The sequence below is a fragment of the Xenopus tropicalis genome, chromosome 5 (assembly GCF_000004195.4).
Source record: "Xenopus tropicalis strain Nigerian chromosome 5, UCB_Xtro_10.0, whole genome shotgun sequence".
NCBI lineage: Eukaryota > Metazoa > Chordata > Amphibia > Anura > Pipidae > Xenopus > Xenopus tropicalis.
Window position 1 is genome coordinate 158,175,707 of NC_030681.2, and position 72,089 is coordinate 158,247,795.

A 72,089-nucleotide genomic window follows, 5' to 3' on the forward strand; every position below is an offset into this window, starting at 1 on the left:
CTGTCTCAGGGGCCCCTGCACCCCCTGGTGGATCCTGCCATGGCCTTCACACCCCCCGTAGGGGCCACCACCACACATCCGCCCCCCTCCCCCGAGCATGTTCAGATCCAATATTATTTATCTTCGGCCTGCATTAAATTTAAGAAAAACCACTATCAGAAAATATTAAACTAGACACCTTATCAATCTGCCGATATAAAGTTCTACAGTTCTCACCAAATGGTAATGTCATTGAGATTTTGTTCAAAACTATTCACAAAAAAAAAATTTAAGGCTAATAGTTGAATAGATTTTTACATGAGTGAAGCGCTGAAATAAACCGCTGTTCCGCCTGTAAAACACTTTTGAATTTATATAAATTCACAAAACCATAAAACATCTCCTCAACCTAATTGTGTTTAATAAATGGCATGGGAATTGTATATTCTGTCTCTGTGGGGCTTATTTACCAACATAGCTATGAAATTGTAATAGGCTTCATACCCATAGCTAGTGATGTGCACTTTTTTTTTTACCATGGATTTGCGGCAAAATTCTGCATTTATTTTTAGCTATTTCAAAAAATTTTTGCCGAAGTAAAATAGGACAGATTTGTTCCTCACTACCCATAGCATTTACAAACACAAGGGCAGTCTTTTTAGTGCAATTTTGGACATGTTTTTACCCAGAATGCAGCATGGTTTTTTTTTACATTATCCCAATGTAACTGTGGTTGTTGGGGTGAGTACTGCCTGATCTGTAAGATGCTACTGGCATATATTGTATTTGTTGTTACTCCCAAGTGGCTGTGTAAATAATCAGTTCATGTTCAATGTTAAGAACCACTGACGCCCATTTATTGAGAGTTATAGTAACACAACTACCTGGCCTCCAACTCAAGTGAGGGCTTACACCTGATGGAATAAGTCTCATTCCGGGTGATAAAGGGTGTGCTTTATGGTAACCATCAGGAGCTAATTACGATAAGCTTACACAGGCCATCCTTCTTATAACAGAGATTAACTTCTTGATAAATGAGTGTTGCAGTGTGCAAACAAAAATGTCCATGTTTTTATCCAGAATGCAAAGTTTTTCCCATAATTCCTTGCCAGGTGGTGGCAATGTCAGGGTCCCCTATCTTCAATGCTTCATTAGAAGCAGCTGTGCATTGTTTATCAAAAAAGTCAGAACGGACACATTCGAGGGTATTGTAGCCATAAGGCAAATCAAGAAACTTGCCTCAGGCAGCAGCGGCTGGCTGGGTATCAGGGTGTGCAAAAATACACTTCTGGTAACTTTTTAGGTTCACAAGGGGCTGAAACACACTTGGACACAATGACAACCATATGGAAATGCAGAGACATGTTGGGATGCAAGTACCTTAATGATCTGCATCAATATGTGATCTCCTTATGTTTATTGTGGAGCAACCACACTTGCAGATGACTCTAATTTAGCACTATAAACGTAAATGCCTCCCGAAAACATCTGAGAACCAAATACAAGGATACACCCTGAATACTCAGGAACCTAGAACCATGTAAAAGTGCAATCCAATGTTTGAATGCGAATACCTTAATGAACTGCATCAATATGTGATCTCCTTATGTTTATTGTGGAGCAACCACACTTGCAGATGACTCTACTGTAGCTCTAAAAACGTAAATGACAATCTAACACCTCCCAAAAACATTTGAGAACCAAATACAAGGAGACACCCTGAATACTCTAGAACCATGTAAAAGTGCAATCCAATGTTTGTATGTGAGTACCTTAATGAATTGCATCAATATGTGATCTCCTTTTATTGTGGAGCAACCGCACTTGCGGATGTGCTTGTAAATGGCCCTGTTGTAGCTCTAAGACTTCAATAACAATCCAAAACCTGTCTAAACAGGTTTTGAGATGCCATTTGTGAAGTAGATGTTTCTAAATTTATTTATTACAATTTTTTAAATAACCCAACTCCCAACATGTACAGGGCCCACAGTATGGTGAACCTTCTACTTTGGTGCTGTGAATATTGCTGCATTTTATGGGAAAAGCTTTAGCCCAAATTTTATCTGTAATGCTTCGATTGGGTGTGCGACCCCCAAAAATATCAAAAAATATTAAAAGTTTTTAATCATATTTTTCTAACATTTTATTAAACTGCAAATTCTATTAGTAGATACCAGTGGCGCCATATTATAGGGCTGTGAATAGGCTCATGGAAAAAGTTCATCAACAAACTTTGAAACCTCAATGGAGCACGTTTTGTATCCAGAAAAGAAAAGTAGTAATTATCATGATTGGCTGGATTTAAAAATACAGTTCAGGTTGCTAAAAAACAATCAGAGCAGGAAGGATAAATATCACTGATGTTTCCTGTTTGTGATTCATTTCCACCGTGCGCGCCCACGAGACGTATCATGTTCCTTATGGTTATTCTCCTGCATATACTGCCGGTGGTGTCCGAAACTGAACCCCTTCCTGGAGCCGGATGTGCCCTACAGGCTCACAGCTACTCAACAAACTTCAAAGCTGGAGACTTGATTATCGGTGCCTTTATCCAGTTACATAAAGCTTATTTGAGGCCTCTACAGTCAGATACTTACCAACCAGAAAGAGTTTCATGTGCAGCGTAAGTACATTTTCTCCTTAATATAAGTACAGTAATATCCCTGTTATATAAAGTCACGTACAAGATGCAACTGTTATATATTAGTTATGTTTCTATTTACCAATACAGTTTGTGTTCTTCAGGATTCTGTATCTCAATTTGGCCAATAAAAGGAAATGAAGGCAGTTTGTAATAAACAGCATCACTGGCAAAAATAAAAAAATCTGTAGTAAAATATTGTGTGTGTTTTGGAAAGGGGAGAAGGTAACATTGAGCTGATAGGACTGTGCCAGTCACATTGCCTTGGTAGAAATGTAAGTAGCTTGGTTTCTTAATGTCCCAAAAATATGTCAGATTTAATATTCTTTTGGTCCTGAAAATTGTCCTGCTACTGGAAAGATTGAATTTGATGAGAAAAGGTGAATTGTTCAATTGTATAAAAGCACAATGGAGAGGGGAAGCCCTGCTGCCTTTGTTAGCCACTGATACATCTGCTGAAAGGATATTATAAACAATAACACTTGTAAGCGGTTGGCCTAAACCTGATTTGATTCATAAAAATAATCTGCCTTATTGTAAATCACATTTAAACTCACTGGGGGTCATTTATAAAGTTTGCACAGTGCAAAATTGTTCACACAGGCAACATATTTGCCCTGTCCATGTTTATATTAACAAAGCTGGACAAGACTGGTGCATTTAACCCTTTCCCTGCCAACCACATAGGTAATATGTTGTTTTTAAAAAAGTTATCTGCCAATCACGTAGTACCTATGCTCTTGGCAGATGTCAAACCCCTCTGAGCCATTCCTGATGCAGAGACTCTGCGATCCAGGGACCCTCTGTGCAACCAAGGACCGTCCTGCTCACAAAAAATGTAAGTGGCTTTTTTTTTACCTGTATACACACATTTACACACACACAACCCACCTTTTAATAAATGTAGTTTTTGTTTCACACACTTTTTAGAGGTGTACACACAAGTATACACAAATAGACACACACATATTTATTTTTTTATTAGTTTCTTATTTTATCATTTTGTCTTTTTTTTTCCCCTAAAAATGTTTTATTTTACAATGTGACCATTGGATCAGGTATTCTGGCCACTAACCACGCTGTAAAATAATTACTTTTGTTATTTCATTGAATGACTAACTGTTTTTAATTTTTTTGATGTTACTGTATTGCAGTTTTTTACTGCAGTTAGGTGTATAAAGATGTCCTTGTTCGATTTGTCAGAATATGTACTTTTCTGGGGGTCTCTGTACAGTTAGGGGGTCTTACGTCACATAATACATGGTCATTTGGCTTTTTTTTGCAGAAATAGAGTTGGCAGCTGAGAAAATTCCTATGCACTATTTTCATTTGGGTGCCTCTGTACACCACATACTTTGGTAAATCTTTGCATATTGGGCATCAAACTGTTCAGTAGACCCCTGGCATTCATATTTAGGGTGATGCTTAATTATATGTAAGAAATGTTGTAAGATAAATGTGGCAAATTGCAACCATTTTGGGCCTTTTTCAGAAAAGTCATAAAAACCATTAACTTTAGGAAAGCTTTCCAGATTGGTACTTTGGTGTAGAAAGTCTTCTTTACCCATGTTGGATTTGTCAGAATGTGTACTTTCCAAAAATATATGGTTTTTAGGGGTCACCCTACATTTTTGCAGCTTCTACCCCTCATAAAACTGCCATGTGTTTATGAATTAGGTAAAGGTAAGCCATGAAATTAGTGTGCACAAGGTATATTTTGGGGTCTCTAAGTGCCATGTGCTTTGATAAACCTATGTACAGTGGGCATCAAACTATTCAGTAGACCTCTGGGGTTCATATTTAAGGTTTTTTATCTTGGTACCAAATGACCTGTAGAAAAGAAGATGCTGCATATTGGAAGTTTTGAGGTGATTTTTGGAAATGTCCTAAAAATCGTCAAACTTAGGAAAGCTTTGCAGCATGGTACTTTGGAATAAAAAGACATGGGTACCCATTTTAGATTCGGGGGAATGTGTACTTTGCAAAAATATATGGCTTCCTGTGGTGAGCTTACTATTTTGTAGCATTATCCCACATAAAGCATGTAAATGTGTCGGGGCTCTGTTTGCTGAACCTGAGTTGGCAGGTAAAAAAATTAATATGCACCACTTTTATTTGGGGTCTGTACATAACCACAGACTTTGGTATATCTATGCATATTGGGCATCAAACTGTTCAGTATATCTCTGGCGTTCATAATTGGGATGACTTGCCTTTGTATGTAAAAAAATTGTGTGAGATAAATATGGCAAATTGCAACGTTTCTATGTGATTTTCAGAAATGACATAAAAAACACTAAGGGGCTGATTTACTAACCCACGAATCCGACCCGAATTGGAAAAGTTCCGACTTGAAAACGAATATTTTGCGACTTTTTCGTATGTTTTGCGATTTTTTCGGATTCTGTACGAATTTTTCGGATCCAATACGATTTTTGCGTAAAAACGCGAGTTTTTCGTATCCATTACGAAAGTTGCGTAAAAAGTTGCGCATTTTGCGTAGCGTTAAAACTTACGCGAAAAATGCGCAACTTTTCGCGTAAGTTTTAACGCTACGCAAAATGCGCAACTTTTTACGCAACTTTCGTAATGGATAGGAAAACTCGCGTTTTTACGCAAAAATCGTATTGGATCCGAAAAATTCGTAAAGAATCCGAAAAAATCGCAAAACATACGAAAAAATCGCAAAGTACCGATCATTACGAAAAAAACGCAATCGGACTCCATTCGACCCGTTCGTGGGTAAGTAAATCAGCCCCTAAGTTTAGGAAAGCTTTGCAGATTGGTACTTTGAGTGTAGAAAGGCATATTCCCATGTTGGATTTGTCAGAATGTATACTTTCCCTGGCCACTCCATGTCAACACTTACCGGGATAGCCCCTCCCCTCTGCTCCCATCAGAAGGACCCTCCCCAAAGCTTTAAAAGACCAACCCTACCTCCACTCCGGTGTCTTTTTTGTCCTTCTGCCTCACTTTTTGTTTTGCTCCCATTGGAAGCAAATTTTTCTTTTTAGCCTTGGGGAAGCATTAGGGCTGCCTGAAAGCGTCCTAGGGACTGGGGGTTTTTGGTCATGGAGATCTTTTATCCCCCCCAAGCACATTACCTCATTTTTTTTTTGGAGTCCTTTATGTCTGGGCTCTGAGATCAGGAGGGCATGGTGGTGCTATGGCAGGTATCACTTGTTTGTCCTTGATCCATGTGCCCTCCCAGCTGCGGGTAGCAGGTCTGGTGGCAGGTGCTTATCCCCCCATCTGTGTGCCCTACTGGGCCTGCTTGTGAAGCGTCCAGCGGCAGTGGAGTGTGTGGCCCCTACACTCCTCCTCATTTTTACAGATGGGAGAGGGAGGTGGCAGTTAGCTAAGCATCAGGAAACATGGACTTAGTTAGCGGCCGGAGCCTTATGGCCTCCTTTCCTTATTTCCCCTATACTGGGGCATTATTTTTTTTCTTTAAATGGAGGATTCCAGGTTTCAGAGCCAGCTGCCTTCCTCACAAGTCTTTTCCAAGGTTGAGGTAATTTAAAAAAAAAAAAAAAAAGGGTGCCATTCAAGCCAGCACACGGAGGTAATGCTCAAGATGCAAGCTTGATTTCCAAAATCTCAACACTTGGAGCAAATTGGTAAGTCTGCAATTTTGTCTATTCTGGGAGCTGTGCAAATGCAATGCCTGTTGGAGCAGACACCAGTTGCAGGTAATTGGGTAATTACTTGGCAGGGCAGTATTCAGCTGTAGGTAATGGGGTAGATAGGTCCCCTCCCCCTTTCCTTCCTTCCCTTTCTCCTTCCTGGCTGTGAGGCTGAAGCCCCAGGAGTATGAGGTAAGGTCTCTGTGTTACACTTATGTTTTGGTGCCGTAAGTTGCTGTTACTTCCCTTCATACTGCTTCTCATAAAGAGTTGGGCTAGTCTTTTTAAGCTAGGGAACTGGTGTCTGCAATATTTATATGTAACCTGGCTCAGCCAGTGTGTACATGGGAATATGTGCTAGCCTGGAATGGGCAGCATGGCTCTGTAGCAGAATCTTTATGGGCCAGATTATTGGAACAGCCTACTGAACGTATATGTTAAATCACTTCAGTGGTTCCCTATGCATAATATACCATCCATGCTGAATGTATATGTTAAATCACTTCAGTGGTTCCCTATGCATAATATACCATCCATGCTGAATGTATATGTTAAATCATTTCAGTGGTTCCCTATGCATAATATACCATCCATGCTGAATGTATATGTTAAATCACTTCAGTGGTTCCCTATGCATAATATACCATCCATGCTGAATGTATATGTTAAATCATTTCAGTGGTTCCCCATGCATAATATACCATCCATGCTGAATGTATATGTTAAATCATTTCAGTGGTTCCCCATGCATAATATAACATCCATGCTGAATGTATATGTTAAATCACTTCAGTGGTTCCTAGGTGTAATATACCATCCATGCTGAATGTATATGTTAAATCACTTCAGTGGTTCCTAGGTGTAATATACCATCCATGCTGAATGTATATGTTAAATCACTTCAGTGGTTCCTAGGTGTAATATACCATCCATGCTGAATGTATATGTTAAATCACTTCAGTGGTTCCTAGGTGTAATATACCATCCATGCTGAATGTATATGTTAAAACATTTCAGTGGTTCCCCATGCATAATATACCATCCATGCTGAATGTATATGTTAAATAATTTCAGTGGTTCCCATGCATAAGATACCACCTAGGCTGAATGGATATGTTAAATCATTTCTGTGGTTGCTATGGGCAATATACCATTTATGCTTAATGTATATGTTAAATCATTTTAGTGGTTGCTATGGGCAATTTACCATTTATACTGGATGTATAGATTAAGTCATTCCAGTAAAATACCATCGATGCTGAATGTATAGGGTAAACATATTAGTGGGTAATATTCCATGTAATACTGAATGTATAGGTTCAAACACTTGAGCGGTCCTCATGCAGGGTAATATGCCATTTAAACTGATATGTATGTTAAAACACAACATGTAGTTGCCTGACAGGCTTAGATAACTAACAATTTGAATGTATATGTTGCAGCATTTTATCGGTTCTGTGGGTTAAGGCAATGTCCATACTGTATTGATTCAGTTTTGGGTCATATTGGCTTATGCAGCTTCCAGGTAAGTAGGGGTAACATTATCACTGATAGTGACCCGGTATCATGCTTGTTTAAACAACATTTATTTTGGTTTACAGCATAGTTTCTATTGAAACGGGCTGTTTGGGTATTGCTCACCCATTGACTATGGCTTATGTAGAAGCAACAGCCAAGCAGGATAATGTAGTTTGCATGTTAATGCAGTCCCTACGCTGTATTTGTTTTTAAGGTAGTGGTCAACTGACTTAAGGGTACAACCAAGCAGAATTGTGGTTGTATATGTATTATATCTAACAGAGGTGTTGCATGCAGGTATTATACTGTATATTTGTAAAAAGCTAAATTCTGAGGGGGCAACAACACAGTGTATATGTATTTTTCTCTTCTTTCAATACAGGACCAGTACAAACAGCCAAGACTGTGTTTAGGTAGGATACACTGGTCTGAAACCAGCAGCCATCTTGGCTTCATATGCACTGTTATATTGTGTAGATGCTAAGGGCCACACTCTGAGTGCAGACAGGTATTACACACTGCGTATGCACTGGCATGCTACAGGTGTTCAAATTATGTGTATGGGTTTAATGTGACTTAACTCGGAGTTTTAGCCTTACTGTAGACACAGTAGTCATGTTATTTTCAAATTACGTTATGGTTTCAGATCTGTTAGGTGCTGGTTTTTCTCAAGACTAGTGGTTGGAGGATTCCCACTACGGCTGTGCTGCTGGGGTAAGTGTTATAAATGTTTATCACTTTTTTTTTAAATTGCCAGGGCTTCTGATCTGGCAGATACTTCTAGGAACAAGGGACGGCTCAGAGGAACGTGGCTCACAATGCCTTGTAGGTTTCCATGGTTATCCATATAACAGGGCATTATGCTAGAAGCCTGATCAATAGGGCTCTGTATGGTCAATAAACATTCCTGGCTCTGGACACTATGATTGGTTCACCATTTAAGTCCAGTATTCAGTGGGTGCATCGGTTTAAAGAACTTCTTGTATATGGGACTACAGAGATAGTAATCTGTATAGGCAACTATGGCCATGACTAGTGCATCATTTTCAGGCCTTGCTGTTGGGGTAGATAGTAAGATAGGCCTGTCCAGTATCCTTGGTCAGGTACATAGAGGGGCCAGTTAGCGGACTAAGTTTAGGCTCAGAGGCCACATATTACAACTGTCACATTTAGAATCTTAGAAGGGTGCTTGAACCATCAGCAGGCTAAGGCTATGGGACAGACCCATGAGCTAAGTGGTCTATGGGTTTGAGCATTGTCATACTGTTGGTATGGGTCGGTTTCCTTTTATATCTATAGGGGGATAACTGTCCCCTTACCTAGATTTAATCCTTTCTTTACCTGGGTCTTCATTTCCTGTTGGTGCCCTTATTTTAGAGCATGCAAATGAGTCATAGGTTCTAGATCCAATCTACATGATGAAATCTATTATCCTTGTTAAGGTATATATCCTCATAGTAGGAGGGGAAGAAGAAAAAAAAAAAAAAAAAAAAAAAAGCATTTCTGCAAATGCCAGTCTTGTGGGCATGTATTACAGCTGGACCCCCATTCTATTTTGCACAGATCCTGTAGTGCCATCCAAATTATGCTTGGGCAGGGTACCAGGAGTGTAGGGTTAGGATCAGCCTTGTCTGAAGCTTTCCCTATGCGGTTTCCTCACAGAGACGGGCACTGTTCACTTCCAGTGGTGGCATGTAGTCTCTGGGGGTTAGTATTGGCAAACCATTTATTAATATGTTTGGTAGGTATCAAACTGGCTACTTGGTAGGCTTTTGTGAAGGGTACCATTTTAGAGCCTGTGGGACTTACAAGGCTCTTGACCGGTTGGATTTGCTGGGTTAGTTTCAGGGGTCTCATGCTTAGCTAGATTTTTCCCAACTGGACTCCTGGAAGGATTCATGGGTTTTGGGGGCTAGGACATGGGCAGGCCCTTATGCACTCTGTAGACATCAGGAGTGACATATCTACAAGATGCGTATGTTTTGCAGGGGTAAACAAAAAGGCTATTAGTATTAGCTTGTCCTGGTCTGATACAGGTAGAATGTCATTGACTGGTTTGTTTTTTTTTGTTTCCCCTGCTAAGTCTTTTCCTCAGGTGTTTACTACTTTAGCGGTTTCCAGCAGTGATCGCTGAGAGGGCACGTTGTTTCAGGCGTGCTGGTAAGTAGTGGAAGTAAGAAGACCTTCGGGTCTAACTATCCTCCTCCCTTATCGGTAAGTGTTTGGTCCTCTTTCCCCAGATGTGGGTTACACATTTGGTATAATTATTTTGGTGTGGGCTTTACCTTTTTATACGTAAAGTCGTTACCGTGGCGATTCACACAGCTCAATCATCTTTGATTTCAGCCCCGATTCCTGGGCAGATATAGGGTTCACAGGTTTTTACCAGATATTGGTTTCTACACCCCACAGTGGGGTTTTCACTTGGTTTGGGATGTTTCTGGAATAGATTTATACTCTGGGATCCAGACTTCCTTCCTTTGTGGAACTTTTACCCTCCCGATTAGGGATATTAGCTTGCTATGTCCCAGTAAGTGTTGACATGGAGTGGCCAGGGAATGAGGAAAATTGTATCATACTTACCGTGATTTTCCTTTCCTGGCCACTCCATGTCAAGATTCCCACCCTTTTTCGGTAAGTTTCTAGAAGCTCATTACTAGACACCGGAGTGGAGGTAGGGTTGGTCTTTTAAAGCTTTGGGGAGGGTCCTTCTGATGGGAGCAGAGGGGAGGGGCTATCCCGGTAAGTGTTGACATGGAGTGGCCAGGAAAGGAAAATCACGGTAAGTATGATACAATTTTCCTCATTCCAAAAATATATGGTTTTCAATGGTCACCCTAAATTGTTGCCTCTTTTACCACACACAAAACTGCCTGTGTGTTTTTCAATTAGGTAAATGTAAGCCATGAAAATAGTGTGCACACAGTATATTATGGGCATCAAAACTGTCCAGTGGACCTCTGGGGTTCATATTTAGGGTGTTTTATATGGTTACCTAATGACCTGTCAGAGAAAAGATGGGGCAAAGTGAAAGTTTTGAGGTGATTTTCAGAAGTTTAGTCAAAATCGCCAATTGTAGAAAAGCTTTACAGCTTCATACTTTGGAGTAGAAAGACATGGTTACCCATTTTGTATTGTAGAGAAAGCTCAGGTTGTGTCGAAAAAACAATATATTTTTTTCCCAGGTAAACTATAAGTCCCGTCTAGGAAAGGCCCCTAAAGTGCAAACATAATTGCAAAAATGTTATTTGTAGTACGAATGTCTTTTTTAAATATGGCATTTTTGCAAATTGTGAATATTTATGCGCACACTCTGTGTTCGAGTTACGCCACAACTTCAGTGGCGGAAAAAAAAAATATTTACTAAACTGATTTTGCAAATGTACATATAAAAACTTTATAAATGACCCCCACTGAGTTTAATTTTCCCACTGAATTTGACACAATAATGTATTGGCTATAATTTTATGATATTTCTTCCTTCTGGCAATTTTTTTAAAATCCCATTTTCATGATATCACACAGGCCATTTTTCCGATATTACCGCCATTACTTGGCCTTCATGTTTGCGATTGATGAGATAAATAAGAACCCACAGATTTTACCGAATATTTCACTGGGTTACCAAATATATGACTCCTGCGGAGCAGAGGTTCGGGCTGGTTCCGGCACCCTGGGCATCTTGTCTGGAACCCAACGTACAGTTCCTAATTATAACTGTTGGAACAATGGAAAGCTGCTGGGCTTTTTGGGAGACTTTTCCACCAGTACAACGTATGTCATTGCCCAGATTGTAAGACTTTTTAAATACCCCCAGGTATTATTATTATTTCATGTATAACATACAGCTAATGTTAATGCTAACAGTGATATTCTCTTCTCTCTACTTACCGCTCCAGCTCTCAAGACAATGATACAACGGTAATTGCCATTATCTGAATTTATTTATTCACCATTTATTCATTATTCAGTCATTATTAAATAATTCAAAAAGGAAATACACCGTTTGTATCAGATATTTGTGCCAGTATGGTGAGCCATAGCAATACAAATACCTTGTGTCATTGTCCTTCAGCTGAAAAATGTTTGCATCCATCTCTAGTCATTAAAATATGGGTGGAGAATTAAAGGAAAACTACACCCCCAGAATGAACCAACAGATAGTTTATATTATGTTAAGTGGCCTATTAAAGAATCTCCCCAAACTGGAATATATATATCAGTAAATATTGCCCTTTTACATCCTTTCCCTTGAGCCGCCATTTAGTGATGGGCTGTGTGCTCCCTCAGAGATCAGCTGACAGGAAGTGATGCAGGAATCTTTTCTGTAATTTGATTTTTTTTTTTTAAAGATCAGTTACAGTTCTACAGATCCCATTTTCAATGACAGAACCCAGTTCCCATCATTCTACAGAACTATCCCCAATGAGGAGGCAGAAATGGATGGGATTGTGCAGATACTGAAGCACTTTGGCTGGAAATGGGTCGGACTCATTATATCAGATGATGACACTGGGTACAGAGCCCGGGAAAGGATAAGTAAAGGGCTTTCTGATATTGGGGGCTGTGTAGCTTTTCATATTTTAATTAACGACACATTTTGTTTGGATGACTTTTATGAAAGTACAGTTGTTGAAACAATTGAAAGAACCAGCGCTAACGTGATAGTTTTGTTTATTAGCACTAAATACACTTTCGCCTTTGCTAATCTATTCTCACTCAATCAAATGCCAAGGAAAGTCTGGATCACATCATCCTTTTTCCCAAATACATTTTATTTTAGAAAAAAGAAGATTGAAACCACATTTAATGGCTCTCTGTCGGTGCTGATCCAGGAAGGAGAGATCCCCGGCTTTGAAGAATTTTTTTCTACATTTTCTCCTAACAAGAATCCCAAAAATGAATTAACACAAACTACATGGGAGGGATTGTTTCATTGTTATTTCCTGGATACCCCCAGCTTGATAAGGACTGTCCCAGGGGCAAAAGTTATAGACTGCACCGGGAATGAGACTATGAGTGCGGCAGATGTATCAGTGTACGGGAATCACAATTACAGAGTGACTTATAGAGTTTACACTGCAGTCTATGCACTGGCGCACGCCCTGCACAATCTCTACTCTGCTCAGCCACCGGCCAATCACTGGGACAAACTACAAAGTCTCAAAAATAAAGTAAAACCCTGGCAGGTAGGTTTGTAGTACTGTTTTGTTTTTTTAAAAATTAGCGATGATCGATTTTTTTTGGCAGGTATGGATTCTCAGTGATATTCCACATTTAGCCATCGGCAAATTCTTTCATGAAACTGCAGAAATTTTGCAGAGACAAAAATGTTGCAGCAAAAAAAATGACATGGCCGCTAATTGTTCTGATTGTTATTGTTTTACCAACCACTGGAGCCCAAGCTATTGCATGATCTATGTGTCAGATGTCAGAGAGGAATCCCTTCCTCCAACCGTTCATGCTCTACTGGGACTTGTAGGGAGTTGCAACTCAATAGGCTTGTGATAAGTAAGATTTTAACAGCACTTTATTGAGAAGTAGCAAATGTCCCAAGCAGTTGAAGTAGCCCAACAGTTTACAGTATCCCCATCATTTACAGTAATTTTATCCCTGTTACTGCCAGCAAACATAGAATCAACAGTGCTAGATGATGAGGACCATAGAGCTGATGCCATTGATTTGCCACACTGAATGTTTACTGGCAACACACATTGCAGTAGGAACGTACCCAACATGTATTAAACTGGGTGGGTGGGTTTTAGTGAACATGACCAGGTCATTGGTTCTCCTTCCACAGCCTGATAAAGCCACCACCTCTTTCCTGTAAAACGTGGGCCATTCAACTAGCTGCCATCCATGTAACCACCCAGTAGCTGAGACTCACCCTAAATCCCAGTGGTTCAGTGGCTGGCACTTCTGCCTGGCACTTTGTCTTCAGTTTAACTCTGGCCTGGACAATATATGGAAGTATTATGTATATTCTCTTTAGTGTGGGTTTCTACCATTTACTCTGTTTTCTTTCCACAGTCCTAAACTATACAATTAGGTTCACTGGTGGTTCACTGTCTACTGATAAAACTGACCCTTGTGTGAGAAGTGTTATAGGGACCCTAAATTGTAAGCTCCACTGGTGCAAAGACTGAAGTAAATGATGAACAACTTCTTCATCAGTACTATGTAACTAAATCTTCGCTTTGAAGATTGGCTTCTTTTTATATAAGCCAGGAGGCATTTCGACCAGGGATGTAGCGAACATTGCCAAAAATGTTCGCGAACCCGTTCGCGGACTTTCGCCAAAACTCGCGAATATTCGCGAACTTTGCGAACTCCATAGACTTCAATGGGAAGGCGAACTTTAAAACCTAGAAAAGCCATTTCTGGCCAGAAAACTGATTTTAAAGTTGTTTAAAGGGTGCCACGACCTGGACAGGGGCATGCAGGAGGGGGATCAAGGGCAAAAATGTCTCTGAAAAATACTTTGTAAAAAAAACGCCAAAAAAAACCCGCAAAAAAACCCGAAAGCTATTCCTATGTATACGCAAAGGCGAAAAACCGAAGCGAAAAAACGCGGCGGAAAAAAAAACCGTGGCGAACCCAAAATGGCGAACATCGCCAAAAGTTCGCGAATTTGCGGACTTGCGAACACCCGATGTTCGCGCGAATTAGTTCGCCGGCGAACAGTTCGCTACATCTCTAATTTCGACCCCAAAAACTACCTTCCTTTAAATAAGGTATCATTTAAATTAAAAAAAGACACAAAACAGACACATTATACAAAAATACCAGTGAAATAAGTCAGTGCAGGTAAAAATCCAGTGGAAAAGTGTGTGTATGTGTGCATTTATATTTAATCGTATTTATCTTATTATTCTAATTGTTCTTTATTAGTGATGATCGAATCTGTCCTGTTTCACTTCACTGGAAACTTTGTGAAACTATGGAAAAAATCACAAAACAGTAAAAATATTCAAGAAACGCAGCTATCACACACTTTTTTGGCACCCACGACTTTTATTATGCATCCACATTTTTTTTTTACAAAACACAACTTATTTGGCATTACCAGTGGTGAAATGTGGAATTTCGTAGCAAAACCACGCCTGTCGAAAAATTCTACTCATTCATATTCTTTATTTACTGATAATGAATTATATAGAAATAAGGGGGAGTATAAAGCATAGTAGCAAATTCATATTCGTGTATTGCATAAAATCTGACCTTACTCCTGTGGATTTGTTTTTCAGAAACATCCAATCAATAAAAGAATGTTCTTGGATACATATGTCTGTGTGTATCCATTACCAAACAAGCTGATTTCCAACTAAAGGCAGATAATATCTGTACAAAATGATCATAAAGTAGTCTTTCTTATTAGCTTCATTTTAGTTCTTTCTTTTCAGCTGAATGCCTCGGTTCGGAATGTAAGTTTTATAACCAATGGTGACACCCACTCGCTCAGTCAATATGGAGACCCACCAGTCAGTTTTGACATTATAAAGTGGATTTTCTTACCAAACAAGTATATGTTAAAAACTAAAATTGGAAATTTCAATGCATCAAACGGGACACATTCTTACATCAACAGCAGCGACGATTTGTTTGGTCCACACTTTAGAATGGTAAGAGACTTTAAACATTGAACATTCAATATTTCCATTGAGTTTTAAACCAGTAGACCATCTAGCTTAGCAGCAGGAGGAAGGAAACGTTCAGTTATAGTGATGAGCAAATCTGTCCCATCTCGCTTTGCCGAAAAATTCATGAAACTGGAAAAAATTTTGTTTGGTCGATCTTTGGGATACTGAAATTTCATGACTATTGCAAATGATCGTTTCAATGCAAAAATTTTGGATCGTAAGTATGCAATTTTCATATTCAAACGGAAAGAATTGGCCCTTACTGTAGATATTAGTATCACAATAGCCTTGGGTATTCTGCTTGCTCAAGAACTCATCCAAACTTCTCTTGTGCCAATGCCCTTTTTTATGCAAGACAGCACTTTAATTCTAGGCAATGTCATTCAGTGGTTAATAAAGCAAATAGACAACTTGTTATCTACAAAAATCCCCCCTTTTCAATTACTATTTCATGCAAAACTCACATTTATATTATTTCTACCAAAGGGCATAACTTTTTTGCACTTTTCAACATGGAACCTCATTTTCCATTTTGCTGCCCAAAGTCAAGTCGCTCTGCAAGATGGCAGCATCCTGCATGGAACTTATAATTTTGCACAATTCAGCATCGTCAGCAAAGATAGAAACAGTACTGTCTATGCCCACCTCCAGATCATTAATAAACAAGTTAAAAAGCAAAGGACCAAGGCCTGACCCCTGCGGTACTTCCCTAACACTACTGGTCCAATTAGAAAATGTTCCTATATATATATATATATATCACATTTTGACAAGGACCCACAATTTATTGTGGAAACTTGATTTGGTTTTCAGTGTTCCTTATAGTCTGAGATTTATTATTTTTTATCTTACAAATGCAGATCCCACAGTCTCTGTGCAATGAACCCTGTGCCCCAGGATACAGGAAGTCTAAAATAGAAGGGAAGCCATCTTGTTGCTATGACTGTGCCAAGTGTGCCGAAGGGGAAATGTCCAACTCAACAGGTAAGCAAAATAAAAGTTGAACAAGTCATAAACAGTTAAAATAAATGGGGAGTTATAATAGGGAGAAGAAAGAGCAGAAAACAAAACAAAAGAAATATTTAAAAGTGGAGGGGAATAAATAAAGCAGAGAGCTTCATATGAAGGAGAATTAAAGTCAGGGTCAGAGTAAAACATTAAAAGACCGCATGAGAGAGAATATTGTGTCCAGATACAATGGTTCAAGAGCAATGAGGAGAAAAAAGAAGAAAGATGAAAGTTAAAGAAAAGGTAGATATTGAATAGTTGGGATAGAATAGAAACAACATCTAGTGATGTAGCGAACCCGTTCGCGGACTTTCGCCAAAACTCGCGAATATTCGCGAACTTTGCGAACCCCATAGACTTCAATAGGAAGGCGAACTTTAAAACCTAGAAAAGCCATTTCTGCCCAGAAAAATGATTTTAAAGTTGTTTAAAGGGTGCCACGACCTGGACAGTGACATGCAGGAGGGGGATCAAGGGCAAAAACTTCTCTGAAAAATACTTGTAAAAAAAACGCCAAAAAAAAATGCCAAAAAAAACGCCAAAAAATAACGCCAAAAAAAACCCGCAAGCTATTCCTATGTATAGGCGATAAAACGAAGCGAAAAAACGCGGCGGAAAAACCAAGGCGAAAAAAACGCGGCGGAAAAACCAAGGCGAAAAAACGCGGCGCCAAAAAAAAACGCGGCGAACCCAAAGTGGCGAACATCAGCAAAAGTCTGCGAATTTGCGCGAACATCGGGTGTTCGCCGGCGAACAGTTCGCTACATCTCTAACAACATCTAGAGAAACAGGCAGGGTACTAGTCCTACATATAAATTAGAGTTCCCAGTTGTGCCAACATAAATGTGTAGTTGAGAAATGCTGATATTTATGTTGGGTTAGGAGAACCTCCAGGGGAAACTATTCCAGTTCTAAAGATTCATCTGTTCTTTGCTTGATGAAGTCTTTTGTATTCCCAGTGGGCCTCCCGTCAGATCCCTTCCCTTATTCTGGAACCCATATTCCTATACTATTATCAGTGCTGCCAAGCAGGCAAAAGTCCAAGGTCTTTATCTCCCCTTTTAGCTGAAAATTCAGATTTATTTTATTACTGATAAAATGTGAAAGCAAATAAAGAAATGTTTTTCTGACCTCTGCTAAACCTGTTCCAAATAAAAGATGAGCGAGAAAGTTTTAGCGTCTAAACCTCAATATGAAGGCCAGCTATAGTAATGAACGAATCTCCATCAAATCTCCGAACCGCCGACAAATTTGCAAAACTCATGAAAACTCATGAAAATTCACAAAATAGAGATAAATTCACGTAATGCGGTTATGTGACTTTTTTCATATTCAGTGAAATTTTTGTAGCAGCTAATTTTTTCAGCAGTTTCGTGAAAAATTTTGAGTCCCTCACCATCAACCCATATCTTTACCTTCACTTCACTTTCCTATAAAATAATGAACTAGCTTTGTGTCTATTCAGTTTGCCTACTTTTCCCTCACAATATTTTGTAAAGCCACTTTTTACTGCAATGACAGCTTTGTTTGGTGGTAAGTATGGACCATCTTTACACACTGTTTGGCCCATTCCCTCGGGTAGATTCCCTCCATGATATTCAGATTACTGTGCTTCAATTACAGCTATACATTCTCAAAAAGAAACATCACATAGAATATAAATATCTGTCTGAAAATATTTAAATCTTCTTAATATACACTGTCCATACACACATGTTCTATCTATCTTCCTTAGACCCCAAGCAATTCTATATATTACTGGCATAATCATTATTGCAATTGAGATCATCTTGTAATCTCCTTAACACTAGGGGGCACATTCATCAAAGTACGATTGAGTCCGAATACTGTATATCAGTTACATGAATATTTTATTTTTTAGATGCTTTTTCCTGCTCGAAATGCCCTGCGTATCAGATGCCGGATACAAAAAGAATTGTCTGCATCCCAAAAGCTACAAACTATCTTTCCTTTATAGATACCCTGGGGGCCAGCTTAACTGCCATTGCCTTCATCCTCTTCATCACAGCTTCTGTAGTTTTGGGAATCTTTGTGAAATATTGGGACACTCCTATTGTGAGAGCCAATAACCGATATCTCAGCTGTCTCCTCCTCATCTCTCTCATGTTGTGTTTCCTCTGCACTTTATTATTCATTGGGCGCCCAACTCAGATATGTTGTCTCCTCCGACAAGTAACATTTGGGATTGTATTTACTATTTCTGTTTCTTCTGTGTTGGCTAAAACTCTCACAGTTATTATTGCCTTCAATGCCACAAAGCCTGGGAGCAAGCTGAAGAAGTATGTAGGAACCCAACTGGCCATTGTATTAGTCATTGTATGTTGTTTGGGTGAAATTATAATCTCTACTGTGTGGATGGTCTCCAATCCTCCATTAGTTGAGGCTGATATCGTTTCTAAAATGGACACAATTGTTTTGCTTTGTAATGAGGGATCAGTCGCTTTCTTCTTCTGTATAATTGGATATATAGGAACGTTGGCCCTACTGAGTTTCATTGCTGCATTTCTAGCCAAGGATTTCCCTGACCGATTTAATGAGGCTAAAAACATCACTTTCAGTATGTTGGGGTTCTGTAGCGTGTGGGGGGCATTTGTCCCTGCATACCTGAGCAGTAAGGGCAGTAGAATGGTGGCTGCTGAAATATTTGCCATCTTATCCTCCAGTGCTGGATTATTGGGCTGTATATTTGGTCCTAAGTGTTACATTATTTATCTTAGACCAGAATTAAATTCAAGAAAAACCACTATCAGAAAATATTAAACCTTATTAACACCTTATCAATCTGCTGATTAAAGTTCTACAGTTCCTACCAAATAATGTTCATTTCATTGAGAGTTTGTTTAAAACTATTTGCAAATTAAAAAAAAATAAGGCTAAATAGTCTAATAGATTTTTGGAGTTGTACCCGAAATGGCAACATTTTGGCCAAATGCCATTCTTTCCAGTTGGGCCACAATAGAATAGATCCAAAGTGATCTGCGCTTCGGACTCTGACATTGAAAGCATCACATTACTGAAAAGAAACCGTCGCTCTGTCTGTGACACTTTTGAATTTATTTCAATTCTCAAAACCATGAAACATCTCCTAAACTTAATTGTGTTTAATAAATGGCAGCAAATGGTATATTCTGTCTCTGTGGGGCTTATTTACCAACATAGCTATGAAATTACTAGATACCCAAAGCTAGCGATGATCGATGGATTCACGGCAAAATTCTGCATTTTGCCATCAGCAAATTTCTTCTGTTACAAAAAATTGGCCAAGAAAAAAGACAACCATTGACTTCAATGTATTTGGAGAAAGAAAAAAAGTTGCACGGATTAAAAAAAGAAGCTGTGCGGGCAGTATTTTAAGTGCAATTTTGGACATGTTTCTACCCAGAATGCAGCATTTATTCTAATGTATCTGTGGCCCTGAGGGGGAGTACATCTGATGCAACTACTTTGACGAGAATTGATTACAATTACAGTGAAAAATGTTTGTGAGATTTTACCTTGAAGATTATAGCACAAGCGGCAGATTTGAAAGTTGAGGGCCCCATGGCTACTAACATCCCCGTCGCCCCTCCCCCTGCACTCACACCCCTAGCCCCGCCCTGTCGTGCTCACTTCTCTACACTTGCGCCCCCTCCCTGATAAGCTGCACTGGGGAATGAGTGAGCAGGAGATTCAAACAGCTGTCAAAATCCCCCATCCAGTTCCCAAAGCAGATGCAGCCTCCAGATCTTTGCCACCCTAGGTCTGGGCCTTTATGGCCTGCCCACAAATCCAGGCCTGAATAGCAGCTGGAAAATCTTAACCCCCTGCATGCACAGAAGCCTTTAGGAAATGCAGGAAACTTTCCGTTCATTCACATGGACATTTGTACGTAACGTGATTTGGTTTCTTCTACTCTCTAGCTCCTCTCTGTAGAGTAGTTGTGCGGTAGCCACATTTCGCAAATTGTTTGGTGTTTTGTGATTTTTTTAGCAGTTTAGTGAAGCAAAATGGGACAGATTCACTCATCATTAATTATCTGATCATGTGATCTGCCATCACAACACCCCCGGGCAGGGCATTCCCCAACCTCACTGCCCTCACTGTGAGGAACCCCCTACCCAACATCCCCCGGCAGGGCATTCCACAACCCCCTCACTGCCCTCACCGTGAGGAACCCCCTACCCAACATCCCCCGGCAGGGCATTCCCCAACCCCCTCACTGCCCTCACCGTGAGGAACCCCCTACCCAACATCGCCCGGCAGGGCATTCCCCAACCCCCTCACTGCCCTCACCGTGAGGAACCCCCTACCCAACATCCCCTGGCAGGGCATTCCCCAACCTCACTGCCCTTACCGTGAGGAACCCCCTACCCAACATCCCCCGGCAGGGCATTCCCCAACCCCCTCACTGCCCTCACCATGAGGAACCCCCTACCCAACATCCCCCGGCAGGGCATTCCCCAACCCCCTCACTGCCCTCACCGTGAGGAACCTCCTACCCAACATCCCCCGGCAGGGCATTCCCCAACCCCCTCACTGCCCTCACCGTGAGGAACCTCCTACCCAACATCCCCCGGCAGGGCATTCCCCAACCCCCTCACTGCCCTTACCGTGAGGAACCCCCTACCCAACATCCCCCGGCAGGGCATTCCCCAACCCCCTCACTGCCCTCACTGTGAGGAACCCCCTACCCAACATCCCCTGGCAGGGCATTCCCCAACCCCCTCACTGCCCTCACCATGAGGAATCCCCTACCCAACATCCCCTGGCAGGGCATTCCCCAACCTCACTGCCCTCACCGTGAGGAACCCCCTACCCAACATCCCCCGGCAGGGCATTCCCCAACCCCCTCACTGCCCTCACCGTGAGGAACCCCCTACCCAACATCCCCCAGCAGGGCATTCCCCAACCCCCTCACTGCCCTCACCGTGAGGAACCCCCTACCCAACATCCCCCAGCAGGGCATTCCCCAACCCCCTCACTGCCCTCACCGTGAGGAACCCCCTACCCAACATCCCCCGGCAGGGCATTCCCCAACCCCCTCACTGCCTTCACCGTGAGGAACCCCCAACCTAACATCCCCCGGCAGGGCATTCCCCAACCTCACTGCCCTCACCATGAGGAACCCTCTACCCAACATCCCCCGGCTGGGTATTCCCCAACCCCCTCACTGCCCTCACCATAAAAATTAAATTTTGGTAAAAATACACAGAGGATCATATTACAGTAGTTTACATTTTTGAGATTGAATACATTCGACCAGAATGATGGTACAAGGGTTACAAACACACAAACCAGCCAGTAGCCACACAGTGAGATTTGTCCCACTGGCAATCAAGTGAATCCCTGGTTGGAAATCACACATGGCACTTCATTTTCCTGCATAGGAAACTTTGGCCGATTTCAGAAAATGAAGAGCCGCAAATGCTTCCCCAACACGGATTTGCTTTATTGCCAATGGGAAAGCATTCAGAAGAGATTTGTCAAATATAGGCTACCACAGGTGACAAATTACCTTGTGTGCCATCACCCTAACAGGATTCAGGGTACAATAAAATTAGAACCTGCCCCATAGGTGCTACCTACACGGGGTCCCCTGTAACAAAACACATATGTAAAATACTTCACACCCTCCTGGCTTTCCTCTAAATTCCTCAGACACTGAGGGGACTCTTTATTATGCTGTAAAATGAAATTCGCCAAAAAAACTGTGTAAAATTTGCTGTCCCACCACCAGATTTTATGCCATTATTTTATGTAAGTAGCGGCAGAAGAAAAAAGTTGCACTAGACACTGTAATATAGTGTCAGGCAGGGATTGGGCCTTCCTCTTTGGCCTTCCTCTTACCAGCAGAAGGATGTGCCAGGAAGCCTGGACCAACTAGGCCCAGAAATATCAAGCCCTAGAAGAAGCCATCCTTCTAGAGGTCTAAGTCGGGGAGCAGGGACCCCATGAATGTCAGTGTGCAGGTTAGACTCCTGTAAAAGCAGCTCTAGGGGTGAGTTGGCTCAGGATTATTTAGTAAGAGCAGTTGTGGCTCCAACAAAAGTGAAATTAGTGGGTTTAGTACCCCCAAGGCTCTGCTGCCTTATTGTAGGGACTGCGGGTGTCAGATTAGTTCCTATCCCTGAACCACCATCGGCTGTAGGGATCTGGGCCATTTATGGTGAAAACCCTTGGGACTTCAGTCTACTTTTCCACATCAGTCACATCATCAGAGTATTCACCCTGCACAGGCTTTGGATTGCACCAATAAACCAACTTCTAGTTAATGATCAAAGAACCTTCGGTGTTTTAATTTCATTATTTCTACCTTTGGCAGGGAAGAGTTGCAGTATCCCAACCTCTCATAAGGGCATTTCTTCCCATTTGTGAAGGCCCATCCTGTGTGTTAGAGTCACATGTGCCTGTGCTCATACCCTCTAGTTGGGCATTGGCAAAATACTAGCCAAGATGGGGTTACAGAAACTTATTTGTTATTCCATCCAGAGATCAAAAGAGCAAAAACGTTTGTCATATATTCCAGCAATGATCTTCTTCTCATTCCGTCTTGATCCTCAACATCACACACGTCAGTGATACTTTCCCTGGTACAGGTAACTTGGGGTTCAGAAATCACCAGTCTTTCTAAAACTTATAGTACCACATATTTAGCTGAGGTTGCTACAGTGTCTCTGTTTTTGATATCACTCCTTACTGGGAACCTACCACACAGACTTTGCCTCTCTGTACTGAACCCTCTCTCAGATACCTTTTCCTACATTTGACCGACTTTTAGTTGGGCCTGAAGCTGCTCCATAGCTTTGGCCCTTACCTGCATTCATTGTTCCTGATCCATGTTCTGGGCTTTGCTATCACACTGCTGTTTCCCAACATTCCTTGTGACTATGGAAGGTTACCCAACTGATCCTCCATGTTGCTCTTTCTGCAGTCTCTTCTCAACTGTTCCTACAGACTCTACTTTGTCAGCCTTTCATTCAATGTGTTGTTGTATTTCAATGTGTACCTGTTCAGGCTGATTAGGACTTTCAGTCTCCTTTACCACAGCTTTAGTGGGCACTTGCACGCCAGCTGCCAATTTTCAATTCTCATTCTTGGAGCACTCACATAGCACCTACACTGGGAACTGGCACTTATATTGCACCTACTGTAACCGGCAGCACTTAATATCCTGCCATTTAGATTGTAAGCTCTACAGGACAGGGACCTCCATCCTCTTGTCTGACACTTAGCACTGTGGAATCTTTAATGCAACTGTCCTTTGTATTTACAGTATTGGTATTGATTATTATATTTTGCATTTATTTATTATTGTAATGACCCCCTTTGTAGCATTCATGTGCAGCGCTGTGTAAATAAAAATATACCTACATACACATTTTGGATCAAGTACCCCTTTAATACAGACAATTTACACACGAGAGTCCTGTTGAAAGGGTTACAAAATAATTGTCACTCTTATATAAGGTTAAATTCGTTTTATTTCATTAGATCCATCAGGCTTTCTTCATCTGGAAATAAAAAAAAATTACAGGTTCTGCCAAAATAAATTTCTACCTGAAGGATAAATAGAAGCGGCTCTGTGCCGATGACATTATGGGAGAATGTTCTACCAGATGCTCCGTCCCTGCTGCTCTGTATTTGCCTAAAGGAAACATGTTACTGCTGGCTGTATTTCTGTATATCTCCTCAATGGCTTCTGATGCTCATCTCCCCCCCGGCTCTGCTTGTGCCCTCAGGACTCACACATACACATCCGACATGAAACCGGGGGACTTGGTTATTGCCGCTTTCCTGCAGTTGAATGATTTCTACATGAGGGAGAGATTTAATTTTACATCGGAACCATGGAAAGTGTTTTGTGCTCTGTAAGTTTGTGGCTTTATTAAAGTGTTATAAGAATTTAATCTGCAGTAACATCACTCTAAACCAGGGGTCCCCACCCTTTCTTACTTACTGAGCTGCAGTCAAATGTAAAAAGACTTGGGGAGCAACACAAGCACCATAAAAGTTCATGGAGGAGCCAAATAAGGGCTGTGATTGGCTATTAGGGGCCTCTATGCACCCTATCAGCTTACAGGGGCTTTATTTGGTAGGAAATCTTGTTTTTATTCAACCAAAACTTGCCCCCAAGTCAGGAATTCAAAATTAACTCCCTGGTTTGGGGGCACTGAGAGCAACACCCAAGGGGTTGGGGAGAAACATGTTCCCCCCGAGCCACTCATTGGGGATCACTGCTCTAACCCAATCGGTAAATAATCTAGCTAAAGTTCTGCCTGGAGCAAGGTACTAACAAGGACTAAGGGCAAAACCCAAACGCCAGAAGCACCCATGGCTGGTTTTAGGGCAGGCAAAAAGGGCATCTGAGAGTTCTGAGCACAAAGATTTAGGAAGGGAGATATTTAAATGTTGTGTAGCAACTGATTTTCACAATTAAGCTGTAAGAGCTGTTAAAGAGGTGGTTCAACATAAGGTTAACTTTTATGGGGTCATTTTGTAAGCCACAACTTTTGGGGTCAGGCTTTTTGACACCAAAGACCCAAAAAAGTCATGGAAAAGAAAGTTGCAACTTTTCCAATTCTGAATCCAAATATACAGCATCTGAAACCTGTCGAGATCATGTAGAAGTCAATGGCAGGTTTCCCTTTGACAACTGGAAGATGGAAGTCACGGTTATTATGCGACAAGTTGAAAAAGTCATAGTTTTCATGACTTTTCCACAACTTTTTTTCATTCGTGCTTTTTCAGTTCAGATCCTTTGATAAATGACTACCTCTGTGTATATATGCACCAATGAGAGGCAGAGAAATAAGAACATCCAAATGCTCCTCTGAAATCTGAATAACATTAAAAAAAAATGGAAAAATATATTTCCTACAAAATAAGTGTAAAAGTTAGTTAGAACAAATATTTTACTGATATAAGATTTCAAATATGTTATTTTCTATAGATTTTTTTTTCTTATTGCACCCTACAGGACAACATTTCGATATTACCGCCATTACTTGGCCTTCATATTTGCAGTTGAGGAGATAAACAGGAGTTCCTGGATCCTGCCCAATATAACTCTGGGCTACCAGATATTTGATTCTTGCGGTGCTACAACAAAGTCTCTCTCTGGCGCACTGGGTGCAATTTCTGGAAAAGAACAAAATTTTCCCAATTTCAGCTGCTGGGGGAAGAGTAAGATGGTGGGATTTGTGGGAGACTTGTCTACCGGTACATCATACACCATTGCCCAACTTGTAGGAGTCCTTAGTTACCCACAGGTACGTGTTCTTTATTGTTATACAATACCTCATTCAGTTACCCATCCGCTGTAAATGTATGAGGCTGATTTCTTTATTTTCCTCCATTTCTAGGATTTAGCTCATTGACCCTCATGTGTGGGCCAGAAGCTGCACTTTAAATTACCATCACTTAATATGGGACCTAATCAAACATTTTCAAAAAAAAATTTTTTTTCCTTTGATTTTGAATGTTTATAAAGCACTTTTTTTTTTTAATTTCAGAATGAAATCAGTTTTGAAATATAGGTATGGGATCCCTTATCCGTAAATCCGGTATACAGAAAGCTCTGAATTATGGAAATTCTGTCTCTCATAGACTCCATTTTAATCATATAATTCAGAATTGTAAAACTGATTTCCTTTTTCTCTGTAATAATAAAACAGTACCTGTACTTGATCCCAACTAAGATATAATTACCCCTTATTGGGGCAGAACAGCCCTATTGGGTTTATTTAATGGTTAAGTGATTCCCTTTTCTCTGTAATAATAAAACAGTACCTGTACTTGATCCCAACTAAGATATAATTACCCCTTATTGGGGGCAGAACAGCCCTATTGGGTTTATTTCATGGTTAAATGATTCCCTTTTCTCTGTAATAATAAAACAGTACCTGTACTTGATCCCAACTAAGATATAATTACCCCTTATTGGGGCAGAACAGTCCTATTGGGTTAATTCAATGTTTATATGATTATTAGCAGACAAGTTATGGAAATCCAAATTACAGAAAGATCCTTTATCTGGAAAACACGAGGTCCTGAGCATTCTGGATAACAGCTCCCATACCTGTAATGAAAACATATGTATCAATAGTACAACAGGCGCAACATGTAGAGATGTAGAGAGAGTGTAAGCTACAGGACACCTTTTGCACAGTTCCAGCTGGTGTTTGTACTTTTCTGTTGAGCTATGAGCTTTCTCCTTTCTTTTGTTTTACTCCAAGATCAGTTACGGCGCCAAGGATCCAGCACTCAGTGACAGAACCCAGTTCCCATCATTCTACAGAACTATCCCCAATGAGGAGGCAGAAATGGATGGGATTGTGCAGATACTGAAGCACTTTGGCTGGAAATGGGTCGGACTCATTATATCAGATGATGCCATTGGTTACAGAGCCCGGGAAAGGATAAGTAAGGAACTTGCCAGTAGAGGGGGCTGTTTGGCCTTCACTGCTTTAATAAAGTTTTATTTTAAACTTCTTAAGGCGATTGAGAAGACCACTGCTAATGTGATTGTCCTGTTTATTAGCCCAGAAACCAGCCTCACAAACTTATTTTCTCTTTACAAACTCCCCCCAAAGTTATGGATCACCTCGTCCTTTATATACAATGTTATAATGCTACATGAACAGAAGATGGAAACCACATTAAATGGCTCTTTGTCCCTAATGATCCAGGAAGGAGAGATTCCCGGCTTTAAGAAGTTCTTTTATACATTTTCTCCCAACAACTACCCCAACAATGCGCTAATTGCATCCACGTGGCAATCGTTATTTGTATGCGCTTTCATAGACATTTCCAGGTCTACAACAAACATACCGGGAGAATTAGTTAAACCCTGCACAGGGAATAAGACTATGAGTGAGGCAGATGTATCAGTGTATGGGAATCACAATTACAGAGTCACTTATAGAGTTTACACTGCAGTCTATGCCCTGGCGCGCGCCCTGCACAATGTCTACTCGGCTCAGCCACCGGCCAATCACTGGGACCGACTGAGAACTATGAAAAGGAAAGTAAAGCCCTGGCAGGTAGAGTGAAGTTTTACTTTAGGCAGCTGTCTTTGCACTAATAACAGATTTAATAAATCACAGTTAACTTATTGGGCAAATGACTGGACCAACCAGTAGAAATGAATATTCCATATACTTTATTAATAGTTGTCTATGAAGATTCTCCTTCATCCAGGTCATGATATACAGTATCTAGTAGAATTAAGTAAAAAACAACTGGACTTTTCTGAGTTTTTCTTGATAACGTTTCACCCCTCATCCAAGTGGCTTCTTCAGTTCAAATGACTGGTAAGGAATTCCCTGGTCAAGAGTTTGAATACCGGGGAATTCCCTACCAGTCATTTGAACTGAAGAAGCCACTCGGATGAGTGGTGAAACGTTATCAAGAAAAACTCAGAAAAGTCCAGTTGTTTTAGACTTAATTCTTCTAGATACTTTATTAATAGTTATTTAACGGGAAAGTCCATGTTAAATTTACATTTTAATGTATTTCATTGAGAGAATTTGGAATTGGTCTCTAGTCATGTGTGAAATAATTCGGCTGGCATGGACTTACCAACGTGTACCTGTATGGCCATTTACAAAGCAATACTTCTTTCTTTCTAGATAAACCAATTTGTACGCAATGTGACCTTTACCACGTTTCCCAATGACACCCACTCCTTCAACAAATACGGGGACCCCCCAGCACGCTATGACATTATAAAGTGGCTTTTCCTACCGGGACATAGTATTGTTTCAAGAAAAGTTGGAAGTTTTAATGCATCAGACCACGAGACACAATTTTATATTAATAGCAGCACTGACTTGTGGGGCCCGCACTTCAACATGGTAAGTGTAAACATAACTACATAGCAGTGTTAGGCACCCCCAGTACTAAAATCACTCACTTTTATCCAAGGCAAACTCTTACTGAAAAAGTAATCCAACCCTGAGAATATTCTATGTACTTATTCCTTGAAATATGGACTGGCTCAGTGCTGCCATGTTTTTGTTTCTCCAAGGTTTCTCTTGCCCTGGCAGATGAACAGTACAGGTCGTACTTTCGAGCTTATTATACTATACATGCATATAGTACAAGTATTAGAGCAACTGATTCCTAGGATGTGGGAAAAATGGCACAGCACACCCTTGGGCAGTGGTTCTCAACCTTCCTAATGCCATTACCCTTTAATACAGTTCCTCATGTTGTGGTGACCCCCTACCATAAAATTATTCCTAAGACCATCGGAAATATGTGTTTTCCAATGGTCTTTGGCGACCCCTGTGAAAGGGTAATTTGACCCCCAAATGGGTCTCGACCCACAGGTTGAGAACCGCTGCTCTATGGGAAAGTTCTTCTTAGGTCAGGGATAGTGATGAGCAAATCTGTCCCATTTAGCTTCACCAAAAAATCCAGGAACTTCTAAAATATTTGAGAAAGGCAAAAAAATTGTGAAACGCATTGAAGCCAATAGGCAACAGATTTTTCAAGCGGCAAATTTTACACAGGCGACAATTTGTACATGCAACTTTTTTTTTTAATCCAAATGCATTAAAGTCAATGAGCATTTTTTGTATCAGCATCATTTTTGTGTTGGTGACATTTTTGCTTTGGTGACTTTTGAGGCTTTATCCTAAAATTTCAGGCTGAATGTGAGTTTTAGATTTTAAACTGATACGATATTCAAACGTTCATTAGGAAGAAGACTCAAACCTGAGTGTGTATAGCCACCTTTCTTCTCAGTAGAGTCCAATCCTGTTCCTCTTTGGCTATTCTCCCAGGAAGCTAGAGGATTTGGGGTGAGGACTGATTGCCTGGCACAGCGGGAGACCTCTTCACTCCAGTTGTTATAGGAAAGATTACAGGGGTGTTAATTGATTTTAAAGTGTTTGCTAATTGTTAATCTTCTCTAACCAGTGTGAAAATGGAGATGTGACCTCTAACGTTCATCTTGGACTCATGCTGTAATTGCCTATGCTATGGGCCTGGGGGCTGAGGTTGTTGGCATATAAGGTTAGGAATAAGTGTAGCCTTGACCTGGTTGTGGTTAAATGATCCCTTTTAGATTATAAAACAGATCTAAAACCGACCTAAACACTCTACAACTGGATCCAGAAGAAACTACATTCCGTGTAGGCCAACTGCATATAGGTGAATAACCCTTCTGAACCGCTTTGTAAACCATACCAGGATATTAAAAGGACTATCCTGAAGGTTAACTACCCCTTCTATATACATCTTATTCTTTTTCACTATGTTGAATTTTGAAGTGGAAACCCTGGATTTAATCAGAGGATCTTTCCCATCAACATGTTTCTGTTATCTTTTATTTATTGTCTACACAAAGCCACACACAATCTGTTGTATCTAATAAAGCCTTACACATCATAAATGCATAAACTCCCCAAATCCACATCCTTTGATTTACTGTTCTAAAAACAAAAATGACATGTATGTTTATAATGATGTTGTATATGGAAGTGAACTATATAAAGCAAGCTCTAATTTCCTGAAAAATAAGATAGATGTGTTTTCTCAACATGCTGCAGATGTTCTGATCCATGACGACTTAATATGTCTTTGTATGTTACAATACAGACCCCTCAGTCTCTCTGCAATGAACCTTGTGCCCCGGGATATAGAAAGTCTAAAAGAGACGGGGAGCCATCTTGTTGTTATGACTGTGTCCCGTGTGTAGATGGGGAAGTGTCCAACACATCAGGTAAGAGACAAAGTTGGTTGCAGAAAACCAGTAGAAGGAATCCTTCTCACCTCTATTAATCTCCTATGAGGTGCTTTATTTCCCTCGATGCCATCACCAGAACTCACTATGCATCAGGATTTACAGGAAGAATAGGAATTGCACTTTCTTGGAACTGTTAGGAAATTTACCAATTTATTACACCAAAGAGTGACCAGCTTAGCAGATGTAACATTTTGGGCAGACAAATTATCACTTTGTCAGGAATGATGTCTTTTCCCCTAAAATGTTGAATCTTCTGCACAGGTCACTCTGGCAAAATAAGAGAAAGTTGTGCTTCCTACCTGTCCTGGACATTCAATGACCCCCTTAGGACTAAAGTTTGCTGGGGCAAACAATGCTGTCTGCAGCTATGAATCAAAAAAAGCAACCAAAAATCTATGGGGGCCATTTAGTAACCATCAGATTTTTTTTCCTCAATTCAGATTTTGAGCGCTAAGGGGCACATTTACTAATCAATTTTGAGAAAATCAATTTTTCTTTTACTTTTAGATTTACGAATGGGATTTTTGCCAGTACTCGATTTTTCTGACAATTAGAATCTTTCAGAAACATTCCTTGAAAAATTAAAGTTTTTGAAAATTACTCTCATAATTCGAGATTTATTAATGTTCAGTTAACTTTTTCGTCAAAAGAAGAAGAGAAGTTAATCTCCTAATTGTTTTCTGTTTCTCCCAGTTTTAAGGAGACGTTAATCGCCTTGTTGTTTTCTTTTTCCCCCAGTTTAAAGTAGAAGTTAAACCCCTTGCCGGTTTTCTATTTCACCCAGTTTAAAGTGAAAGTTAAACACATTATTGTTTTCCAAGAATGAGTGCCACTGCTCCTAAAATGGCTGCTGGAGCACTTCCTGTTTGGGAAAAATAAAGAGGATTCATGGAAGCGAACATCCGTTTATACTCCAAATTTTTGAGTTTTAACAATACTTTCGCTTAAAAAATCCGGGATTTTCAAATGTAAACTCAAAACGATTTAAGCATTATCGTGACATTTTATAAATACAGCAATGATCGAGATTAATTTGAATTCATGCCGTGTTGTCCTTCCTTGTCCTGAAAAATCTTGCTTTTCCCTCAAATCTTTCAGAGTTTTGATGCTGTTTATTCGTGTGACAGTTTGGAAAAGTAGAGGTTTTGGGGTGACAATTAGAAAAGTTTCTGCAACTTTTTCCCCTCATTGACTTTTTCATAGCTGATTTTTTAGTAAATGTCAGACATAGTTACATAGTTACATAGGGTTGAAAAAAGACCAGTGTCCATCAAGTTCAACCCATCCAAGTAACCCCAGCACACACCCCCTATACTGACCTGATCTATACACTCACATACATAAACTATATATACAACCATTCGAGGAAATTAAAAAAAAAATGAGAAATATTAGAGTTTGCCCCTATGTGTCACTTAATGGTCATTAGGAATATTCCCTTGCTCAAAATATTTATTTTTTAATCCTTGAAATGCCACTTCTTTTTATTCGTTGTGGCACAGTAATCATAGAAACCACAGAGGAAGGGAATCTCCCTCTGTCAGAATGAGAGGTGGAGAATAACAAAGGTTTCCCACTTTTTTGGTTCCGGCTGAACCCCCAAACCCATCCTGATGGATTTTACTGAATATCGAACTAAATCTGAATACTAATTAGCGCATTGCAACATTCCCCCCCCCCTGACCATTTAACCCTTTCTGAGTGCTAATTAGCATATGCTAATTTATGCTAATTTAGCCGAAACTGAATCCTTAAAAAAAAAGTCTGGATTCGGCCCAGTGCATCCCTAGTTTTCAGATTGCATGTGGAACAGCCTGTTTTGGTATCAGAAAAATAAACAAATTTGTTTCTTTATGGTGTGTGAAACTGCTATTGCCCTGCTGCAAATAAAACTAAGGGCAATATCTGCTTGAAGTTACACCAGTTTTCACTGAATCCTCCGTTGAAAAATGTACGGCCACTTCAGTTTAATACGGAGACAGTTTGGATGAAAGGTGCAAATAATGCTTGAAATAAAAAGGTTGAGATGCTACATTTAGTTCAACTCCAATGCCTTTAAGCAAAGTCAGTGTAAGCTGATTGCAAGTCTTGTCTTTCTCATGGTGGTTTATATCTATGGGGTTTGGCCCAGCCTTTGTCTGCAACATTAATCACCACTTAATCCAGCAAACGTTTGAAAAGAAAGAAAAACTTCTAGGTAAATATTATTTATTGTTTTGAGGTTTTCACTTAAACTTATAATGTACGTCTATAACTATATGTTCTACATTTCAGATGCTCCAAGTTGCTTCAGATGCCCTGGGTATGAAATGTCCAATAAACAGAGAACTGCTTGTGTTCCCAGAATGAAAAATTACCTTTCCTATGAGGAGACTCTGGGGGCCAGTTTGGCTTCCATTGCCTTGGTGCTCTTCCTCACAACTTCTATAGTTTTGGGAATCTTTGTAAAATATTGGGAGACTCCTATAGTGAGAGCCAATAACCAACATCTCAGCTGTCTCCTCCTCATCTCTCTCATGTTGTGTTTCCTCTGCACTTTATTATTCATTGGACGCCCAACTCAGATATGTTGTCTCCTCCGACAAGTAACATTTGGGATTGTATTTACTATTTCTGTTTCTTCTGTGTTGGCTAAAACTCTCACAGTTATTATTGCCTTCAATGCCACAAAGCCTGGGAGCAAGCTGAAGAAGTATGTAGGAACCCAACTGGCCATTGTATTAGTTATAATATGCTCTATGGGTTCCACTGTAATCTCCGCTGTGTGGATGGCTTCCCACCCACCCTTTTTGGAGGCTGATACAGTTTCAGAAATGGACACAATTATTTTAAAGTGCAATGAGGGATCAGTGACTTTCTTCTTCTGTATAATTGGATATATAGGAACCTTGGCCCTACTGAGTTTCATTGCTGCATTTCTAGCCAAGGATTTCCCTGACCGATTTAATGAGGCTAAAATCATCACTTTCAGTATGTTGGGGTTCTGTAGCGTGTGGGGGGCATTTGTCCCTGCATACCTGAGCAGTAAGGGCAGTAGAATGGTGGCAGTTGAGATATTTGCCATCTTATCCTCCAGTGCTGGGTTATTGGGCTGTATATTTGCCCCTAAATGTTACATTATATTTCACAGGCCTGAACTGAACAGAAGAGTAGCTATTTCCTGTAGTAATTAATTTTGTCAATTTTAAGTATATATATTTTACAGTTAAAGCGGATATTCTATGCATATTTAGTGGTTACTTTACCAGACTACTGGTCATGGCAGTATAGTGTTTAGCGCAGATCCAACTTTTTCAAATATTTAAGTACTGTAGGAAGCGCACATTTCAAACAAGTGAGAAGGGGTAACATGTCTGCATCTGGTCTCATTCTATTTTAATTATTAACCCAAAATACATTGTTTTACAAATATCTTGCGAGTTCTTAAGATAAATATATATTATATTATATGAAATGTGAAAAATATCTGGAGTGGAAAGAATCCCTGTTACAGCAATAAGTAAACAACAATTGTAAATTGCTAGAAGATTCCTAAAATACTAACAACTAATTTTTTGTCTCTGCTTAATATTTAATTGTTAAATAAATTCTTCTTTCACCTTCTTGTCTATGAGGCTCATTTAGGAACCATCGATTTTTTTTTTATTTTAAACTTTTTCCGAAAAAGTTGCAGTGGAAAAAAATGCTGCAAATTTTCAGTGATTTACTATGCGTCTAAATGGCTAAAAATCTAAATTTGACAATTCTCCAGATTCAACTTGCCGAGTTCATGTAGAAGCCAATGGCAGAGGTCCCTTTCCTTGAAGTTCTTTCTTTTGTCTCGAAACTTTCGAGATTTTGCTGGGTCTTTGTATGAAAATTTGACTTTTCTGAATTAAATTCAATTTAATAAAGTCGGGATTTTGGCAGCGACAATAGGAAAAATTCAAGTTTTTTACGACCTTTCTCACAGTGACTTTTGCTGGCAGTAAATATTAGACATTCAGGAAATTGAATTTAGTTGAATTTGAAAATTTTTAAAAAAAAATGAGAAATGATGGAGTTTTACTAAATCTGCCCTGATGAGTTTAAGGTGGAGGGACCATTTCAACATCCTTATTTAAATATAAAAAATAAAAAAAATCTATTATTCTCTGATGAGAGCGGGATTGATCAATGCACATTCCCCGGTCCCCTGTTTCATAAGTAAAATGTCTATGCTAGTGCATGTATATACAAAAAACAGGGGTTTTTAGTTACAAAATTGTGATCATAAGATTGGTAAGCAGCTTAGGTGCTTTTGGCGATTGTGGAGTATGTGCATCCCGTATCAAAAGGGTATAATGGCAATTAAATACCATCAAAATAAAAGGAAATAATAATGAGCTAGGGTTAAATATCTCTTTAGATTTTTAGAGCTCAAAGATTAGGGAGCACATTTATCAAAGTACGATTGAGTCCGAATACATAAAAAATTGTATTTTTTCTAAACAACTTTTGCGTGTTTTCTGCAACTTTTTCATACATTTGTGCAACTTTTTCGTACTTTGCGACAAAAAGCCTGACTATTTGTGCGACAAAATCGTATTTGTAGAGACAAGTATGAAAGTTTTGGATTCATTCAAGCTTCCGTAATTTGGATCTCCATACCTTAAGTCTACTAAAAAATCAACAAAACATTAATTATACCCAACAGGATTGTTTTGCATCCAATAAGGATTATTTATATCTAAGTTGGGATCAAGTACAGGTACTGTTTTATTATTACAGAGAAAAGGGAATCATTTAACCATTAAATAAACCCAATAGGGCTGTTCTGCCCCCAATAAGGGGTAATTATATCTTAGTTGGGATCAAGTACAGGTACTGTTTTATTATTACAGAGAAAAGGGAATCATTTAACCATGAAATAAACCCAATAGGGCTGTTCTGCCCCCAATAAGGGGTAATTATATCTTAGTTGGGATCAAGTACAGGTACTGTTTTATTATTACAGAGAAAAGGGAATCATTTAACCATGAAATAAACCCAATAGGGCTGTTCTGCCCCAATAAGGGGTAATTATATCTTAGTTGGGATCAAGTACAGGTACTGTTTTATTATTACAGAGAAAAGGGAATCATTTAACCATGAAATAAACCCAATAGGGCTGTTCTGCCCCAATAAGGGGTAATTATATCTTAGTTGGGATCAAGTACAGGTACTGTTTTATTATTACAGAGAAAAGGGAATCATTTAACCATTAAATAAACCCAACAGGACTGTTCTGCCCCCAATAAGGGGTAATTATATCTTAGTTGGGATCAAGTACAGGTACTGTTTTATTATTACAGAGAAAAGGGAATCATTTAACCATGAAATAAACCCAATAGGGCTGTTCTGCCCCCAATAAGGGGTAATTATATCTTAGTTGGGATCAAGTACAGGTACTGTTTTATTATTACAGAGAAAAGGGAATCATTTAACCATTAAATAAACCCAATAGGGCTGTTCTGCCCCAATAAGGGGTAATTATATCTTAGTTGGGATCAAGTACAGGTACTGTTTTATTATTACAGAGAAAAGGGAATCATTTAACCATTAAATAAACCCAATAGGGCTGTTCTGCCCCAATAAGGGGTAATTATATCTTAGTTGGGATCAAGTACAGGTACTGTTTTATTATTACAGAGAAAAGGGAATCATTTAACCATGAAATAAACCCAATAGGGCTGTTCTGTCCCAATAAGGGGTAATTATATCTTAGTTGGGATCAACTATTAATATCTCCTTCATCTGCCTTTACCATCACCTAACTGCACCAATCATACACCCCTAACCCAGGCTTTTCTTCTTTGTCTCACTAGGTATGTCTCCTGCCACATTTGCTGATTTTTTGCATTTTCTATATCTGCTTTTCCTGCTTGGCTTTGATCAGTGACATTCATTATCATACCCCCAGTGTAATCACATTTCCTGGCTCTGTGTAGGGTAAATCATTATTTGATAACAGGCAATAGGTGTGAATCTGGGTGTGTTAGCTGTCTAGCCAATTGGGCCCTCCTCTCAGAACCATGTGACTCTTTTGGTCTATTTCCTTGAGATCAGTCTGGGAGCAGCTTGGCTGGGGGTTGCAGCTCGGCAGTATAGCAACTTAAAGTATAGTAAATTTAAGTATACTTTAATGAGTTAGACAGAGTATAGTAAATTTAAGTATACTTTAATGAGTTAGACAGAGTATAGTAAATTTAAGTATACTTTAATGAGTTAGACAGAGTATAGTAAATTTAAGTATACTTTAATGAGTTAGACAGAGTTAGACAGCAGTTGGAACAGAAGTGAACAAACTCCATCTGGGACTCCGCCTGAAAATGACAAAACTCACTTCATTCCTGTTGATCATATGCATTGTGCTCCCTAAGGCAGTCTCTTCCTTTAACCCCCCTGTTGCCTGTCCATACTCCATACACATATCCTCCTCCCTGCTCCCATCTACATACTCCGGCTCCTTCACCCTTTATAATTACTTACACCTCTGTCCCCCGGTTACTGTCCGTACGCGGAGGCGCAATCATTTCAAATCCTCTGCTCACGTCTTCTCACTCTTTTTCCTACTATTGCTGGCTGCAGGGGATGTCTCTCCTACTATTGCTGGCTGCAGGGGATGTCTCTCCTACTGTTGCTGGCTGCAGGGGATGTCTCTCCTACTATTGCTGGCTGCAGGGGATGTCTCTCCTACTGTTGCTGGCTGCAGGGGATGTCGCTCCTACTGTTGCTGGCTGCAGGGGATGTCTCGCCTACTATTGCTGGCTGCAGGGGATGTCTCTCCTACTATTGCTGGCTGCAGGGGATGTCTCGCCTACTGTTGCTGGCTGCAAGGGATGTCTCGCCTACTGTTGCTGGCTGCAGGGGATGTCTCGCCTACTGTTGCTGGCTGCAAGGGATGTCTCGCCTACTGTTGCTGGCTGCAGGGGATGTCTCTCCTACTGTTGCTGGCTGCAGGGGATCTCTCTCCTACTGTTACTGGCTGCAGGGGATGTCTCTCCTACTGTTGCTGGCTGCAGGGGATGTCTCTCCTACTATTGCTGGCTGGAGGGGATGTCTCGCCTACTGTTGCTGGCTGCAGGGGATGTCTCTCCTACTGTTGCTGGCTGCAGGGGATGTCTCGCCTACTGTTGCTGGCTGCAGGGGATGTCTCTCCTACTGTTGCTGGCTGCAGGGGATGTCTCTCCTACTATTGCTGGCTGCAGGGGATGTCTCGCCTACTGTTGCTGGCTGCAGGGGATGTCTCTCCTACTGTTGCTGGCTGCAGGGGATGTCTCGCCTACTGTTGCTGGCTGCAGGGGATGTCTCTCCCACTATTGCTGGCTGCAGGGGATGTCTCGCCTACTGTTGCTGGCTGCAGGGGATGTCTCGCCTACTGTTGCTGGCTGCAGGGGATGTCTCTCCTACTGTTGCTGGCTGCAGGGGATGTCTCTCCTACTGTTGCTGGCTGCAGGGGATGTCTCTCCTACTATTGCTGGCTGCAGGGGATGTCTCTCCTACTGTTGCTGGCTGCAGGGGGTGTCTCTCCTACTGTTGCTGGCTGCAGGGGATGTCTCTCCTACTATTGCTGGCTGCAGGGGATGTCTCTCCTACTGTTGCTGGCTGCAGGGGATGTCTCTCCTACTGTTGCTGGCTGCAGGGGGTGTCTCTCCTACTGTTGCTGGCTGCAGGGGATGTCTCTCCTACTATTGCTGGCTGCAGGGGATGTCTCTCCTACTATTGCTGGCTGCAGGGGATGTCTCTCCAAACCCCGGCCCTGTTCCATACCTACTTATATTCGTCCTCGGCCATATGCCCCACTGCCTATAACCTGTCGCTCTGCTGCTTCTAACCTTAAGGTTCCCACTCTTCCCCCCTCCTGCCTCCCATTTTCCTGTGCCCCCCTTAATATCCGTTCCGTGACTAACAAAGCTACACTAATCCATGATCTGTTCTGCTCTAAATCATTCCATCTCCTCGCACTAACAGAAACCTGGCTCTTACAGGATGACACCCCCACTGAAGCAGCGCTCTCTCATGGGGGTCTGTCTTTCTCCCACACCCCCGGACCACTGGACGCGGTGGGGGAGTTGGAATTCTCTCCTCCCGTTGTCGGTTTGCACCTATTCCTATTCCTCCAGCTGTTTCTTTTAACTCATTTGAGGTGCATGCACTTTAAATCTTCCATCCTCTCTCTGTACGGGTGGCTGTCATTTACAGGCCCCCGTCAGCCTCCTCCCCTGCTCCCTTCCTCTCTGATTTTGAAACCTGGCTCCCCTTTTTCCTCTCTACTGACGGCCCTGCAATCATCCTTGGGGATTTCAACTCCCACATTGATGATCCCTCGCAACCCTGGCCATCACGTTTTCTCCGCCTAACCTCCTCCTTTGAGCTCCAGCAGTGGGACAAATGCTCCGACTCATAAGGAGGCCACTTTCTGGATTTAGTCTTTACTAAAAATCTGTCCCTGTCTGATTTTAACAGTGTCCCCTTTCCCTTCTCTGACCATCACCTGGTTACATTTTCTGTCTCTCCCTCCCAACCTGCTCCTTCCCCCACTGTATTAATTAGAAATACACGTGACGTAGATCTCCCGGCCTTAGCTCGCTCTTTCAGGTCCAGTCTCTCCTCTTTTGATGAGATGTCTGACCCTGATACCCTGGTTAGCGAGTACAACAGTATACTTGCCTCCACCATTGACCTATTTGCACCCCATCAGGCTAAGCGCACTCGGGTTCAAAACCCACGCCCGTGGCTGAATGCGCACACCAAATTCTTACGCTCCTGTACGAGGTCTGCGGAACGTATGTGGAGGAAATCCTGTACGCAAGCAGACTTTATCCACTATAAATTCCTATTGGCCTGCCTCAATTCTGCCCTGTTGAAGGCTAAACAGGAATACTATAACACCCTCATAAACCACAATAAATCCAACCCGTGGCGCCTGTTTTCTATTTTCAATACCCTTCTGCGTCCCTCGCAGACCCCATTACTTCACCCTATGCACTCTCCCCAGGACTTTGCTGAGTTCTTCATGAACAAAGTGGAGTCCATCCGCAATCAGATTCCCCGCTCTACTAATACAAACCAGCTCCTCCTTCCTCAGCCCCCCTCTGCATGTCTTAACTCCTTCTTTTGTCTGTTCCCCTCACCACTTGCTCTCTAGACCCCATGCCTTCCTCTCTGCTCAAACACTGCATTCCTGAACTTACTCCGGCTCTTACTCACATCTTTAACTCTTCTCTGACCTCTGGAAGTTTCCCCTCTTCCTTCAAACAGGCCTGTGTCAAGCCCATCCTAAAAAAGGCCACGCTGGACCAGTCCTGCCTCTCTAACTACCGCCCTGTCTTACTTCTACCGCTTGCCTCCAAAATCTTAGAGCGTATTGTCTTCTCCCGTATCACTAACTTTCTCAATGACCATAATTTATTAGACCCGCTGCAATCTGGTTTTCGGCCTGCGCACTCTACTGAGACAGCGTTGTGCAGAGTTACAAACGATGTTCAGGTTGCCAAAGCCAGTGGTCACTTTTCCGTACTAATCCTCCTAGATCTATCGGCTGCGTTTGATACGGTTGACCACTCCCTCCCGATGCAAATTCTGCATTCGATTGGTCTCCGCAGTCAGGCTGCATCCTGGGTCTCTTCTTATCTCTCTAACCGTTCATTCACTGTCTCCTATGCTAATAAAACCTCATCTCCAGTTCCTCTTAATGTGGGGGTACCTCAAGGCTCTGTACTTAATGTGGGGGTACCCCAAGGTTCTTTACTTAATGTGGGGGTACCCCAAGGCTCTGTACTTGGGCCGTTGTTGTTCTCCCTTTACACGCTGTCTTTGGGAGATCTTATCCGTTCATTTGGCTTCAAATAACATCTGTATGCTGATGATATCCAAATTTATCTGTCGACCCCTTCATTAACAGCTGAAACTGAGACTCAAATCTCTAACTGCCTCCTGGCTATCTCTAACTGGATGAACCAACGCCACCTCAAACTCAACCTAACAAAAACTGAACTAATGATTTTTCCGCCTAAGCCTGGTCCTACTCCCCCCTTTTCTATCACTATTGATGGCACCCTCATCAACCCCATCGATTCGGCGCGTTGTCTGGGGGTGATCTTTGACTCCAGTCTCTCCTTTTCTAACCACATTAACACCACTGTCAAAACCTGTCACTTTTTCTTACGCAATATTGCAAAAATTCGTCCCTTTCTTTCTACTGTAACAGCTAAGCTGCTCATGCAACCTGCTATTAACCGGCCTCCCTAACTCCCATCTTTCCCCCCTACAGTCTATATTAAACACTGCTGCCAGAATTCTCCTCCTCTCATCCAGGAGAGTTCAGGCCCTTCCCCTGCTAAAGTCCTTATCGTGGCTTCCTATTAAACAAAGAATATCTTACAAACTCCTTCTCCTAACCTTCAAAGCCATCCATTCCTCTGCCCCTCACTCCATCCCTTCCCTTGTTTCTCCGTATGTTCCTGGCCGACTCCTTCGTTCCTCGCAGAGCAATCGTTTGGTTGCGCCCCCCACTACTACTGCGGTTTCCCGTCTTAAACCTTTCTGCCCTGCTGCCCCTTACATTGGGAATGCCCTCCCTGATTTCCTCCGGAGAGAATCCTCCCCCAGTCTTTTTAAAACTAAGGTTAAAGACTCCCTTTTGGAGCACTCACCCAGCACCTGATCTGGGAACTGGCACTTATATTGTAGTGTCACCCACTGTGACCTACAGCACTTATATTTGCCTATTTGTGTCTGTTAGTTACCCCTCCCATATAGATTGTAAGCTCTACAGGGCAGGGACCTCCTTCCTCTTGTGTCCTCGACTCTTAACTTATTGCTGCTGTATTTATCTGTATTTATTATTATACTTTGTATTTATCTATTATCTTATTAACCCCCTGTTTGTATTAATGTATTCTACTGTACAGCGCTGCGTACATAAGTAGCACTTTATAAATAAAGATATACATACATACATACATACATACAAGTACAGGTACTGTTTTATTATTACAGAGAAAAGGGAATCATTTAACCATTAAATAAACCCAATAGGGCTGTTCTGCCCCAATAAGGGGTAATTATATCTTAGTTGGGATCAAGTACAGGTACTGTTTTATTATTACAGAGAAAAGGGAATCATTTAACCATTAAATAAACCCAATAGGGCTGTTCTGCCCCCAATAAGGGGTAATTATATCTTAGTTGGGGTCAAGTACAGGTACTGTTTTATTATTACAGAGAAAGGGGAATCATTTAACCATGAAATAAACCCAATAGAGCTGTTCTGCCCCAATAAGGGGTAATTATATCTTAGTTGTGATCAAGTACAGGTACTGTTTTATTATTACAGAGAAAGGGGAATCATTTAACCATGAAATAAACCCAATAGAGCTGTTCTGCCCCAATAAGGGGTAATTATATCTTAGTTGTGATCAAGTACAGGTACTGTTTTATTATTACAGAGAAAAGGGAATCATTTAACCATTAAATAAACCCAATAGGGCTGTTCTGCCCCAATAAGGGCTAATTATATCTTAGTTGGGATCAAGTACAGGTACTGTTTTATTATTACAGAGAAAAGGGAATCATTTAACCATTAAATAAACCCAATAGGGCTGTTCTGCCCCAATAAGGGGTAATTATATCTTAGTTGGGATCAAGTACAGGTACTGTTTTATTATTACAGAGAAAAAGGAAATCAGTTTTAAAATTCTGAATTATTGAATTAAAATGGAATCTATGGCAGATGGGCTTTCTGTAATTCAGAGCATTCTCGATAACGGGTTTCTGGAAAAGGGATCCCATACCTCTATTTAATATGATTTTTTACAAAAACACAGAGATTTTTTTCATATTAAATCTTTGGATTATCTGTTGCTCATTAATAATTTTACATTTAATCAGGTTTTCTACCTTTTTATGGAGATTTGGGACAGTAATATGTCTCTAGTGATAGTGACCCTTCTTGCCATTATATTGTTATATTTTATCTGTACATCAGTAATCTCATTCTTGCTTGGGATGGAGATGACACATCTGTAGATGGGTTTGTGGAGTCCTATAATTCCAACAACTGGGGCATTACTTTTGTTAGTGATCCAGATCATATTAATCCCCTTTTTTGGATATTAAATTCAGTTTTGAGGGGTTCAAAGTAGTGCGTGACCCTGAATAAACAGCACCAGGAATGCTCTGTTTTTTGGTTGTTAAATTTCATTCTAATTGCACAAAATTAAAATTTTAGAAATTAGATTAAAAAAAAAAAAAAACATTTCTAAAATTAAAAAAATCCCTAAAGTGTCATAATTTTACTATCCTCAATTTCACACTTAGATAAATCTGTCCCATGATGCGATCCCTTAACGAAATTCCAATAGATGTGTACGGTCACTTATATATCACAATATACACTTGAAAAAAGGGCTTTAGGGACCCTGAAACACGTTGTTTGTGTAGTCAGAAATAAAGCTTTTTTAAGCAGGAATTCGCGCAATTTTTTTTTGTCGCCCGTGTCTATTTATTAGTCACCCATGTCTATTTATTTTGTGGCCCATGCTTTTTTTACATGACCGCGCCCATTTTTTGACTTGGCAACACCTTTTTTAACCTGACCGCGCCCAACTTGATGTGATTGAGCCTTTTTTTGCACGGTAGTGCCCAATTTGACGCTCCCGCACCCAATTCGCTGCAAATCCATGCCTACAGAAAAATTTGCTCATCACTAGATGTGTATAGTCTTGCAGAGGTAACTGCAGGCCTATCTGCCATGATATCCCAGTTTCACTGTGATCAATGTTGGAGTTAAAATTGCATTAAGGATTGTCCTACTGTCCAGAATGGTAGATAAATGTTCCTTCACAGTAAGTCCCCATTAGGGTCAGCTGGTGCTGTAAGACCTCTGATGATATAGTTGGTGATATGGTTGGTGATCATGGTAGATACCAGTGTGGCCATTGGTTGCGAAGTATTGTATCATTTAAGAGTGTTTGGAACATCTGCATTATCAATGGAGGATTCTGTCCAGGATGGAACCAGCTCCATATTATTATTGCTAATGTTGAAGCATTAAGCAGAGAGGAGAAATTTGGTGAAGTGAACCTTTGGTCTTGATTCCTGTGAATTTTCCATTATTCCCACATTCATTATTCTTTACAAATTGGTCTTAAAAAATCCCATGGAAATGAACAGAGAGTGGAGAAATTTCACAGTGACAAGCTCTAACCTCACTCTTTGATACTGTACATCTGCTCCAATATCTGCCCCCCAATCACCTCAAAACTGAAAATGGTCTGGCACAAAAACTGGAACAAAAAACAAAAATAGTGGTGCAGTTAAAAACATGTTTTATGAGAAATGTGTTCTATGACATGTAACTGTGCATTTTGATTGGTGTTTCTAGCTTTATAAACCATGTTGTTTCATATTCAAGTCCTTTAGCCTATCATTATGTGCCCTTTCTAGTCACAAAGCACTTCAGGCTTTCATGTTCATGAGATGTTTTTTATTTAAATAAATCTAAACATGTTTAACCTCCACCTCTATTTTTGTGGTCCAGTTTTTGTGCCAGCCCATTCTCAATTCTGAGGTGATTTGGTCTTGTTTGGTGTGAAGGCACCTGGGCTTTTTACTTTTTCTTGATGAATTCACCCCAAATCCAGAGTAATTTCTTACTTTTGACCAATTTGTTAGACCAGTAAGATCAATCAATTATCCACAGTCATTTGTGTTAACATTTTCCACTTGGTAGACACAAATACTCAAAATATGTTAATTTCGACACTCCCAACATAAATTCATATTTTGCCACTGAAAAAAGTATTAGTGATGAGGTGTCACATTAATGCAATGTGACCATGTAAATGGGATTTTTTTTAGGAGCCTTAAGGAATTTGTTCCCAGAATCCCTTTGGTCTATTTGCATATGTATGAGGTGATCTCCTCAACCTTTTTGACTTGTTCATGAATCCCCACTCCTGGCTCTCCCTAAGCTGATCAGAAAACCTGCGCTACACTGATGAGCCCCAAGAAGGTTGAAACCAGTCTGTAATTGGGAATCTGATCAGCTATTACCCTGGCTTCTGCTTTAAATACCCAGTGGGTGAGCTTTAGCCTATAGGATAAACCCATGTAAATGGGATTTTTTTTAGGACCCTTAAGGAAATTGTTCCCAGAATCCTTTTTGACTTGTTTGTGAATTAATGCAATGTTAAAGGTCTGAAATTTTTTATATTTTCAAAAATTGTACTAGTCAACCCCGTGGGAGTAAAAAATTACTGTCCAGAGATTATCAATCTTACAACGTGCAAAACAAACTATTGTAACAGAATTGGTGCTTGTAATCCATATTAAGGAAAGTTTGTGTACAGTACATACACGCAGTCTTCTCTACATGAGCTGTTCCCTAATATTTCAGTTTTGACAGTGTTGTTGACATTATCAAGAAGAGAAATTGCAAAAGAAAATAAAGTCTTGTGAGTTTTCTCTGGTGCTACAAGTAGATGTTATTTCATAAACTGCCTCCTGCGGAAGGATAGTCCACAATTCCAGACAGTGACTTGGTTTATGTTAAGTTGACGCTCTCTAAATCATTACCAACAATATTTATGTTATATATTTTTATCATTATTTGTGCATTATAGAGTCTCTTGTATTTAGTTCAGGCCTCAGAAATATAATGTAACATTTAGGGAAGAATATACAGCCCAATAACCCAGCAGCAGAAGATAAAATAGCAAATATCTCAACAGCCACAACTTTAGTTCCAGTAGAGCTCAGGTATGCAGGGACAAATGCCCCCCACACGCTACCGAACCCCAACATACTGAAAGTGATGTTTTTAGCCTCATTAAATCGGTCAGGGAAATCCTTGGCTAGAAATGCAGCAATGAAACTTAGTAGGGCCAACGTTCCCATGTATCCAATTACAGAAAAAAAGTAAATGATAGAACCTTCATTACAGAGCAGAATAACAGAGTCCACATAGGAAACATCATCTGTATCTGAAAATGGAGGGTTGGAGACCATCCACACAGCGGAGATTACAGTGGAACCCAAAGAGCATATTATAACTAATACAATGGGCAGTTGGGTTCCTACATACTTCTTCAGCTTGCTCCCAGGCTTTGTGGCATTGAAGGCAATAATAACTGTGAGAGTTTTAGCCAACACAGAAGAAACAGAAATAGTAAATACAATTCCAAATGTTACTTGTCGGAGGAGACAACATATCTGAGTTGGGCGCCCAATGAATAATAAAGTGCAGAGGAAACATAACATGAGAGAGATGAGGAGGAGACAGCTGAGATATCGGTTGTTGGCTCTCACTATAGGAGTCTCGCGGTACTTTATAAAGATTCCCTGAATGACTGCACACGTGATGGACAATAGAAAAGCAGCAGAGGCTAAACTGGTGCCCAAAGGTTCCTCGTAGGACAAACACTTTATATATTTAGGAACACATCCATCCCTTTGGCTGTTAGATCTCTGAGATGCCGGACACTTAAAACAACTGGAAGCATCTGAAAAAATAATTAATATTTGTCATTAGATAACAAGGAAGGTGTAACAAGGAAACATAGTAAATGAGAACATTTGAAAATCTGCAAGTGAGGAAAAAGTTGCAGTCGCAGCAAAAAGAGTTGAGGTTCCATCAAATAAATTGCAGTTGCGGCAAAAAATTTTTTTAAAAAAAATCATGCCATAGCCACGTTTCGTGCATTTTTTTCTGTTTCATGAATTATTTGGTGGATCGAAACAGGACAGATACGCTCATCACTACTAGAGGGTTTATTGATTGTCTGGTTCAAGTCAACAAATGTAACAAAATATGTGGGGTGAGTTCTTTAATTGATTTACATTTTCTGATTACTTTTTTTGAAAAATAAATGATCATGTCACCTATAGCATACGTATATATTACAAAGGGAGATATCATTTACTGGTTTATTAGCTGTTCATTGGTGCAGAATTAATCACTCTTTACCACCAATGAGACCAGAATGGCTCTGCTGAGTTAGAGCTAAAGTAGGGGGAGTAAGGATTCAGCATTACTGTCGACTCCTTTCGGTCTCTGAGATATATATATAGTGGGTAATAATGACTTCAGGAAGACTTCCTCTACCAAACGTCTTGTGTTTGGATCCTTCGTCTTCTATACACCATGTGGCTATAATAATTATTGATTTGTTATGCCATTCATTTCTACAGGATACAGTGTATATTGTACCTGTTGTGTTGGACATTTCTCCCTCTACACACCGGACACAGTCATAGCAACAAGATTGTGCCCCTTGTATTTTGGACTTCCTGTATCCCGGAGGGCAGGGCTCATTGCACAGGGACTGGGGAAACTAAACAAGAGAAAAAAGTAGAGAAGTTACAGCTTTAACATTCCATGTACAGAGAGAGTAATAACTTTTTCTGGCTATTTGTTTTAAGTTTGATTTAAAATTTTAATTCTAAAATTATAAATAAGAATTTTACTAAATGGATTTAGCTGGACCTCCACCTTATCAATCACATTCTTGGAGCCATACTAAAAATAAAATGGTGCCCTACCTGTTTATTTGTACAATGGGATACCTAAAAATAAAAACTATTATGTCAGACATGTACTTTAGGCCTCTGGCACATACAGCATTTGGTTTTGCCCACTTTCTTTCTCCATGGGCAAAACCTCCTTGTACTCCAGTGCCTTAAGGTGGCCATCTTACAATGAACGTTCAGATATCGATTGTACATTTAAATCCATCAATTTAACATTCAGATTGATATTGTAGGATAAATTATTAAACATAATAATTTATAGGATGTTCTGAATATAAATTGTAATTAGCAGACACCAATCATGCAAAAGTGACCTCCTGAAAATGCATTTTAGGTCCCCCAAGGATATTATCAGATACACAATACATGCACAGATTTTATTGTTACCCAAATTGACATTTTCTAACCTGTCCGACTCTCATAAAAGAGGTGGGGTGTATGGCCTAAGAATAAATTAGTTTCCAGCCCACATTGCTCTGCTGCATAACTAGAGTCCAGGATAGAAACCAGAAGGGACTCGGCCAAACATGGCTGCCGCCAACCCCACTACTCTGCTCTGGTTTTTATGATCCTATACTGGGGAAATTGGCTGTCTTTGGAAGGGGCTGTTAGCATGATTTTGGAGGAGGCAGAAGAGATTATACGTGGGCTGTGAAATTGAAAACTGGGGAAAAAAAGGTAAGTTAAAGGTTTTAAGGTAAAATATGATGTAAAAATGTTCACTTGTTCATACTTATTTATGCTGATTATCGTGCAAATATGTCCCAGAAACGCAGTTATTTTCCCCTTTGATTTGTAACATACATATTCACAAAAAGGCATCTTTTAATTTTTTTTTTTAGTACTTCTTGGGTGGGAGTTTCTCTTTTTCCATTTTGTAGCTCCAGTGGCAACCCTACCTGGGATGTTATGAATACAGGGATGCTCATAGAAAAACACAGAACTGGTACCTAGAATTGCTCTTTCATGGGGTGTTCCCCTGTTTTTATTGTGTCAAACAGGCTGGATCCCATCCTGGAGTACAGAACCTCTGACTGTAAGGTCCCACTGATAACTAAGGTGGGAAGTGAAGAATAGAAAGCCTGAGGGTAACCTCAACGATAACATGCTGTAGTGTTAAATAGCTAAACAGCCTTTATTTCCAGTGAGAAGAACTTGTGGTGCAATATCATTACTACAAGAACCTCAAGAGGCCAGAGACAAGGCTAAAGATAAAATCCTATTTCAAATCCTATATATCAGATAGGTTGTTGTCTAATTTTGCATCATATTAAATTCATAAAACCTCTCCTTTGTTCGAGAACTCTAGTGACCTTCCTTCCTTTTGAAGCTATTTTAAGAGGTAAGCAAAAGTGTAAAGATACTTAATTTTGGGACAGAGTTATCAACAGTCCAAGTGTATTTTTGGAAAAAACCATAGTTGTTCTTATGAATAAATATTATAGCAACATGTCCTTCTTCTCTCCTACCTTTGAGAAGTAGGGAGTCCACAGGTCTGAGCCGTTAATGATATATAAACGATTCTCTTGACTTTCCGACACATAAAATTTACCAACAGTTTTCTTTACAAATGGTTTCTTTGGAGGGAAAATCCACTGTACAATATCTAATCTGTCCAGCCCGTCTCTCTTCTCTCTGAAGAAGTAACTGTCTCCAGTGGAAGTGTTTTTGACCACATGTTGCATGAATAAATTAAGCTGCAATGATATATAAAAAAATATAATTATTCACGCACGGACAAGGGGTGAGGAGTATGCGGTACAGGGCTGGTCAATTCATCCATAGCACTTTATTTATAAAATCTGTCCACCTGAGCTTCAATATTGGAGGATGGTATAATAAATAACTGGTTATATGAGGCCACTGTAGCAAGAAAAAGCCGGGGCACATAATATTTAGGTAAGAGGTTATTGGAGCGTTCAGTGGATCACCTTTTTTTCTTGTGTACCTCAGCCCTCCAGGGTCAGTAAATCAATTAAAATGCTTACAAATTCTACAATGAGATACCCACCTGATCTATGTTCTTTGTACAGTATCTGCAACGGGGGCTGGAAGATGCATGTACCTAGGGGGCAATGGTTAGAGAGCGCTAGGCATGTACCTATTTTGTCACTAAGTCCAATCCTTCAATTAATGGATCTATTATACAGTAATCAATTGAAATACAGAAATGCTAAGTTTATAAATATGCCAATTGATTAATTTGCTGGGTTTTTTTGTTTCTGTAATAATAAGAAATTAACTGTAGTTGATGATAACTAAGCCATGTTGAGATGAGCATCTTAATATTTGTTTTCCGTTTATTGGCCAGGTTATAGTTCCAAACAGGCCTTAGAAAAACCAAACTGTTCCGGTTAAAACCCAACAGGTGGCAACCCTACATGCGCATCAGATTTTCTTCCCTTGGGCATTAGCAGACATTTTCATCCCTCACTGGTGGAAGAGTGAGAATGAGACTGAAAGCATCTTACCTGCCACTCCATAAAAGAAGCATTTTCTAACACTCCTGGCCTGTTCTTTGTATGATATCTTGTTTCTTTGAAAGCGTAAAGTTCATACAGGGACTGAGCTACCATGTATATTGCAGGGTAGGCCTCAAACTGGGCTTGTAATCCAGACCCTGGTTCTGTTGTGAAACATCTCTCACTGAACATTTGCTTCGGAGTCTGCTGTAGTTCTGCACTGCAAGAAAACATTACCCACCTCATAACGGCCATTAAAACTTCATCTGGGTATCGATAAGGATTAAGATCATAGAAAAACTGGTGAAAGCTTTTGGTCTCACCAAGGTCAGCTGAAAATGAGAAGGCGCCGTTGAATGTTCTTTCACACTCAAAATTTCTGATCATCGTCTCACCGGCAAAAAAAGAGGGCAAAATCCAAACCTTTCGGGGCATTTCAGTGGTATGAAATACATGAAAGTATAACTCAATATAATCTGTACTTAGAAACAAAACAATCACATTAGCAGTAGTTCCGAGAATATTAGACATTAATATGTCATTGGTCATTTCCAACGGATTATACATTATACCGTTAAAGGCCACACATCCACCATCACTTTCAATCCCTTCCTTCAGCACTTTACTTGCTCTGTACCCAGTGTCATCATCAGATACAACGAGTCCGACCCATCTCCAGCCAAAGTGCCTGAGTAATCGCACAATCCCATCTATTTCAAAAAGTTCATTGGAGGCAGATCGGTAGAATGAAGGAAACTGTATTTGATTTGATAACAAGGTATCGCTCGTCTTTAGAATGCTCTGTAAATTAACAAAGCTGATTAATTTGGTACCAATATGGTTCCTTGACAAACACAACAGAAAGTCTAAACACAAGTCTATGGACTTTTTGAAACCTATGGATGACTTTTTTTCCCTGTAACCTTTTCAGCACAAAATATATTGGAGTCTATGGGGTTTTTTTTACAGTTGACTTTTTCCCATGCAGAATATATAGGCTTTCTTTATGACATAATTCTGCAGTTTTTTCATGATTTATTGACGGTGAAATGCAGAATTCCATACCTGTTGAAAAATGTTTTATCCATTCACCAGTGATGGATATTTTAGTTTTTTTTTTACCCTTTGTCTGTGGGGCCTAATAATATGCATCTTGTACTTGTGCACAAAAATCCTGTACAGATGTTATCACTATTTCCCACATGGCTGCACCCCCCCAAGAATTCCTGTATCATAGTGTGCATAGTGAGTACACACAAGTTGCAGCCTGTGAATGATTTCCAAAGCATAATAATTATGTTTGTCAATGTCATAGCTTGTGGAGAACAGGTCTTTTGCAACTTTTGCCTGTTCCTTCTCGACCCTGGATGCATGTAGCCATGGACTTTATTGTCGAATTACCACCCTCTTATGGCAATACTATAATCTGGGTGGTTATAAACTGCTTCAGCAAAATGGCTCACTTTGTCCCTCAAATTCCATCTGCTATGGAACTTTCAATTCTAAATTCTGGTACTCACACTACAAGGCTCTTGGGGTTAACCTTCAATTTTTTTCTGCCTGCCATCCCCAATCTAATTAGGTGTTGCGGAAAGGGTAAATCAAGCTTTGGAACAATTCCTGAGATGCTATGTTTCCCTATGTCAAGATGACTCGTCTGATCTACTCCCAAGAGCCAAGGTCACTCGTAACAATGCCACCCATGCATCTATGGGGACTTTCCCTTTCCTTTGTATTTATGGCCAACATCCCTTAGTCTTCCCCCATGATTTTCTTCTGTCTGATGTCCCCAGTGTTGATGATATAGTAGCTCACATGTTTGCTTTTTGGAGTGCTACCAAGGCTAAAATGAAGAAGTCACCTCTTGTATAGAAGACCTATGCTGATAGAAAATGTAAATCTGCAACTCCATACTCTCTGCACGTCGTTGCAGAGAAATGCTCTAACTGCCAACGATGTGCCCCACACGTTATTTGGCAGATAAAGATTCTTTCTGCAGAAGCGGCATGTGCCACTTCTGCAGAGAGTTTTTAGCGATGACGGCCCCCTGGGCAACGAGCTTGTTCCTGCTTCCTCCTTCCCCCAAGCCCCGGACCACTGAGTTCCTGCCAGGACTGCAGTATGGAGGACGGAGCCTAGCGATCCCTGCTTCAGGACAGGTGGGTTTTTTTTGCATTTACACACACTTACATACATTTACACACACATACAGCACACAATTTAGCAGTTTTTGTTTTTTTTCATTTTGCACACTTATATACACACTTACACATTATCACACAACTTTTACATAAGTACACACATGTGTACACAAAAACTTTTTTCATTTTACCATTATTTTTAGTTTCTTTTCCCAAAAAACTGTTTATTTTGACAGCGTGACTATTGGATCAGATATTCTGACCAATAATTACACTGTTGTGCGACTTATTTGTTGTTTCTCTGATTTGCACAATTTTTGTGGTTTTATTGCATTTTCTTATCCCACATAATACACTGACAGGGGGCTCTGTGTGCAAAAGCTGAGTTGGCAGGCGAGAAATCCATATGCGCTATTTTCATTTTGGGGTCAGTACACACCACAGACTTTGGTATATCTATGCATATTGGGCATCAAACTGTTCAGTAAACCTTAGGTGTTCCTATTTGGGGTGATTTGCCTTTGTATGCAAGAAATTGTGTGAGATAAATGCGACAAATTGCAACATTTTTATGCGATTTTCTGAAATGTCATAAAAATCAGCAAACTTAGGAAAGCTTTGCAGCTTGGTACTTTGGAGTAAAAAGAAATGGGTACCCATTATAGATTCGGGGGAATGTGTACTTTCCAAAAATATATGACTTTCTGGGGTGAATGTACTTTTTTGTGGCATTATCCCACATAAATGATGTAAATGTGTTGATTTTGCTGGAGCTGAAAAGAGAGAAATGATAGATCATATGGGGGTATGTTCACATTGGGGCCCCTACATGCCACATACTTAGGTAAACCTATACATATTGGGCATCAAACTGTTCAGTGGACCCCTGGCATTCATATTTATGGTGTTTTATCTTGGTAAATAATGCTATGTGGCTATGTGAGAGATAAGATGCTGCAAAGTGGAAGCGTTGAGGGGATTTTTGGAAATGTCATCAAAATTGCTAACTTTAGAAAAACTTTGTGGCTTGGTACTTTGGAGTAGAAAGACACGGGTACCCATTTTAGATTCGGAGGAATGTGTACTTTCCAAAAATATATGGCTTTCTGGGGTGAGCATACGTTTTACAAGCTTTATCCCACATATAATAATTTAAATGTGTTGATTTTGCTGGAGCTGAAATGACAGAAATAATAGATCATATGGGGGTATGTTCACATTGGGGCCCCTACATGCCACATAGGTAAACCTATACATATTAGGTATAAAAGTAACTGTTCAGTGGACCCCTGGCATTCATATTTAGGGTGTTTTATTTGGTTACTTTATGACCTGTAGGAGATAAGATACTATAGACTGGAAGCTTTGAAGCGATTTTTTAAAAACTTCACAAATTTTGATAAAAACCAATAACTTTAGGAAAGCATTGCAACTTGATAGTTTGGAGCAGACAGACAGTTGTGCCTATTCTGGATTCCCCCGAATCTTTTCTTCCCAAAAATGTATAATTTTCTGGGATAAACCTTCTGTTAGTGGAATTTTTGGCCTTGAAATCTAAAGTATGCAGCTTTCTGGAGCAGTGCTTTGGAAATTTGGTAGGGTACTGCTGGGAGTTTTTGACCTATACAAGTGAGAAATCTCCATAAAACTATATATATTTGGTATTGGCACGTTCAGGAGACATGGGACTTTCCAAATCAGTTTTATTTTCGTGCATAAAATAATTTTTGTTTCTGGTATGTGTGTTAATATTATGGAAAATTTGATTTATTTTTAATTTTTAGACATTTAGATGCCTATATCTTGTTACAGAATTGGAATTACACAAAAATTCTACCTATATTTTGAAAGCATAGGTTGTCCTGAAAAAAATGATATGTTGTTTTCCTGGGTAAACTAAAAGTCCCCCCAAGGAAAGGCCAGTTCTGCTTTGACCAAAACGACTGGCAGTAAAAAGGTTAATATCCTTGTTTGCTCATAATTACAGAAGGGCTTACTTACACAGCAAAGCCTACACTGTAATAGTTAGAGGCCTACATCAACAGTACGAGGGTGGTTATGCTCAGTCACAGTGTAATCAAACCAGCAGGGCACAGATATAAGTTCTTCAGGCTATTACAACTTTTCTACATTATTTCCTGGCCCAGAAACTCTATATAAATACAGAATAAAGGGTATTTTGGTGAGAGAGAGACTTTTAACCAGCTAAAGGGCACATACTGTATAACTTTTGGTGTACAATTCAGACAAGGTACTTGCCTGGGGGTAGGTATATATCCCCGTGAGGTGGGCTTTGCATGACACCATGATGTTAGTCAGATTGAGCAAAACCGTCGTCTCAGTAACATCTGAATCACAGCATAAATGTGGATTTGGTTTCCCAGAGAGAATATTATTTGCTCCTGAGGCAGGGGAGAAGTCACAGAGATCATAAACAGGAGGGTCCTTTGATTTAAATTTATCTTTTATTGTTACTTCTGGAACATATTTTAGCTCTTTTACAGTAAACGTAAGGTCTGAGACATGCTGATAATGTCGGAAAGAAGGTCTGTGGAAAATGACAGAAGTAGGAATAAATAAGAGATCTGAGAGAACTGATATAACTGTTGTAGGGTTTCCCTGAATTCTGATACATGAAAGTTTTCCCTATTGCTAATCCCCATATATATAGCAGTTATTTTTCATTAGTTGGATGCTCTGCTCTGTTAATATGTACAGTGTTCTGGCAGCTTATGCCTGATCTCACTCTCCTAATGTACTGTATGCTATGAGAGTACCTACCCTGACACTTACTGCAGCCTCTTATTCATAGGGTTTCTTTCTCCATGATATAGACTAGGGGTTATCCATAAAGCCAAAGGCCCGTCCGTAAATTAGTTGAAATAGAACATTTCTTACAGTAAGCATCTATGTGCTGTCTCCTGCAAATGATTGTGCTGTTGGGTGGCAGACTTGCCCTTTCTTTCTTCATTAATCACAGGTGAAAGTTGAAGGTTTCTCCTTAGACCCTGTGCCATGCTGGGATTGGATGTTACAGGAAATACCTGGAGAAGTAGAGCTAAAACCGAGGCATTCCCTGCAGAGCGCTGTAACATGGTGATGTGCCGTAGCCTCAGCTCTGCTTCAGTGTGAGTCTAACAGAAACAATGAAGGGGGATTTACAGGGAAGGAACATATTTATCCTCTCCGCACTCTTTCTGAACCATCAGGGAGGTGAATCCTAAGCCTGTGGTGGTATTTTAAGTTTTAGAAGGCTAAAATATGTGAATTATTTTGGACAATCAGGATCAGTGGTTAAATCTTCAGAGACTCATTTGGTCAAAATTAAACTGGCTAAATTATACTCTTAAGATCATGATGAAAATGAATTTGTCCAAAACAGCTTCTGAACATTATTTATTTTTATAAAACATACAGTGAATGAGTTCTGATGGTATGTAGTTTAATGGATAAGTGATGAGTTAGGTGGCTTCTAGTTTTACCAAGATTTGACTTTTCCAAGAGAGGATAACATACACTTCTGGTGACTCTCTTCTTTAATGAAATTCAATTCATGTGCCACCAAGCAGCAATGGACAAGAACTGGATGACTCAACCATAATTGGTGTTATTGCTTCTCATCAGATAGGCCCATAACACTAAAGATCCCTCTTTGTCTTAACAAGTTTAAGCAGAAGGTTTGAGTTTCTTGGTTCAAACCACACTCCCCTCTCTTTGAGATTCAACCAAATCTCCCTCTGAATGAACTCAGTATATTCTTCCTGTAGTATCATGAAGAGGCAGAAGGCATTATCTCCAATTCTCACCCTTACTTCAACATGCCCTCATAAGATAGCCAGGCCAATACTTTATGAACCAATGTACCTGCACTTCAAATTCAATTCAACCTTTCAGATGAGCCTGGCTGGAAATGCAAAATAAGCAAAATATTTCGCCAGGTTTCATTGAGAAAAAAATGCTCATAGATTCCAATGGGTGGTTACAAATGTCACGTGATAAATAAAAATTGTCATCCATTGACTTCAATGTATTTCTCAACTTTTTGCCATTTCAAGAATTTCAAACAGGACAGATTTGCTCATCACTAGTTTGAGCCTGTTGGGTGTAAGACGTAATCTTCTTTTCTTAAAAAGCTAGAGGCGCTGACCTTGTTATCCTTGTTTCTCTACTTACTGCTAATACGGCTCAGATGGGGTTCATTGTTTGCTCAGCTAAATTTGGTGTGGTTTTGTGTTTAATTAGTCAATTTTAATAAATATATTTTTGCCTCATCAAACCCTACTCTGAAAGTAATTCAGTGATTTAAGGGTTTTAAAGAAAATGTTTCAAGCTACTTGTGCAGTGGCAGTCACACTAGGCAGTGATTCCAGCATTGTTGGGGGGGGGTACAGTTTGGATCGACTGGGGAGGGTCTGGACAGAGCTGGGTGGATAAGGGGAGGGGACAAGGTACCACCCAGGCCTAGAGCAGAGGTGTATTGGTTTATTGGTTCTGGATATAGATAGCTTAATTTTATAGCTGAGTGGTTGATTGGTGGACCTGAAAATCTAAAGAGAAAATAAATCATTCATAACATCTATAACAAGAAACTCCAGGAGGCATATAAGTAACCTGGAAATGTTTCTACTTATAAAGCCACCCATCTTTGGGAGGAACCCTCCAGTACTTGGCTGCCACCAGGTCAACTTTTGTTTTGTTTAGGTCACATTTCTTAGACAGGAAAGCATGAATAGCCACAGTTCTTTGTCATCTAAACCAGTTGCATTATACAGTTTTAAGATACAGGTTAACTCCCAGTTATTCTTTTACTTTTCTCTTTTTATTTGTTTGTTCATCCCTACCACCCTCAGTCTCTAGTACCTTTGCTCCCCTTTTACATGACCAAACCCAATGCTACCAGCTTCTAGTGGGTCCCTCCAGGCACGTTCTTGAACATTTATCTTTAAGTTCATCAGGGTCTTTTTCTACTCTGAACTTCCCACTTTGGACACAACTACTCATACACTCATTATGACCCTCACAGCAGTGTATTGTGCCACTGGAGAAAAATGTTAGCGCTGAGGTATTTTATTAAAGCAACATTAAAGGCCAGCATTTTCTAATATTTTTTAGAATTATTAAATAATATTCACAACTCATTGTCCAGAGGTTATAGAGCGTACAGGGTGCAGAACCAACTATGGTCACAGAATTGGCTCTTCAAATCATTATTAAGGAAAGTTCTTGCACATATATGCAGTCTTCTCTTATTTGAGCGATTTGCTAATATTCCGGTTTTGACTGTTTTGCTGAATTTATCATGAAGGAAAAATTGCCAAGGCTTGTGTTTTTTCTCTGTTTATACAAGTAGATGTTATTTCTTTAACTGCCTCCTGCAGAAGGATAGTCCACAATTCTAGTCAGTGATTTGGTTTATGTTAAGAGGACGTTCTCTAAATCATTACCAACAATAATTTTCTACATAACTTTTATAATGTTATACTTGTATAATTATTTGTGCATAATATAGTCTCTTGTATTTAATTGAGGCCTCAGAAATATAATGTAACATTTTGGGAAGAATATACAGCCCAGTAACCCAGCAGCAGAAGATAAAATAGCAAATATCTCAACAGCCACAACTTTAGTTCCAGTAGAGCTCAGGTATGCAGGGACAAATGCCCCCCACACACTACAGAACCCCAACATACTGAAAGTGATGTTTTTAGCCTCATTAAATCGGTCAGGGAAATCCTTGGCTAGAAATGCAGCAATGAAACTTAGTAGGGCCAAGGTTCCCATATATCCAATTATACAGAAAAAGTAATTAATAGAACCTTCATTACAGAGCAGAATAACAGAGTCCACATTAGAAACATCATCTGTATCTGCAAATGGAGGATTGGAGGCCATCCACACAATAGATATCACAGTCTCACCCAAAGAACATACAATCACTAATATGATGGACAGTTGGGTTCCTACATACTTCTTCAGCTTGCTCCCAGGCTTTGTGGCATTGAAGGCAATAATAACTGTGAGAGTTTTAGCCAACACAGAAGAAACAGAAATAGTAAATACAATCCCAAATGTGACTTGTCGGAGGAGACAACATATCTGAGTTGGGCGCCCAAGGAATAATAAAGTGCAGAGGAAACACAACATGAGAGAGATGAGGAGGAGACAGCTGAGATATCGGTTGTTGGCTCTCACTATAGGAGTCTCGCGGTACTTTATAAAGATTCCCTGAATGACTGCACAAGTGACGGACAGTATCAAAGCAGCAGAGGTTAAACTGGTGCCCAAAGGTTCCTCATAGGACAAACACTTTACATATTTAGGAACACATCCATCCCTTTGGCTGTTAGATCTCTGAAATGCTGGACACTTAAAACAACTGGGAGCATCTGAAAAATATTTGAAATTTGTCATTAGATAACTAAAGTATAACAGGGAAACCTACCAAATGAGAACATCTGCCACTTGGGACATGAAATGCCACAGGAGTGTTGGAACCACAGTGTAGCTGACAACATTGCACTGGATTAAATACCTGTCACTATCGAGACAACAACCTTTCAGCAGTTCAGAACTTTGGATGGGATTGGCTCACTTTCCTTTTTTCTACCCTTCACCTTTCTATATTCTTCATTTCTATATTTACTGCATTTATACTGGGTATAGTAATCACAAATACTGCACTTCAAGGTTTTGCTTGTTTTTGGACTGGAGACATTGATTTTATCCAAACCCTCAAAATCTCCCACATGGTGCCAATTGGGGATCTGCTTGTTCAGTGCTACAGGATACGCTGTATATTGTACCTGTTATCTATTCCCAAAGCCTCTGTTCAAATACCCTGTGCCCTTTGGAATTCCTGCTCCGTCTGCAACAAACTCACCTCCATCCATGATCTTTTCATTGCTAAATCGCTTAACTTATTTGCAATAACTGAGACCTGGCTTTCCCCTACTGACACTGCCTCACCCACTGCCCCGCCCTATGGGGGGCTACACCTTACTCACACTCCCAGGCCTGGAAACAGGGCAGGGGGTGGGGTTGGACTCCTTCTCTCCCCCTGCTATTCATTTAAAGTCCTTCCACCTCCTCTTTCTCTTTCATTTTCCTCATTTGAGGGTCACTCTATTAGGCTCTTCTCCCCTGTTTCAGTTCGCATTGTGGCCATATACCGACCTCCTGGACCGACCTCACAATTCTTTGACAACGTTTCTGCCTGGCTTTCTTACTTCCTTTCCTTTAACATACCTGTTAACAATCCTAATGCCCCTGCTGTCTCTAAACTCCTTTCACTAACATCCCCCTTTGGGTTATCTTTCTGCTCTGACTCCCCCTCTCAATCCGATGGAAACTCCCTGGATCTTAGATTCACAAAATGTTGTTCTATCTCCAACTTCACTAACTCCCCTTTCCCCCTCTCTGATCACAATCTGCTCACATTTCACCTCTCGCTAACTTCCTCTACACCCTCTGCTGTCCCCCAAACATACACATACCGAGACCTGCAATCCCTAAACATGTCACACCTCTCTTCCTCCTTTGACTCTCTTCACTCTAACATCCTAACCATCTCTTGTCCAAATCAGGCCCCTCTGTCTACTACAGCCACTTGCGCCTGCCCTCAATGAACTGCTCCTGCCAAGACAAAATGCATGAGGCCCAAACCAACTTATAATATCTCGCCTGGACTACTGTAACTCTCTATTAATCGGCCTTCCCCTCCTGCCTCCTCTCCAGTCCAAGACTGTCCCCTCTCCAGTCCATAATGAATACTGCTGCCAGGCTCATACACCTCTCCAACCGCTCCTCCCCTGCCATGCCACTCTGCCAATCCCTGCCGTGCCACTCTGCCAATCCCTGCTGTGCCACCCTGCCAATCCCTGCACTGGCTTCCCCTACCATCCAGGATAAAATTCAAACTAATGACTCTCACATTCAAAGCAGTTCATAACTCTGCCCCACCCTACATCTCTGAACTCATCTCTAGGTACCATCCAACCCGCTTGTTACGCTCCTCTACTGACCTGCTCCTCAACTCCTCTCTCATTCCCTCCTCACACACTCGCATTCAAGACTTTGCAAGGGCTGCCCCCCTTCTCTGGAATTCGCTCCCACAAACTGTCAGACTTTCTACCAATCTCTCTGCCTTCAAGAGATCTCTAAAAACACATTTATTTAGAGAAGCTTCCCCTAATCTAGTTTAGCAACACCCTGTGCCACACCTCTCACAACTCTGGCCATGCCCATTCCCACACCTTGGGCCTGATTCACTAAAGGGCGATAAAACGTGCGCTATTTTTATTGTGCGCTAAAATTTTTACCGCGGCTTAATTTTGGCGATTTTTTGCATGATTCACTATAAGCATACTCGCGCTTTTTTTACGCGCGATATTGCATGCATTATTTAACTCGCGAAGACTATTTCAATGCGGTATTTGCTGGTACATGTGCTAAATTACGCCCGCGAATAGTCACCGCATATGAATGGTAGCTTAGAATGCATGAAAAAATCCGCAGCAAAAAAATTCAACGCACGTCCAAAAATTCACTGCGAATTCATGCCTGGCGAAACATTTCATCACTTGTAGCCGAATATAAATACTTGCGCAAATAAACGCACGCCATGTTAGCCATACACGCCAATACTTGTGGAAAATTACTGTATTAAAAATGACCATTTCGCTGCAAACTGGCGGCTGCGTCACTCTAGGGGAAACACAGACTGAATAAATAACACTGTAAGTCCATATTTTATTGCAAAAAATCATTTACTGTACTTTTGTATAATTTTTCGCCTGCCTGTAGTAGGTGTTAATTTTCACATAGCCGAATGCGATATTTAGCGCGCAAAAGTTATAGTGAATCATGCGATCGTATTCTTTTCAGCGCGGAAATTAACGCATGCGGTAAAACTAGTGCGAGAAATAACCCATGCGAAAATGGCGATTTTTCGCACGCGATAATACTATGGTGAATCGTGCGCAAATTATTTTGCGTTTTTAACGCAAAAAAGTGTGCGATAATTTTTATCGCACTTTAGTGAATCAGGCCCCTTGTGTCTCAACCCTTTTTGCTTGTAGATTGTAAGCTCTTTTGGGCAGGGCTCTCTTCACCTCTTGTATCGGTTACTGATTGCTTTATATGTTACTCCTTGTAGAGTGTAAGCTCTTTTGGGCAGGGCTCTCTTCCCCCCCTGTATCGGTTACTGATTGCTTTATATGTTACTCCTTGTAGAGTGTAAGCTCTTTTGGGCAGGGCTCTCTTCCCCCCCTGTATCGGTTACTGATTGCTTTATATGTTACTCCTTGTAGAGTGTAAGCTCTTTTGGGCAGGGCTCCCTTCCCCTCCTGTATCGGTTACTGATTGCTTTATATGTTACTCCTTGTAGAGTGTAAGCTCTTTTGGGCAGGGCTCTCTTCACCTCTTGTATCGGTTACTGATTGCTTTATATGTTACTCCTTGTAGAGTGTAAGCTCTTTTGGGCAGGGCTCTCTTCCCCTCCTGTATCGGTTATTGGTTGCTTTATATGTTTCTCCTTGTAGAGTGTAAGCTCTTTTGGGCAGGGCTCTCTTCACCTCCTGTATCGGTTACTGATTGCTTTATATGTTACTCCTTGTAGAGTGTAAGCTCTTTTGGGCAGGGCTCTCTTCCCCTCCTGTATCGGTTACTGATTGCTTTATATGTTACTCCTTGTAGAGTGTAAGCTCTTTTGGGCAGGGCTCCCTTCCCCTCTTGTATCGGTTACTGATTGCTTTATATGTTACTCTGTATGCCCAATGTATGAAACCCACTTATTGTACAGCGCTGCGGGATATGTTGGCGCTTTATAAATAAATGTTAATAATAAACAATACCTGTTGTGTTGGACATTTCCCCCTCTGGACACCGGACACAGTCATAGCAACAAGATTGTGCCCCTTGTATTTTGGACTTCCTGTATCCCGGAGGGCACGGCTCATTGCACAGGGACTGGGGAAACTAAAAATGACAGAAAAGTAGAGAAGTTACAGCTTGAACATTCCACGTACAGAGAGTAATAACTTTTTCTGGCCATTCATTTTAAATTTGTTTGAAACTTCTCATTCTAAAACTCTAAATAAGAATCTTACTAAATGGGTTTGAACGGTCCTCCCCCTTATCGATCACATTTTTTAGAGGGATTCTAAAAATAAAGTGTTGCCCCACCTGTTTATTTGTACAATGGGATACCCTAAAACAAAAACTATTATGTCAGACCTGTACTTTAGGCCCCTGGCACATACAGCATTTGGTTTTGGCCATTGCCTTTCTCCATGAGCAAAATGCCCTGCGTTCCAGTGCCTTAAAGGAACAGTAACAGTAAAAATTTTTATTAAAAAAATTAAAAGTACACCTTCTAAACAATACCCATATCCAGCTGCATTGTATTTAATCACATACTATTTAGCCAAAAAATCATCAATAACCCTCCTCTCCATGCTATGGACACCTTTTTGAAGAAAGGCGATATGGCGACTCACCACTCTGTACGAGCGCGCCCCCGACATCTCTCCTCTTCACATAACATCCGGCTGTAACCCGGAAGCTCAGTTATGGCTGTGAAGAGGAGGGGGAGAGATATCCTACTGGAACAGCTGAGGGGGGGGAAGGCTGTTGAAGGGAACGAGCGGAGAGCTGGGTGAGAGGTATGTGAAGGGAGTTCTGCCAGACACGCTGGGGTTAAGGCTGCTAGACGGAACGCTTGGGTAAGTATGCAATGGGGGAAGGGAGTTATGGCAGGCACGCTGGGGGGAAGGCTGCTGAATGTACCTGCGCTTGCTGAGAGGTATCCGAAGGGGAAGGGACTTTGTGACAGACACGTGGGTGGATGGCTGTTGAAGGGAAGCCGGTAGCAGAGCATTAGCTGGTTGCTAAGCAACGCGATGCATGGAGGCGGGATTTTCAAAAGCAAAACCAGGAAGAAGCTGATGGCAGCGCGCACGTAGAGGAGAAGCAGCTTTCAGGCCCTGCAAGATGGCGAAGACCCTATATACTCCAGAGGAAAGTGGCGATTTGGATTTTTTACTGATGTATTATAGGAAAGCAGCATGCAGCAGAGCATTTGAAGTAAAAACTGTAAGTTGATTGATTGGGACTGGGATGTCTAAAAGGTGTTACTGGTCCTTTAAGGTGGCCATACGCATTCAGATGTTAGCCTTCTTCCAAAGAACGCTCGGATATCACTCATACGTTTAAATGCAACAATCTAATATTCAGATTGAACGTGTAAAAGTCCTGAAAATAACAAATGGGAGGATGTTCTGAATATGCTTTTAAAAAAGCATCCATATCCTTGGGAATGTGTTCATCGTGAGGTGCACCCTAGCTTTAAAGGGTATCAGAACCTGTGTAGCATATTGGGTTTCAGATGGGTAAAAAGTACTGTAAGAGCTTGGGTTAGCCCTGCTATAACATCTTATATGTGAGTGTCTGTGATCCCAAGTACAACATATAACCTATTAAAGTCCAGTGGGTCTTTATAAGGATGAGTCCAATATTTGCTCTTGGATCCCATCCTGGAGTACAGAACCTCTGACTTTAAGGTCCCACTGATAACTAAGATGGGAAGTGAAGAATAGAAAGTATGAGGGTAAGCTTAATGATAACATGCTGTAGTGTTAAATATCTAAACAGCCTTGCCTTCCAATGAGAAGAGCTTGTGGTGCAATATCATTACTACAAGTACCTCAAGAGGCCAGAGACAAGGCTAAAGATAAAATCCTATGTCAAATCCTATATATCAGGTAGGTTGTTGTCTAATTTTGCATCACATTAAATTCATAAAACCTCTCCTTTGTTCGAGAACTCTAGTGACCTTAAGTCCAGAGGAGGTAAGTAGCACCAAATGCCCATTATTATCTTCCTTTTGAAGCTATTTTAGGAGATTAGAGAAAGTGTAAAGATACTTAATTTGGGGAGAGAGTTATCAACAGTGCAAGTGTATGTGTGGGAAAAACCATTGTTGTTCTTATACATGTGTATCCTCCTTCTGAGGAGGAATCAATGTGCCCTCATAAATATTATAGCAACATGTCTCTCCTACCTTTGAGAAGAAGGGAGTCCACAGGTCTGAGCCGTTAATGATGTATAAACGGTTCTCTTGACTTTCCGACACATAAAATTTACCAACAGTTTTCTTTACAAATGGTTTCTTTGGAGGGAAAATCCACTGTACAATATCTAATCTGTCCAGTCCGTCTCTCTTCTCCCTGAAGAAGTAACTGTCTCCAGTGGAAGTGTTTTTGACCACATGCTGCATGAATAAATTAAGCTACAATGATATATAAAAAATATATAATTATTCAAGCACAGACAAGGGGTGTCCATTCATCCATAACACTTTATTTATAAAATCTGTCCCCCTGAGCTTCATAATTGGCAGATGGTATAATAAATAATTGGTTATATGAGGCCATTATAGCAAGAAAAAGCCGGGGCACATAATATTTGGGTAAGAGGTTATTGGAGCTTTCAGGGGAGCACCTTTTTCTTGTGTATGTCTATGAAGATTCTCATTCATCTAGGTCATGATATACAGTATCTAGTAGAATTAAGTCTAAAACAACTGGACTTTTCTGAGTTTTTCTTGAAAACATCATCCCATATGCTGCTGGAACATCAGAAAAACATTGCATTCCTGTGTTTTTCAAACCCAGCAACACTCTGAGACAAAAGCTGGTACATCCTAAAGACCCTACACCCAAGCACATGAAAAGTAATGTGGTCTATGCCCCCCAGTGTAGTGAAGAGTGCTCTGACTTATACATTGGGGAGACCAAACAACCTCTCTGTAAGAGAATGGCCCAACATAAGCAGGCAAACTCCTCAGGACAAGACTCAGCAGTCTATCTACACCTCAAGGAAAAAGGTCACTCTTTTGAGGACAGTAACGTGCATATCTTGGACCGAGAGCACAGATGGTTTGAAAGAGGTATGAAAGAGGCCATTTATGCCAGCCTGGAAAAACCATCCCTGAACAGAGGAGGGGGCCTGCAACACCACTTGTCATCAACATACAATGGAACTTTGACATCCTTACCCCGGCGGTGTCACAACAGTTCACACTTTCAGTCATGTACTTCGAAGGATTAACACCTTCATCAATGAGAATCATGGTACCATTGTGATTGGATCATACCTTCTTACACCTGTCAGTTTCAGCTAACACCTAACTAAACTAAACTAAATTAAACTAAAGTTCAATGGAACCATTGTGATTGGATGTCTGTGACTGTACTACCATCAAGAGTTTAAATACCGGGGAATTCCCTACCAGTCATTGGAACTGAAGAAGCCACTCGGATGAGAGGTGAAACGTTTTCAAGAAAAACTCTTTTGTCACTTACCCTTGGTCCAGACCCCTGTGATTGCTTTTGTTTATGTGTTTGTTCTTTCATACACCACAAATGAATGAGAACATCCACATGTGAATGAACGTAAGTTCAGACCAAGAATCAGCCCCTCCGCTGGCAAAAAGCACAGACCAAAAATCAGCCCCTCCGCTGGGTACCTGCACCTGGGCTAACGCAATGGTTCCAGGTGCAGGCAAGATAGGCTGATGCCTGCGGAGGGACTGATGTTGGACATGGGCATGATGACATCAAAATGTCAGTGGGATTATTACACTAGAGCAGGGTTATTGCATCACTTAGATTCAATTGGCTTGATTTATGTTCCATTTTCTTAGAGGAAAAGTTTTGAACTGGACAGCCCTCTCAAAAACTGTCTGGTTTTATCTCTATCTATATTTTGCCTGATGGGTAAGTCCAAGTAGTAGTTTGGGTTTCACAACTCTGAGACTCAAACAGGCCTTAGAAAAACCAAACTGTCCGGGTTAAAACCCAACAGGTGGCAATCCTACATGTGCATCAGATTTTCCTCCCTTGGGCATTAGCAGACATTTTTATCCCTCACTGGTGGAAGAGTGAGAATGAGACAGCATCTTACCTGCCACTCCATAAAAGAAGTATTTTCTAACACTCCTGGTCTGTTCTTTGTATGATATCTTATTTCTTTGAAAGCGTAAAGTTCGCACAAGGACTGAGCTACCATGTATATTGCAGGGTAGGCCTCAAACTGGGCTTGTAATCCAGACCCTGGTTCTGTTGTGAAACATCTCTCACTGAAGCTTTCTGTTGGAGTCTGCTGTAGTTCTGCTCTGCAAGAAAACATTACCCACCTCATAACGGCCATTAAAACATCATCTGGGTATCGATAAGGCCTAAGATCATAAAAAAACTGCTGAAAACTTTTGGTCTCACCGAGGTCAGCTGAAAAAGAGAAGGCGCCATTGAATGTCTTTTCACACTCAAAATTTCGGACCATTGTCTCACCGGCAAAAAAAGAGGGCAAAATCCAAACCTTTCGGGGCATTTCACAGTAAAGAAATACATGAAAGTATAACTCAATATAATCTGTACTTAGAAACAAAACAATCACATTAGTAGTAGTTCCGAGAATATTAGACATTAATCTGTCATTGGTCATTACTGACGGATTATACATTATACTGTTAAAGGCCACACATCCACCATCACTTTCAATCCCTTCCTTCAGCACTTTACTTGCTCTGTACCCAGTGTCATCATCAGATACAATGAGTCCGACCCATCTCCAGCCAAAGTGCCTGAGTAATCGCACAATCCCATCTATTTCAAAGAGTTCATTGGAGACAGATCGGTAGAATGAAGGAAACTGTATTTGTTTTGATAACAAGGTATCTCTTGTCTTTAGAATGCTCTGTAAATTAACAAAGCTGATTAATTTGGTACCTACATGGTTCCTTGACAAACACAACAGAAATAAATTTGGACTTAAGAAAGTCTTAACAAAGAATTTGTGAAACAGGGAACATTTGCAACACACAAGTCTATGGACTTTTTGAAACCTTTGGATGACTTTTTTCACAGTGACTTTTTGAGTCCATGGGCTTTTTTTACAGTTGACTTTTTCCCCATGCAGAATATAAGGGTGTTTTGTTTCTGCTTTTTTTAATGTTGCAGTTTTTTCATGATTTATTGATGGTGAAATGCAAAATTCCATACCTGTTGACAATTTTCCAGAGTTATTATTTTCCAGAGTTATTATTCAGACCCCTATAACCTGCCGAATCCAAGATGAAATGCCAATGCTCTTCTCACTGACAGTACTCCTGCTAGGCTGACACTTCAGGACATACCTTGAATAAGGAAAGTGAAGAGGTACAGACTACCATCCAATATTCCTTTCCTCAGTTATATAATCTCTCAAGAATGGTTTGAGATGGACCCCACCAGAATCTTTGCAATGCTTGGCCCCCACAAGCCTTGGAAGCTTTTAAAACCTTGAAAGACTATTTTATTTCAGCTCTAGACCTCAGACATCCTGACCCATGTCAAATCTTATTTATTGAAGTTTCAGATGGGAAACTACATCCTTGTGCTTTTCTAAGAAGTTCTCCTCCTCTCATAACAGAATTATGGCATTGGGAATCAAGAGTTACTCATGGTTACATTAGCATCCCAGTATAGATTGTCTCCGACAGAAGTTCTCAATTCATTTCTAAATTCTGGTGCTCACACTACAAGGCTCTTGGGGTTAACCTTCAATTTTTTTTGCCTGCTATCCCCAATCTAATTAGGTGTTGCTTTGGAGTAATTCCTTAGATGCCATGTTTTTCTATTTCAAGATGCCTTGTCTGATCTACTCCCATGAGCTGAGGTCACTCGTAACAATGCCACCCATGCATCTATGGGGAGTTTCCCTTTCCTTTGTATTTATGGCCAACATCCCTTAGTCTTCCCCCCATGATTTTCTTCTGTCTGATGTCCCCAATGTTGATGATATAGTAGCTCACATGTTTGCTTTTTGGAGTGCTACCAAGGCAAATTTGAAGAGTCACGTCTTGTACAGAAGACCTCTGCTGATAGAAAATCTGCCCCTCCATACTCTCTAGTCTGGCTTTCTACCAAGAACATCCATCTCAGTGTTTTCTTTCCCAAGTTGGGAGCTAAGTTCATTAGCCCCTTCCCTATCATTTAATTATCAACCCTGTGGTCATTTGTCTTCAACTTCCCCCTGAGATGTTGATTTCCAATCAGTTTTCCTCTGGACAACAACCACCTGCTCCTCTTTTGTGGATGGTCAGCAAGAGTACAAGATTCTAAATATTCCAGAGGTTTCTTTCAATTTCTAATCCTCTGAAAAAGCTTTGGTCCAGGGGGTGTTCTTGGGTAAAGCACACTGCTGTACATTTTCCTTGTCTCATTTGTGACTTTTATAAACAGTTCCCTCACAAGCCTGGCAATGGTGGCCCGGCGGCCCCCTCTGGGGGGTTACTGTAATGAGTGCTGTTGGGCAGGCATCTTCCGGGCAGCACATCTCTCAAGATGGAGGCGCCCATTGGTGCCACGCGGTATCCCGCCGATGGAACATGACATCATTGCGTTGCACTTTGGTGCCAGATTTAAAATAAAAGGATGCTCAGTACCTGGGTTCAATGCCCAATGATAGGTCTTTTCTCAGAAAGCTCCTGGGTGTGCCTCTTTGACTCTTTGCTCTGCTCCTGAATATGCTGATTGCTGCCTGCCACAAATTTGACCCTAGACTTGTTTAACCCCTTGGATACTGCATATATATATATACTCCTTGGACCTGACCTTAACCCTGATAAAGGCCATCAGGCCTTGACACAGATAGGCCTGAAAGGACCCTTCTTCACACCAAACAAAAAATTCTGTTCAACCCCCTCCACAACACTAAAACTCCTTGGAGCTTTTAACCATACTTTCCAAATTTAGAATGGCACCCACCAAGGATGCCCACTAGCACCTCTTTTTTATTCCTTGAGCATTGAACTCCTAGATTTAGCTATACAAAACGATAAAGACATAACAGGTCCCAAAGTCAAAGACCTTGAATTTGTTGTCTCATTGTTTGCAAACACCATTCCTGACACTGACAAATGTCATAAGTTAAATCTAAATAAAACTGAGACCTTATCCCTCAACTTATCTAAGAATCTTTAGAACTCTCTCTTTGTTATAATAATATATATATAGTACTCTTTTAAATACCTACGGATCAATTTAACCAATACCTATAACAAATTATATGAATAGAACAATCAACCTTATATACAAACCATGAAGGCCCTGCTACATAAATAGAAATCCCATATCATTTCATGGTTGGGAAATATTACAGCTGTTAAAATGTTGCTCCTCCCAAATGGCTATTTCTCTTTAAAACTCAGTCTCAAAATCTACACTCAAGGATTTGCAAAGCTACTTTTTCAGATTTATTTCGGGGACATCCAAGAAGTTGGAAAAAAAATCCTGATACCATCTCCCCTCAGCAGAATGGATCAGTCATTAGATATATCTGAACTTTATGGAATGAAATAGTATTGAATGTTGGTTTAGAGGTCTGTTTCATAAACTTACTAAAACAAAGGTTTTCTATGCCACAAGCTAGAATAATAGCAGGTAGGGAAGATTCTCTGCCTTTTAGCCTTTCTCTCCCTGTGAGTAGAATTCTCAGATCTTGCAGATCAGTCACTGTTGTTCCAGAGCACTTTGATGCTATAAAATTATATTTTAAGAAAGATTAAGCAGAAAAAAATCACATTGAAATCATATATTACAAACCACAAATTCACACATGGAAAAGGAGTATTTATCTCTCACCAACTGCTTTTATTCTCATTGGGAATGTTAAAATATCGGGAAATCCTTTCTTCTTCAGGAATTTATTTTTGGGATGAAAAATTCTTCTGCATGTGGCTCTGACCAAGTCTGTAAATTCACAAGATCCATTGTTTGCACACAAAGCACATGCACAGAACCATAATCTAGCATAAAGGTCTTGAATCTGCTCACGAAACCCAACAAGGGACACATAGAAGAGCGGATAAAGATGACGAACAGTACCTTGGACTTGTGCATTTTATGATGAAGAGGAGCTCCAACCTGGGGAAGCAGGAGAGCAAATCAAATCAGTTTACTGGGGTGTATAAAAACTTTATGGACCCCAGTAATTTTTAGATCTCTTAAACCAGTAACTGTGTAGAGATGCTGTATATTTTATAATAAAAAAAGTCAGTTTGCCTATCTATCACACAGGACTTTCTATTGAAAGTGTTTCTTCTAGTTCCTATCTGACCCTTCTTTTGTCAACTCTGAACTTAACATGGACATTTCCTGTTGTAAAGATACATGCTGGCTCCATGTTGTGCTATTATTGGTGCCTCCCCTCACTCTGGGCTCTGCACCTTCCAAGCAACGACGTGTTTAATATCCTTGTTTGCTCATAATTACAGAAGGGCTTACATACACAGCAAAGTCTCCATTGTAATAGTTAGAGACCTACATCAACAGTAGGAGGGTGGTTATGCTCAGATATGCCCAACTAGAAGTGGAAGTAACATGTAGGGTCCAGTTATTCATTGCATGCTGTGTAGTCACAGTGTAATCAAACCAGCAGGGCACAGATATCAGTTCTTCAGGCTTTTACAACTCTACATTATTTCCTGGCCCAGACACTCTATATAAATACAGAATAAAGGGTATTTTGGTGAGAGAGAGACTTTTAACCAGCTAAAGGACACATATAACTTTTTGCGCACATTTCTGACACGGTACTTGCCTGGGGGTAGGTATATATCCCCGTGAGGTGGGCTTTGCATGGCAGCATGATGTATGTAAGATTGAGCAAAACCGTCGTCTCACTCACATCTGAATCACAGCATAAATGTGGATTTGGTTTCCCAGAGAGAATGTTATTTGCTCCTGAGGCAGGGGAGAAGTCACAGAGATCATATACAGGAGGCTCCTCTGATTTAAATTTATCTTTTACTTTTTCTTCTGGAACATATTTTAGCTCTTTTATAGTAAACGTAAGGTCTAAGACATGCTGATAATATCGGAAAGAAGGTCTGTGGAGAATGACAGAAGTAGGAATACTGTAAATAAGAGATCTGAGAGAACTGATATAACTGTTCAGCTGTTGTAGGGTTTCCCTGAATGCGGATACATGAAAGTTTTCCCTAATCCTAATCCCCATATATATAGCAGTTATTTTTCATTAGTTGGATGTTCAGCTCTGTTAATATGTACAGTGTTCTGGCAGCTTATGCCTAATGTCACTCTCCTAATGTACTGTATGCTATGAGAGTACCTACCCTGACACTTACTGCAGCCTCATATTCAGAGAGTTTCTTCCTCCATGATATAGACTAGGGGTTATCCATAAAGCCAATGGGCCATTGGAAACATTTCCCCCCACAGGATATAGGTTACATTCTATACAAAGGGCATGTTAACTATCACAACCACTACAAGCCTTTAGGCACAGTTATTACCAGATACAATAATTTAATAATATGTCCTAAATAGGTTTTAGTACAGCAAATTCATAAGTAATTGTGAATCCATCTAAGCATTCAGTTGCAATATCTGTAGAAATAATCACTACCCGCTGTAATTAATGGCACCATTCTTGGCACTTTTTTGCATTGTAGACACAAAATCTAACTGCAGCATATGAGAAATGAACAATGTTCAAAATGAAATGCAAATAAATTAGTTGAAATAGAACATTTCTTACAGTAGACATCTATGTGCTGTCTCCTGGAAATGATTGTGCTGTTGGGTGGCAGACTTGCCCTTTCTTTCTTCATTAATCACAGGTGAAAGTTGAAGGTTTCTTCTTAGATCCTGTGCCATGCTGGGATTGGATGTTATAGGAAATATGTGGAAAAGTAGAGCCAATACCAAGGCATTCCCTGTAGAGCGTTGTAACATGGTGATGTGCCGTAGCCTCAGTTCTGCTTCAGTGTGAGTCTAACAGAAACAATGAAGGGGGATTTACAGGGAAGAACATATTTATCCTCTCCGCACTCTTTCTGAAGCATCGGGGAGTTGAATCCTAAGCCTGTGGTGGTATTTTAAGTTTTAGAAGGCTAAAATATGTGAATTATTTTGGACAATCAGGATCAGTGGTTAAATCTTCAGAGACTGATTTGGTCAAATTTAAACTGGCTAAATTATACTCTTAAGATCATGGTGAAAATGAATTTGTCCAAAACAGCTTTTGAACATTATTGATTTTTATAAAACGTACAGTGAATGAGTTCTGTTGGTATGTAGTTTAACGGATAAGTGATGAGTTAGGTGGCTTCTAGTTACCAAGATTTAACTATTGCAAGAGAGGATAGGATACACTTCTGGTGACTCTCTTCTTTAATGAAATTAAAATGATGTGCTACCAAGCAGCTATGGACAAGAGTAACCAGGTGACTCAACCATGAATGGTGTTATTGCTTCTCATCAGAGACACTAAAGATCCCTCGTTGGCTACAAGTTTAAGCAGTAGGTTTGGGTTTCTTGGTTCAAACCACATGCCCCACATCATACTAAACATCTCCCGTTGTCTTTACAAGTTAAAGCAGTAAGTTTAAATTTTTTTGAATCAACCCACCCCCTCTTGAGAGTCAACCAAATCTCCCCCTGAATGAACTCAGTATATTCTTCCTGTAGTATCATGAAGAGGCAGAATGTATTATCTCCAAATCTCACCCAAACTGGTTTTCAGGCAGTGCTTTCTCAGTTACTGCTACATGCCCTCATAAGATATCCAGGCCAATATGAATCAATGTACCTTCACTTCAAATTCAGTCCAACCTTTCACCTGTCATCCATTGACTTCAATGTATTTCGCAACTTTTTGTCATTTCAAGAATTTTTCAGTAAAGCAAAACAGGACAGATTTTCTCATCACTAGTTTGAGCCTGTTA

The 72,089-nt window shown here is 40.4% G+C and overlaps 2 protein-coding genes and 1 long non-coding RNA gene across 3 annotated transcripts; all 3 read left to right on the forward strand.

Annotated features, from left to right (window-relative positions):
- The first annotated feature begins 6,152 nt into the window (after window positions 1-6,152).
- Window positions 6,153-10,024, forward strand: LOC101732889. The gene is made up of 3 exons (XR_004222639.1): window positions 6,153-6,438; window positions 8,411-8,478; window positions 9,848-10,024. It is a non-coding gene; the product is annotated as an uncharacterized LOC101732889 (long non-coding RNA).
- Window positions 10,025-11,326: 1,302 nt separating this feature from the next.
- LOC116411032 (vomeronasal type-2 receptor 26-like) lies at window positions 11,327-19,193 on the forward strand. Its single transcript, XM_031902799.1, has 4 exons — window positions 11,327-11,557; window positions 15,168-15,386; window positions 16,265-16,388; window positions 18,295-19,193. Exons 1-4 carry the CDS (start codon window positions 11,327-11,329, stop codon window positions 19,191-19,193), a joined length of 1,473 nt encoding a protein of 490 aa, XP_031758659.1.
- A 4,980-nt stretch (window positions 19,194-24,173) lies between these two features.
- Window positions 24,174-33,338, forward strand: LOC101730871 (vomeronasal type-2 receptor 26). Its single transcript, XM_031902800.1, has 5 exons — window positions 24,174-24,280; window positions 25,390-25,681; window positions 28,043-28,267; window positions 30,018-30,141; window positions 32,440-33,338. Exons 1-5 carry the CDS (start codon window positions 24,174-24,176, stop codon window positions 33,336-33,338), a joined length of 1,647 nt encoding a protein of 548 aa, XP_031758660.1.
- Window positions 33,339-72,089: the final 38,751 nt, after the last annotated feature.

Coding starts and splice junctions, on each gene's coding strand:
- LOC116411032 (XM_031902799.1), top strand. CDS start 11,327: ATGTTTGCGATTGATGAGATAAATAAGAACCCACAGATTTTACCGAAT. Junction 11,558..15,167: donor CGTATGTCATTGCCCAGATT/GTAAGACTTTTT, acceptor CTTTCTTTTCAG/CTGAATGCCTCGGTTCGGAA. Junction 15,387..16,264: donor TTGGTCCACACTTTAGAATG/GTAAGAGACTTT, acceptor TTACAAATGCAG/ATCCCACAGTCTCTGTGCAA.
- LOC101730871 (XM_031902800.1), top strand. CDS start 24,174: ATGAAACCGGGGGACTTGGTTATTGCCGCTTTCCTGCAGTTGAATGAT. Junction 24,281..25,389: donor TGGAAAGTGTTTTGTGCTCT/GTAAGTTTGTGG, acceptor TGCACCCTACAG/GACAACATTTCGATATTACC. Junction 28,268..30,017: donor GGGGCCCGCACTTCAACATG/GTAAGTGTAAAC, acceptor GTTACAATACAG/ACCCCTCAGTCTCTCTGCAA.